Below are 72,089 nucleotides of genomic sequence, written 5' to 3'. Positions count from 1 at the left end.
ATCTCATTGTTCAGTTCCCACCTATGAGTGAGAACATGTGGTGTTTGGTTTTCTGTTCTTGTGATAGTTTGCTAAGAATGATGGTTTCCAGCTGCATCCATGTCCCTACAAAGGACACAAACTCATCCTTTTTGATGGCTGCATAGTATTCCATGGTGTATATGTGCCACATTTTCTTAATCCAATCTGCCACTGATGGACATTTGGGTTGATTCCAAGTCTTTGCTATTGTGAATAGTGCTGCAATAAACATACGTGTGCATGTGTCTTTATAGCAGCACAATTTATAATCCTTTGGGTATATACCCAGTAATGGGATGGCTGGGTCATATGGTACATCTAGTTCTAGATCCTTGAGGAATCGCCATACTGTTTTCCATAATGGTTGAACTAGTTTACAATCCCACCAACAGTGTAAAAGTGTTCCTATTTCTCCACATCCTCTCCAGCACCTGTTGTTTGCTGACTTTTTAATGATTGCCATTCTAACTGGTGTGAGACGGTATCTCATTGTGGTTTTGATTTGCATTTCTCTGATGGCCAGTGATGATGAGCATTTTTTCATGTGTCTGTTGGCTGTATGAATGTCTTCTTTTGAGAAATGTCTGTTCATATCCTTTGCCCACTTTTTGATGGGGTTGTTTGTTTTTTTTCTTGTAAATTAGTTTGAGTTCTTTGTAGGTTCTGGATATTAGCCCTTTGTCAGATGAGTAGATTGCAAAAATTTTCTCCCATTCTGTAGGTTGCCTGTTCACTCTGATGGTAGTTTCTTTTGCTGTGCAGAAGCTCTTTAGTTTAATGAGATCCCATTTGTCAATTTTGGCTTTTGCTGCCATTGCTTTTGGTGTTTTAGACATGAAGTCTTTGCCCATGCATTCAGTTGTGCTTTTATACACTAACAACAAATAATCTAAAAAGGAAATTAATAAACACAACCAGATATAATAGCATCAAAAGGAATAAAATACTTAGAAATAAACTTAGGAGGGAAAATACTTATGTACTGAAAACTACGAGACATTGATAAAATAAATTAACAAAGATACAAGTAAGTGGAAAGATATCCTGAGTTCCTGGATTGGAAGACTTAATATTATTAAAATGCCCATACTACCCAAAGCTATCTATAGATTCAATGCAATCCGTATCAAAATCCCAAAGGCATTTTTTAGGAAATCTTAAAATTCATATAGAGCTCAAAGGATGTTAAAAAGTGAAATCAGTCTTGAGAAAGAAAATAACGTTGGCCACATCACACTTCCTGATTTATAAATGTATTACAAAGCTACAGTAATTAATACAGTAGGGTACTAACATAAAGATAGACACACAGGCCAATACAACAAAATAGTCCAGAAATAAAATCATGCATATATGCTCAAGAATACACAAGGGGGAAATAATAGTCTCTTCATCAAATAGTATTGGGAAATTGATATCCTCATTCAAAACAATGAAATCCAGCCTTTTATACCATACGCAAAAATCACCTTAAAATGGATTAAACACTTAAATGTAAGACCAAAAACTGTAAAACACCTAGAAGAAACCAGAGGGAAAACACTTCATGTCATCGGTCCTGATGATTGTTTCTTAGATATGACACCTGCATATCCAAAACAACAATACAGGCTATTTCAACATGGCAACAAAAGCAAAAACAGGCAAGCGGTACCATATCAAACTAAAAACCTTTTGCACAGTAAAAGGAAACAGTCAAGAGAATGAAAAGGCAGCCTAGGGAATGGGAGAAGATATTTACAAATTACATATCTGATGAGAGGTTAATATCCAAAATACACAAGGAACAGAAAAAACTCAATAGCAAAACAACAACAACAAAATAACCCATTTAAAAAATGTAAGAAGTACTTGAATATACATTTATCCAAAGAATACAAATGGCCAACAGATATATAAAAAGATGTTCAATATCACTTCTCTGGAAAATGCACAATAGAACTACAATGGAATATCACCTCACACTTGCTAGGATGGCTACTATAAAAGATAAGTGTTGGCAAAGATGTGGAGAAATTGAAACTCTCGTACACTGTTTGTGGGAAAGTAAAATGTTGAAGCTGCTAAGAAAAAGAGCAGTATTATCCCCTTCTGGTTATATATCCAAAAGAGATGAAATCAGGATCCCAGTCTCACATTCAGTGCAGTATCCTTCACAATAGCCAATGTATGGAAACAATATAAATGTCCTTTGATCGGTGAATGAATAAATAATTAAATATGGTACATTAGTAATAGAATATTATTTTAAATATAAAGAAATTCTGCCATATGTGATTACATAGATTAACCTGGAGGACATTATACTAAGTGAAATAAGCCAATCAAAAAGGACAAATACTGTATGATTGTTCGTATATGAGGTATCTAAATAGTAAAACTCAGAGAAGCAGAGAGTAGAATGGTGGTTGCCAGAGGCTGAGGGTGTGGGAAATTGAGAGTAGCTACTCAACGGGTATAAAGTTTCAGTTATGCAAGGTGAATAAGTTGTAGAAATGTTGTAGAAATATGCTGTGGAACATCAAGCCTTTGTTTCTCACAACAAATTTCTCACTATTCTGAGACAAGGATGAACTTCAGAGAAGCTATGGCTTCCCAGATTGTGATACAGAACTGAATTGATAAGAAGGTTGGTAAAAAGGTAGTTTTTTTTTGTTTTTTTTGTTTTGTTTTGTTTTATTGGAACACACAATTGCACAATGAACACATAATTCTGATTTTAGAGACTGAAGTTAAAACTTACTTCCTAGAAATAAAAGTGATTATATTAGGCATTGGGGAAAAAAATGAATACCATAAATCAGCAATATATTTACTTTTGACAAACCAATGCTATTTTCTGAGAACCTCAGGAAGTTTCCTTGAATTCTATCCACTCCATTTAATCTTTTAGTGAATTTTTATGAACAGGATTTATATTTGTAGAATATATTTATAATATTTGGTATTTCAATATCTACTCGCTTTTCTCTCAGATTCTTTTAAATGACATTTAAAAAGACATGAAAACATTCACATATTCTCACAATACTTTGCCTTAAATGGGCATTCAGTAATTTGACTGTCCAATGTTTATTATAATAGTAAAAAAGTGGGAATTTGTTTTCTTGCTGAGGAGAAAAATTGAATTTCATTCATTTTTGGCATATAAACTAAGTTTCGTCTCTTACTCTTGGTTCAATAACTTTTCTATGAAAACTGAAGAGATGCAATTTTTGATACATAAAACAGAAAGTTTATTATAAAGATGCTAAAATAATATAAACCATAAACATTGTATATTATTCATTAATATAATTATTATTTAATTTATATTTTATCTCATAATAGTTTTTAACTTCAAGTCTATTTTGTCTAAGAATAATATAGCCACCCATGCTTTCTTTTGGTTACTATATGCATAGAGTTTTTTTATCATCCTTTCACTTTCAATTTATTTCTGTCTTTCAACCTTAACTTGGTCTATTGTAAACCACCTACAGTTGGATCTTGGTTTTTGTATGCATTATGCCAATCCCTTTCTTTCAATGTGAGAATTTAATCCATTTGCATTTACAGAAATGACTAATAAGGAACGACTTACTCTTGTCATTTTTCTGTTGGGGTTTTTCGTTGTCGTAAGACCTATTGTCCTTTATATGCTCTATTACAACCTTTGATTTTGTTTAGTTGATTTTTTACAATGAGCCATTTTGTATTTCTTCTCATTTTCTTTCATGCATACTTTTTAGATATTTTCTTCATGATTACCCTGGAGGTCATATATAACATTCTAAATTTATAACAATCTACTTCTAATTTATACTAACTTACCTTAAATAGCTAATAATTCATATATTATTAATAATTAGTATTGCTCTACCAATACAGACTCTCATGTATCACTGATTTTTCAAAATACAGTTATTTTTCAAAATATTTTTCAAAGTACAGATTTTTCAAAATAAAGTTATTTTGTTCAATTATCTATTTATTTTTATAAATAGCTTTTCAATTAATACTCTAATTTTTCTATTTTTTTATTTCATGTTTATTTCTAACATGGACATTTTTCATAATACATAGAGCTTCATACATTTTTAAGGCATTTTTCCACTGTGGAAATAAAGCTTAATATCATATCAAGATTCTGAGAACTATTACGTTATGTGATAAGCCATAGCAGAATATTTTTATTTGCATCACATGTGCTTTTGTATTTCCAAATTCCCCCCTTTACTTTTTAGCATAGGCCATACAAAGAATGAACCATGCTCTCTAAATGTTTCAATGACACTAAAACTTGGGCATGTTTACTACACATTCTAAAATTTTGACACCCGTAGGCTGTATATTAAGTCAATGATATTATTAAGTACTCATTTTTCAATTAGAAGAGGAAAATATGCAACGCCTGGAAGCCAGTGTCTGAAACTTTCATTAACTTTAAATCTCCTTCAAAGTGGTGATGGAACCTTGCATCAATTTCTGAGCATATGCAACGACCTTTGTGTCAGTCAGCTATTACTGACTAAAACAAATCACTCAACTCTAAGTGGCTGGGAACAACAAATATTTATTCTCAAGAATCTATGAATAGGCAGGAAGAGCTTTGCTTCAAACTAGAGCTCAACGGGTCCAGGGCTGCTCCACATTTTTCTTATCCTCCTTGGTCATGTCTGAATAGGGCACTGTAAAATGAACCCCTTTAGCAACAGGGAAGCCCTCCTAACCTGCTTTCTCTGTGTAGAAATTCAGGGACCTAGAAGTCATTTGTTTGTTTGTTTGATTTTACTATTTAAAACAGCATCAATACCTTTTAGTTCAGACTTATGATATTTTTTCCAAAGAGACCTTTTGCCTTCCCAACAGCCTCCATTATAAATTACCTTATCACTTCTAAAGAATTTAACAAACGTGTTGTTGGAGCCGTATCCTTGACTTCATCTTTACCTCGAAGTTATGCTATTGTCGGTACTCTGGTTTTGAAATTTTTCTGGCTTGACTAAAGATGAGAAAAAAAGATTTATTTCCAGTCTAACAATCCTCCTGACAAACTGGCTAATTCTTTCCTAGGCTCCTTTTCTTGTGCTGCAGAACTGTATATGCAGCCAGTGTCAAGCTCATGATTTCAATATCCACCTGATTATCCATCCTTTTTTTTCTTTCCTTTTCTTTTTTTCTTTTTCTTTCTTTCTTTTTTATTTTTATTTTTATTTTTTTTATTTTTTTTTTTGAGACAGAGTTTCGCTCGCTCCGGTTGACCAGGCTGGAAAGAAATGGCGCAGTCTCAGCTCACCGCAACCTCCACCTCTGGGGTTCAAGCGATTCTCCTGCCTCAGCCTCCCGAGTAGCTGGGATTACAGGCATATGCCACCATGCCAGGGTAATTTTTGTATCCTTGGTAGAGACGGGGTTTCTCCGTTTTGGTCAGGCTGGTCTCGATCTCCTGACCTCAGGTGATCCACTCGCCTCCGCCTCCCAAAGTGCTGGGATTACAGGCGTGAGCCACCACATGGGGCCCTATCCATCCTTTTAAAGCACAAGTGGGACAAAAATCTTTAGGTACATTTACTATATTTCATGTTATTGCAGGCAACAACTTTCCCCGAAATTTAATTTTTAAAAAATTGTGTAGGGTGATCAGCTAGCTCATCCTATAATATATAGTATCATACATATTTTGCATATAATTATTAGCAGTATCCCACTTATTTAATATCTATATCACTATAGTAATGCATCTCCAAACTTAGTGGCTTAAAATGGCAATAACTTATTATCGTTTACTTTTAAAGTATTCCTTATTATTATGAGTTACACAGTATTTGGTACCTATGATATTTAAGTTATATTAAACAAATAATTGCACACTCTCCAAAGAGGTTAAGCCACCCAGTCTTCAAGGTTTTGTTTAGTCAGAATACTATTAGTAAGTGAAGGGCCTACAAAAAAAATTACAAATTTAACAACTTAGAAGTTTCCTTTCTAAACAGGAAAAGGGATTATATAAGGGATACCCAGGAGGCCTCAATGCGCAGGTGAAGTTTTATTTCTTAAACTAGATGAAGTAGATAGATATTTGTTTTGTTATTTTGTCTATAAGTGTGATGAATATTATTTATATCTGCTTATTATTCAGTAAAAACTGTGTGTGTGTAGTCTTTGACCCAGCAAATTCTATTCCCAAAATTTTGGTTCATGGAAATAAAAGCACGTGTACACAGAAAAAAAAAAAAAAAGAAAGAAAGAAAGAAGGAGACACCCAACTATGTAAGCCAGAAATAAAAACATGAAAAATAGAGTTATAATCATAGTACTCAAGAATGCCATGAGGATGAAAAGAGGAGGGAGCCGAAAAAGGAATCATTTGCTAGTTGCCTACTTTGTGCAGATACTGAGTTTTCTTTTGTTATTTTTGCTACCAAATGGAATCTTTCTAATAAGCTAGTTGTGTACAAATATTTTTTCTTAGAGCTTCTTTCCCTATTTTTTCAAAATATTAACCATTCTATTTAACCTTTTTTTAAAAAAAATAATATAGATCTTTCTTTCTTGTCCTAAAAATTAGTTTGGTCACTATGGAAAATATAAATAATTAGAGGGGTAGGGAAGGAAATCCAGAACTCCACAGCCAAGATACAATCATAAGTTAACATGATGCGGCATATTCTTATATTTTTTTACCTATGTATATTTGCTAGAAATGTGATAAAACTAGTATATACAATTGAATATATCTTTTGTTGACTTCACTCTACGCAAAAATAGTTTCTACACAAATTCCCTCTTTATTTTTTGGCTTGAAAACATGCTCATATGTGTAGCTTCCATCTCAAACCCCCATATTATGAAGGCTCTCTTTCACTATTGCTTTCCTGAATTGAAATAGGATATTCCTTTTCTGCATGCGTAGTTCTCTGAAATTCAAAAGAGAAACGATCCATAAAAGATAAAATTATAATACATAAGTTTATACAAACTAAATGCAAAATACTATATAAACAAATGCAAAACAATATAAACTGTTACTAGGGCTTTTTGCTGGCTTGAACCTGACTATAGCACTTTGTCTATTGGGACTCTGGAAAGATGCAAAGCACCACTGATGATCCGCACTTTCCCCAGCCCACACTTCACCCACAACCACAAAGATTTCCTGTCAAATTGTTGTGCTTGCAGTCTAGGAATAGATTCAGGAAGATTGTTAAGTCTCTGGCTGTTCTGCTATCAAATGTAGCCATCATCTCAGAAGATATAACTGCCCAGCTTTCAGATTGAATTTCTGAGTGCTCTCAAATTCTGAACCAGGGAGCAGACATTCACTAAAATAAGTTATTTAAACTGTGCTTTTTTGAAAGCAGATTCCTCAGCCTTGTAATTATAGTTTCTTCCTGGAGTTTGGTAACAGAATGATTTCAAATCCTACTTTATGGAATGTTAAGCGTTTTAGTATTATTCTGTATCTCCTTAACTACTTTAGTTAGATGTTTGAAAAATTTGTTCTAGTGAGGCCAATTCAGAGACATTTTAAGGAGAAAACAATCAGTTATTTTTTGTTTGTTTATTCAGTTGGATTTCATTTGGTTCAGATTTCTCTTACAAATATAATAACTCTGTGGTCACTTTTAAACACTGGCAAAAGGTGCATAATGAAAAGCAGGAGTTCCTGACTCACATATTTCCAAGCCAACAAACTACTGTCCACAGGCAACAACTTTCAACTCTTCAAGTTATTCTTTGAGTATTTATGTCAAGTTTTAGGATATAATATATATGCTACTTTTCCTTATTTTATTGATGACAACAATGATGATTTTATTAAACTATCTGTTGATAATTTACATGTCAAGTATGTAACCTTCCTAGGGTTACCACACTCTCTGTATGCCTATTGACAAATAGTATTTACATTATCATGATGGTGTAAATATCATTTAGAGCCGTGTAGTGGTCTATGATTATTCTCTATTTTAATACTTTCTTATTTTTCCTCCATTCACTGTTTTGGTTTTTGTTTGTTTTACTTTTGTGACTGACGGTTACAGTGATGGTCCCAATGGCAGCATGCCTCTCTTTGTCCATCCCCTTTGCCATGTGACTTACTTGACTACTTCTCCCATTAAAAAAGCTCAATCAGTTTCCCTACCTCATTAATCTGGCTGGATTTCCACTTGTTTTGACAATAGAACATGAAAAGAAACTATATTGTTTTACTTCCTAGCTAACTCCTTCAGAGTCATTACAGATTTTGTTTTTGTTCTCTGAGAACCATGAGATGACACGATGTGAAGAACCCAGATGAAGACCACAAGGAGAGAGGTCCAGACAACCTTTGCTTTTTATGTTTAAAAGCAAAGATATAAGTGATCATGGAAAATCAACAGAAGTGCCCCCAAATCATGAGAAATAATAATTCATAGCTGCTTCATATAAACTGTGTACACAAAGAGACATAGAGTGACCTTATAACATAGTACTCCATGGAAAAGAAATAAGAATCAGAGTAAGATATATCATCCATTGGCATTTCCATTAATAAAATACATGTATACAAAATAATATCTATTTTTGCATAATCATTGCAGACACAAAACCTAACAAACATATTAATTGGCTTCCTCTGGTGGGATCGGAAGTGTGGCAAAAAGGTCAAAGGAAATTTAAAAATTAGAAGCCAGATCTTGCAAGGAAGAATGACAATGATGGCCCTAAAATGAGGAGTATGATGAACTCAGCCCTCTGCCCCTGAAGCACACCCTCTCTTCAAATCTACTGTGTCCACCACCAAGCCCACTCATATTAATTAAATCGAATGCTCTTTAGTTATGCCCCAGCGTTGAGTTCCCCAGGCTGTAGTAATATGGTTGGAGGTCATGGTTGATAACCATTGATCTGGTATAATATGGTTATTGTCTAAATTGTAATTTATTCATTAATTCACACATTTATTCATGTATTTATTCACTTACTTTGTTTGTTTTCTTGGATTTTTCCTGGAGTCTTCTAGCTCCAATTCGTTCTCATTTCTGGGATTCTTTGTTTCTATTCTATTCAGTCAACTATATCATTTCTTGAACCTCAGCTTTGTACCTTAACTAGTTTCTTAACATATTTTTGTGTAGTACATTCTTCAGTACCTTAGTAAGAAAGAGTGCATGGAAGGTTAATTTTATGAACTTTTTCATGGTTAAAAATGCTTTCCTCTATCTTTACATTCCCTTCAGAGTCTTGATGGAAATAAATTTATAAGTTGAAGATCAGTCTATGCTTTCTTGCCTCATATGAAACTGAATCTTCTTTCTTTTCTTTTTTGTTTTTCAACCCAACTTACCTCCAACCCTCTACCCAGCAGGATCGTTTAGAATTCAGTGGCTAGGTTTTAGATGAATCATTTAGATTTACAGATCATGAAAGAAAAATAGAATCTCGGGACCCCAAACTCACTATGCCAAAAAGAAAGTTAAGCTTGGGAGCTGGGTTATGCAAAACTGCCTTCCTTTTGTTCCCAAACAGCTGTAATTTCACATGCTCGATTCATTTTATATAAAATGTAGATTTACTGTGTGTAAATTGGTGTCAGATGAATGCATAATTGACTTTCTCCCACTCCCTTCTTTTCACAGGTAAAATGTAGATCCATTGAGCTCTAATTAGAGATTCACAAGAATGTCATCACTTGCCTTATTGCCTACCCATCATCCTTTTTTTATAATTCTTCCCGCTTTTGGAAAAAGTACAGGCCACAAATCCTACTGTGATGTGTGTATCTTTTTCCCGGGTATGTCCTCAATCTTGGCAAAATAAATCTGTAATCCATTGAGGTCTGCCTCAGTCACTTTTTGGTTTACAGTATCTTAGCTCCCACACACAAAGATGTTATCTTTTGCTATTAATTTCAGTACTAATGTACTATGGTCAAAGAATGTCCCTGTATGATTTGAATTGTTTAAAGTTTATTGAGACTTCATTTACAGACTAATACATGGTTAATATTTGTAATTGTGTTCTATCTTCCACATAATGGATATTATGTAGTTGTTGGGTGAAATGTTCCACATAGGCCATTGAGTCAAAATTGTTAAAATGTTTCTCAGATCTGCTATACATTTTTGTTAACTCTTTCCACTAATTATTAATAGAGAGGCGTTAAAATCAACTACTATGATTGTGGACTTAATTATTTTTGTTTCTTAATGTAATTTAAGAACATTATTGAGATTAAAATACTAAACTTTCCTTGTGAATCAAATCTTTTCCTCACGATGAAGTCTTTTTATTTTTAGTAATGCTTTTTATAATAAAGAGTATTTTGAATGTCATCAATGTAATTAAAACTGTTTTCTGTTAATATTTCCATGTTTCTCTGATTGTAAATACTAAATTAAAGCTTTTTACATTAGTATATTACAGATTTTGCAAACAGCACATGACTGGATTTTATTTTTGAACCAAATAATTATTATCTTTTAATTGGAGTATGCTATATATTAACATTAAATATAATTACAGCATATTTAATACAACTATTTAACTCTACCATATTATTTTGTATATTTTGTCCCCTCTATGCCTTTCCCTATTCTTGTCTTCTGTAAGATTGACTGAATATTTTTTATTATCTCATTTTGTCCTTTCTACCAATATCAAATTTATTTATCTTGCTTTCTATTTTTTCCTTGATTACCATAATGAAAAGGAAGGAGTTAAACAGCTAACCTTTAATTCATGCTCTTCCAGATTACTAAAAGGATGCTCTTGGGGAAAAGAAAACAAGGTAGGTGACTGGTTTAACTTCCTGATTAACATGGTAACTGAAGCTCTAAGTAAGAATGATATTTGCAAGGAGTAAGTCTTTATTTATGTAATGTTAAACAGGAATCCCAGTCTAAAGGTTTACTTATAATAATAAACTTTTAGAATCTATAGATTTATAAAGAATTGTCCTCTAAGAAAACATAAGCTAGGAAAATGAATGGATATTTTTCATACAATGAATACTCCCAGCTGTGTGAGGTAACAATTCATACACCACAATTATAGAACTTTTGCACTCCGAGCCAGAGACTGGGCCATAAGAGAAGAAAACACTTGTGTAGCGACCTCTCTGCCCAGACATCTCCCTGTATTGCCAAAGCATATTGGATAAGGTGCATGCTATCAGATCTTTTGGATTCGCTCAACTGGATTTCATCATGCATCCACTACTTCACAAAATCTAACTTTAATAAAAATCTTTGGTCTCCTACTCATCAAAATAATTACTTCAAACTACTGACAGTTTATTTCCTCTCAATTTAGTCACTATTTCTGCATGTAAACGTCTATTGTATAATAAAAAACGATTGTTTATTTGTTTGTTGAGTAGTTTCATATAGTTAATGTTAATTTGTTGTGTTTCTTCCCATATACTTATCCTGTTGTTTTTATTCTTCATTACTTCTTACCCTTCAAGCCTTCAAATAGGGATCATTTTGCTTTAGCTTGACATGCATCTTTTATAGCTCCCTTTAGCTTAGTTCTCTGGGTGGTAAACTCTATGTTTCTGTTTGTTTAAAAAGGGATTTTTGCTCTGATTTAAAATATATACTTCACTGGGCAAAGTATTCCAAGTTATTTTTTTTAATTGAAGACCCAATTCTACTGTCTTCTCTAATAGATATGACTTTTCATAATATCTTTCTCCATTTTTTCTTCTATGTTTTCCTTAGTTTTCTCCTTGTATTCTTTAATAATGTTTCTGAATGAATTTTATTTAGTTGTATCTGATCTGCAGTTGGCCATTTTAGTTAATGTATTTTCCACTTCTAGGAAATCAGTTTGATTGGTTTCCAAATTGGAATTTCACTTTTTATAGTTTCTTGCTGCCTGAAAACATTTTCATGATTTTCCCTATCTCTTTGAAAATATTAAGTCTGCTAATTTCATAATCCATGTCTATAATATCAACATCTCACATTTCTACACTGCTATTTCTTTTACCTATTGTGTTATTGGTTTTCATTCATTGTGTTTTATTTTCTTGTATTCCTAGTTATTGGGAGCTATAGCTTGGATACTTGAACACTGAGTGAAAATTTACTTATGGGATAATTTGGGGTCTAGGCTAGCAGAAAATTTTTCCAGAGAGGAATTTTGTTAGCTTTATTTGAGATCTTATGGGCACTACAATTCCAGGAAACGTTTTAGTCCAATCATAACATATTAAGGTAGCTGGACCGCTCAGGTGCCAGAAACCAGGACTTATCTTATTGATGAGGTCCTGACAATTCCAATCTACCTTTACCATGAAGCTGTAGCTGATCAGGGTTCCAACTTAAAGTGGGGAAAGTCATCAAACTCTTTACCTTATGCAAATCCTGGGTTTTTGGCTCTTACCTCTTTTTGGCTTGAAGCTGCCAAAATCATAGCTCAGTTTCACAGCTGTTTGCTTTAGATAGGCAAATTCCCATAGAGCAAAGGCACTAGTAGTGTTGGTTTTGAATATTTGGGTTCTCATCATTCCTAAAACTTGGACAGATTCAATCTAAAAGTTTTTAGCATTTCTGTTGCTTTTAAGTTTTCTTTTTAAAATAATGGTTATATAACATACAGAATTTTTATATAAAAAGAAATAAAAATATTGATTTTATGTAACTTTTTAAAAATATAACAGTTCTCTGGTAGTTCTTGTTGGATGAAACTATATTGCTGTTGCTTTATTAAGGTAAAACAAGAATATGTCAATGGGAAGATAGATATATTTATAAAATCTTTACTTATTTTATACATAGAAAAGACAATCCCTAAAGGACAATTACTATTAGTCTAATTCAATTCAGTTCTACAAATTATGAAAGTAAACTAATTCACAACTTGATTGTTAATAATTCTACCAGAGACTATATAATAAAATCATACTTAAACTTTTTTTACATAGCAAATATTATTTTTGTAATTCTTCTAAAGATTTTACTTTATGTTCCAGGATACATGTGCAGAAAGTGCATGTTTGTTACATAGGTATACATGTGTCATGGTGGTTTGATTCAACTATTGACCCATCATCTAAGTTCCCTGTCCTCAACCCCACACCCTCCAACAGGCTCTGATGTGTGATGTTCCCCTCCCTGTGTCCATGTGTTCTCATTCTTCAGCTCCCACTAATGAGTGGGAACATGCTGTGTTTGGTTTTCTGTTCCTGTGTTAGTTTGCTGAGGATGATGGCTTCCAGCTTCATTCAGATCCCTGCAAAGGACATGGTCTCATTTGTGTTGTTCCCCTCCCTGTGTCCATGTGTTCTCTTTGTTCAACTTCCACTAATGATTGAGAATATGCAGTGTTTATTTTTTCTGTTCCTGTGTTAGTTTACTGAGGATAATGGTTCCCAGCTTCATTCCTGTCCCTGCAAAGGACATGGTCTCATTCATTTTTAATGGCTGCCTAGTATTCCATGGTGTATATGTACCATATTTTCTTTATCCAGTCCATTATTGATGGAAATTTGTTTGGTTCCATGTCTTTGCTTTTGTAAATATTGCTGCAATAAGCATCCAAGTGGATGTGTCTTTATAGTATAATGATTTATTTTCCTTTGGGTATATACCCAGTAATGGGATTGCTAGGTCAAATGGTATTTCTGGTTCTAAATCCCATATTGTCTTCCACAATTGTTGAACTAATTTATACTCCCACCAACAGTGTAAAAGCATTCCTATTTCGCTGCGACCTCACCAGCATCTATTGTTTCTTGAATTTTTAATGATCATCATTTTGACTGGCATGAGAAATATCTCATTGTGGTTTCAATTTGCATTTCTCTAATGATCAGCGCTGTTGAACTTTTTTTCATGTTTGTTGCCCCATAAATGTCATCTTTTAAAAAGTGTCTGTTCATATCCTTTGCTTACTTTTTGATGGGGTTGTTTGGTTTTTTATTGTAAATTTGTTTAAGTTCCTTATAAATTCTGGATATTAGACCTTTGTCAGATGATTAGATTGCAAAGATTTTCCCTCATTCTGTAGATTGTCTGTTCACTCTGATGATAGTTTCTTTTGCTGTGCAGAAGCTCTTTAGTTAAATTAGATCACATTTGTCAATTTTGGCTTTTGTTGCAATTTTTTTGGCATTTTCATCATGAAGATTTTGCCCATGTTATGTCCTGAATGGTATTGCCTAGGTTTTATTCTAGGATTTTTATGGTTTTGGGTTTTACAATTAAGTCTTTTTTTATTTATTTATTTTTTATTATTATTATACTTTAAGTTCTAGGGTACATGTGCATAACATGCAGGTTTGTTACATATGTATACTTGTGCCATGTTGCTGTGCTGCACCCATCAACTTGTCAGCACCCATCAACTCGTCATTTACATCAGGTATAACTCCCAATGCAATCCCTCCCCCCTTCCCCCTCCCCATGATAGGCCCCGGTGTGTGATGTTCCCCTTCCTGAGTCCAAGTGATCTCATTGTTCAGTTCCCACCTATGAGTGAGAACATGCGGTGTTTGGTTTTCTGTTCTTGTGATAGTTTGCTAAGAATGATGGTTTCCAGCTGCATCCATGTCCCTACAAAGGACACAAAGAAGACATTCATAGAGCCAACAGACACATGAAAAAATGCTCATCATCACTGGCCATCAGAGAAATGCAAATCAAAACCACAATGAGATACCATCTCACACCAGTTAGAATGGCGATCATTAAGAAGTCAGGAAACAACAGGTGCTGGAGAGGATGTGGAGAAATAGGAACACTTTTACACTGTTGGTGGGATTGTAAACGAGTTCAACCATTATGGAAAACAGTATGGCGATTCCTCAAGGATCTGGAACTAGAGGTACCATATGACCCAGCCATCCCATTACTGGGTATATACCCAAAGGATTATAAATCATGCTGCTATAAAGACACATGCACACGTATGTTTATTGCGGCACTATGCACAATAGCAAAGACTTGGAATCAACCCAAATGTCCATCGGTGACAGACTGGATTAAGAAAATGTGGCACATATACACCATGGAATACTATGCAGCCATAAAAAACAAGTAAGTCTTTAATCCATCTTGAGTTGATTTTTGTATTAGATGTAAGGAAGGGATTCAGTTTCAGTCTTCTGCATATGGCTAACCAGTTTTCACATGGTTGTAGACATGTGGTGTTATTTCTGAGGTCTCTATTCTGTTCCTTGATCTATAGGTCTGTTTTGATACCAGTACCATGCTGTTCTGGTTACTATAACCTTGTAGTATAGTTTGAAATCAGATAATGTGATGCCTCCAGCTTTGTTGTTTTTGCTTAGGATTGTCTTGGCTATATGAGTTCTTCTTTGATTCCATATTAAATTTAAAGTAGTTTTTTTCTAATTCTGTGAAGAATGTCAATAGTAGTTGGATTAGAATAGCACTGAATCTATAAATTACTTTGGGCAGTATGGCCATTTTCACAATATTGACTTCCTATCCATGAGGATGGAATGTTTTTGCATTTTTCTGTATCCTCTCTTATTTCCTTAAGCAGTGGATTGTAATTCTCCTTGAAGAGGTCTTTCACATCCCTTGTTAGCTTTATTCTTAGTAGTTTATTCTCTTTGTAGCAATTCTGAGTGGGAGTTCATTCATTATTTGGCTCTCTGCTTATCTATTTTTGCTTTAAAGAAATGCTTGTGATTTTTACACATTGATTTTGTATCCTGAGACTTTGCTAAAGTTGCTTATCAGCTTACAGAGTTTTGGGGCTGAGATGATGGGGTTTTCTAAATATAGAATCATGTCATCTGCAAACAGAGACAATTTGACTTCCTATCTTCCTATTTGAATACCCTTTATTTCTTTCTCTTACCTCATTGCCCTGGCCAGAACTTCAAATATTATGTTGAATAGGAGTGGTGAGAGAAGGCTTCCTTGTCTTGTACTGGTTCTCCAAGATAATGCTTCCAGCTTTTGCCCATTCAATATGATATTGGCTGTGACTCTGTCATAAATAGCTCTTATTATTTTGAGATCTGTTCCATCAATACCTAGTTTATTAAGAGTTTTTAACATGAAGGGATGTTGAATTTTATCAAAGGCGTTTTCTGCATCTCCTGAGATAATCATGTGGTTTTTGTCTTTGGTTCTGATTGCCATTGCTTCTAGTTGGCCATCTTGGCCCCACCCCTATAAAAAACTATAATATCCATAGATGTATAACATCTTTCTTAAAATCAGTAATTGTTTTCCCTAAAAAAAAAATAAAAAGGATTAAGACCTAGATAACTTGATCAATATACTAAATGAAGTTAAAATGTTACATCCTAGTAGCATTGAGTTCTCTCCATGGCCCCCACCTTGTCCGTTCCTTGAGTTTCAGATATTCGAAAGTATATAACTATTTGAGCGATGTTAGTAATTAAGTGGGATTAATAATATCTAACTAAACTTTCACTTTTTAAAATTCTAATTTAATATTTAGAAAAATATTAAGTATGTGAAATAAACAATCCAATTATATTGTCAAGCACTAATTCGTTACTGGTAAAAGTATGCTTTTCATATTTGAATGAAGTTATATAGGCTATGTCTGAATATTCTGAGTCTTGAAGTAACTCAAAAGTTTGTATACTAGAAAAAGAAAAGTTAAAAAATATGATAATTACCTAATTTTACTAATTCTTAACCATTTGGCATATGTCCTTCTTAATTCAAAAAGTAAATTAATGTGCTAATAACTCATAAGCCAGAACTCATAAATCTTATCTTGATGAAGAAACATTTCATATTTATCTTAGAAGATATATTATGATTAGAAAAGTTGCATACTTTGTTCTAAAATAGCTTTCTCATGAACATTAACCTCTGAAACTTTGTCTTGTGGTATCATATGTACATAAAATATTGCTGTATAGTAAAATTGTATCTCTCTTTATATCATGCCCAATTTTGATCACTTTCTTATCACAACCTTGGTTTTTTTCCATGTTATAATATTCAGAAGCAAAAGGCAGTTACTGTTGTAGCATAAGATGTATGTGAATGATTGTGGGGTAAGAGGTGTGGAAAGGTGTTTTAGAAGTGTAAAGGGAATAAGTTTTCTGCTTTTTAGTTTGTGTGTTTAAAGGGTGTCACTGTAGTGCCTTAATGTGCACTATTTTCTATAATCTGCATCTATTTTCTGCATTTTAGAATGAAGATAAACTAAGTAACTCCAATATTATTTCCAGAGAAGTGTAAAACATATTCAGTGTAGTAAGGTTTACTATAATTTATATTATTATGATACAAAAATTAAAATTAAAATCTCCTTATGAGCAAAATATAAACATACGAATTTAAAAGACAACCTCACAAATAGAACGATGACAATAATAGAAACTGTTAAACTAATTCATTGCAAATTACTTCGGTATTTTTATATAGATTTTATTTTTTTTTTACTGAGGAAAAATGCATAACAAATTTATCATCTTAACAATTTCTAAGTACACAGTTCATTATTGTTAAGTATATTTACATTGTGGCGTGCAACAAATTTCACAACTTTTCCATTTGCGAAACTGAAACTTACTAGTCATTAAACAACTACCCATTTCTCCCTCCCACAGCCCCTAGTTTCTGTTTCTGTGAATTTGGTTACTCTACATACCTCTTATAAGTGGAATTAGAATCATGCAGTAGATAGATTTTTGTGACTAGCAATAGATGGTTTTTAAAGTGCTATCCTAGTGCTTTAAAATAGAGCACATGATCTACTAAAATTGATAGATAAATGAAAAACATCTTTAAAAGAAGATGTAGTGACAATGATTCTTGCCTACCCAGAATCCATTTCTCTCTTCTGTTTTTCAAAAGGGACCCCAAATGTAATTCAAATACTCTTGCCATTGTCAACTCCAGAGTAAATACAAACCAATAATGAAATTCCTATTTCCAATGATTGACTCAGGAACCCAGGCATAAGCCAATTATCACATGATATTGTCCTGTTAATCTTTATGGGCATTGAGAAGTGAGCATGTGGACTGAGTCTGCTAAATAGACTATAAGGAAGAATTTATAATCAATGGATTAAAGATAGTTTTTTTTCCCTCTCTCCTATGAGAGTTAACGAATAAAGCAAGCTGCCTAATTGCTACTGGAAATCATGATAAAAGTGATCAAGACAGCCTTAGTGTTCCCTTCAGCTGGACCTAACTTTAGACATGCTCCTGCTCTAAGCCCTGATCTCCGTGCTCTAGGCCCTGACCTCCCTTTTCTCAGAACACTTATTTTAGAAAACTTGTCATTATAAATCCTTTCTCAGCCCTTTTGAGATATAAACCTTTTTAAAAGACTTTTGCCAGTTTTGCTAGCAGGACTGTCTTTCTACAGGACTATGAACCATCTCTTGGAAATATAGTCAACAAGGGAGATTGTGTCCCTCTCTCCCAATATCCATGGGAGAGGAGGAGGCTAACTCCTGTTGTTTTCTTGCTCTGAGTTGCAAAACTATCTTCTGTCATGAAGATACAGGAAACTTTGTTCTACTTTGGACAAAGTCAGTTAGCAAACACAGATGACCTTGGATATACCATATCCTAGTTTTTGAAAATCCTCCTCCCTTGTGTTTTACCACAGTTAAGTTTGAACTCAGATCTGATCTCTCTTTCCTACTGCAATAGCTTTAAATAAAGTCTTTCTTGCCTGCTTAACTTTGTCTAGTGTAGGCTTTTGCTTTGACATAACCAGGAACAACATCAGAATGGAGTTAAAAATGCTGATGTAAGGGGGGGGATACAGATAAGAAAATCAAGGAGAAGTTGAACCAGAGGCCCCAGTCATGTCATGTCTAGAATCCACCTTATCTCTAGGCTTTCTATTATTTGGGATAAGTGTTATAAATGTTTAAGTCAGCTTGATTGAAGGTTTTGTTAGGGACACAACATATTAATTCATGATAATCTTGTATTTTAAGATTATAAGTACTAAATTACCATTGACCCGTGATACACAATGACTATAACTAGAAGTTGAAGTATTTTTTACTTCTTAAATATTAAATTTAAATTGGCTAAAAATTAAATCTCTAATTGGCCAGGTGCAGTGGCCTATAATCCCAGCACTTTGGGAGGCTGAGGTGGGTGGATTACGAGGTCAGGAGATCGAGACCATCCTGGCTAACACAGTGAAACCTCAGCTCTACTACAAATACAAAAAATTAACTGGGCATGGTGGTGGACACCTGTAGTCCCAGCTACTCCAGAGGCTGAGGCAGGAGAATGGCATGAACCCAAGAGGTGGACCTTGGAGTGAGCCAAGATCTCACCACTGCACTCCAGCCTAGGCGACAGAGCAAGACTCCATCCAAAAAAAAAAAAAAAAAAGATTAAATCTCTGTAAGTTACAGGAGAAAAAACATATTAACACTTTAATTGTTTTCATAGTAAAAGTAGCAAATATGAGTCTTTACATTTATCCAAGATGAAAGGATGCAAGTTAATAAAGTTCAAATACCTTGATTTTATTGTGCTTAGTGTGTTTAGGACAATGTGAAAAGCTTGTGATCATTGAACAAATTTCATTGAACAAATGAAAACTGATTGAATAACCATTGCTATGCTGAATCCACATAATATATAATAATTTTACCTAAGCCATATTTAAATTAAACAAACCATTCAAAAGTAAAATATATCTTTGTAAGATATTATATCTCTACTTTTAGAGGACTATCAGCCCCATTCTATATGTATTGAATGGATATGTTTTCTGTCTGCTTCACAAAAAGAAAAAAATTACAAATTAGAAGTCATAATGGAATCCACACTCATTTACTGCTATTTTTTTCTTCAACAAAAAGGAATCAAGAAATAATACAAAATCACATAGACAAACACATGAAATGAACTAGTGCCTATGCACAATATTTATGCAAATCTGTCAGCTTCAGAGGGATCAATAGTAAACTGTTAAATTGCTACATCCTCAATTGCAAGAAAATCAGCAGGAAGCTTGGCAATGAAGAAACAGAAAACTCTCTGAATATATATGCCTCTTCTTTTGCCGTTAACATGGTGACGTTTCTGCTTGCAGCTCATGGGCCCTCTGTAGTCAACTGGAGGAAACAACACAATATCATAGATCCCTGCTCCAGTGTTCTGAGACGTATCTGGAAAGGCCTAACCATTTTCTCTCAGGTATTGTGCTCCATTGCAAGTGATAGAATCTTCCTTGAGAGAATCTAACTTCGGTAAGAAAAAAAAAAAAAGTCACCTCAACCTGAGCTCTTGAACCATAACTCAGAGTCAACAAGAGCTTATTTTCACAACTTTTAAATATTCATGAATCCCCAACAGTTGCAGGCAATGGGAAAACTAAGGTGGCCAAGAGAGGAATGCTGTTCCTGTGTTAATGCGATAAGAAATGATATGAAAGTCTTATGGTATTAAACATTTCACCTGTATCATATTAGCACCATACCACAGACCTTACTTTTCCTCAGCACAATACAGAAATCACTATTATGTTAAGACTTTTCTCCTAAGGAATAATTGATAAAGGAACAGATGGGATAGGAGATCTAAAATGCACTGTGATTTCCACTTTTTTATTTAAAAAGCAATGTATCTTTAAAAGTCTTTCCCAAATCAGCGTATGTCTGAAAACTTTTGGTTTACAATGTCTTCTGGAAATGCACTAAAGTAATTTTGTGGAAAATTTGTATTGTTTCTTATTCTTCCACAAATGATTACCTCATAAACCAAAAAGTATCTGAGACAAATCTCAATCAATTTAGAATTTTATTTGCCGAGGATGAGGACGCATACTCAGGAAACAGGTCTGTACCTTTCTCCAAAGACGATTTTGTGGGCTTCCATATTTAGAGGGGAAATGGCAGATATTGGGGAAAGAGGAAGAAATTTTACAAAGGTGTGGGTAGATAAGAGGCAAGCCATTGGTTGCATTATTTTGAGTCCCATGTGAGAGTGGAATAGAGGAATAGTCACTTATGCATTCATCTAGCTCAGTGAATCTGCATTTTTACGAAAGATAAAATAAACATAAGGCAGAAGAAGCAATCAGATATACATCTGTCTCAGGTGAGCAGAGGGATGACTTCAGTTCTCTCCTTTGCCCCATACCTGTGAAGAAAAGTTATCAGTTTACATCGTCAGGGTGAAATTCAACAGACTGTGTTGGCGTAAATATCTTGGGGCCCACAAGGATTTTGCTAGTACATGAATTGTGAGGGAGGCAGGTTTGTATGATGTAGTTCCCATATTGAATTCTACCTCTGCCTTAGAGAGTTTGAGGTCCCGACATTTATTTTGCTTTCACAATGTAAACCAGAAATGTGGGTATATGCGCATGTGGATGCATTTGTTGTGTGTGTGTGTGTGTGTGTGTGTGTATGTATGTATATGAATATTACTGTGTATATGTGTAAAGGTGTGTACAGACTGTGAGTATGGAGGTATAAGTACATGTGCTTATACAACAGGCAGTAATCATAGAATTAGATCTGGAATGTTCTGTAAAATCATGTAAGATGTTGATCTTCAAGTTTTCTGAATTAGTTGAGAAGAAATACATATTTCAATGTATTTATTGTAGAATACCTATTCTGTTCTTTAAAAAAATGGACAAATTTTAAAGTAAAATTATTAAATTGATATTTAATGTCTATATGTGAAGTTGCCTAAAGTGTTTCATCTAAAAAACACTTCAGCTACCTCATTTGAACATACAGAATAAAAGTAATTTATCTATTTACTTATTGCAGTTTCGAAGAAAATAAATTATATTTACTCAGAATTTACAGATGTAAGTGAAATTTTAGATAATGTCTTCTTCATACAGAAAGACATTGACTTCATTTAATTGCTTAATGACTGCCTTAGTAAAGATTATAGAAGTTAGTGGTCTCCATTAGGTTTTGTCTGCTTCCTGGCTAGATTTAGGGCATATTTTGACATCATTTTTGTGTTTTTTTAGTTTAAATCTTGCAACCTTGCTAGTAGCAGATATAGCGGGCACAGAAAATGTTTAATCAGTGGCTGATCATCAAAAACTGAACTGAATGATAGTCTCTTGAAACTGAAACCTAAATAAGTTTAAACTTTACCCAGTTTTCCCAGAAATGTTTATACACATAGATTGGTAAGATGTTTAGTAGATTTTAAAATAAAATAATTCTGAGTTTAATGTTGGGTTTTAAAGGATAAATATTTGATTTTAAAAGGTGAAATATTAAGATAATTTACACTCACTTTCCTATCTTCTGCAGAAGGAAATCTTAGGTTTGTAAATTATTGAAACATAAAAGTAGATGATTTTATAGTGTTTAATACTTTGCATTTATTAAACAAACTTCATTTAATATGGTTTACATTGCATATTTTCATTATTTACTATATGAAAATATTTCCTTTATTTTAGTCTAAATGAACTTCTCACTTAAGCCATGAGTAACAGAAATAGCAAGACCACTGTAAAGGAAATAACTTGCCTTGCTGGTTTGGAAGAAAGGAAAGAAGGAAGAAAAAAATGAAGGAAGGGTGTAAAAAAGGAAGGAAGTGAGAGAGAAAGAAGAAAAGAGAATGAGAAAGAAGAGAGAGGGAGGCAGGGAAGGAAGGAGAAAGAAAGAAAAAGGGAGAGAAAGCGGGAGGGAGGAAAAAGCTCTGACATTTATATTTATACTATATTATATTTATATCTATTTCTGCATAAATATTATAAATAATTATATATATACATAATTAGGCCATAAACATCTGAAATCACCTAGGCAAAAGACTGAAAGTTTTCCTCCCTATCCAATTTCACCCACCCTTAGGATGTGTAAAGGTTTTCTTGTGTTGTTTTGTGTGTTTTTTTCCTCCAAACATTTGGAGACTAGTGTTGGGTTAAGAACAAAGAAAAAGATGACAAGTATCAAATTCAAAAACAACCTATTTTAGTCAGTCGAAACTAGTCTGAACAACAGCAAAGGATTTCAGGAATTCTCTAATCCAACTGCCCTATTATCCAAATGAATAAACTAAACCCTGGGACTCCGAATGACTTGCCCATAGTCGCATCATGAGTCAGCAGCAGAGAGAGTGGACCTGGTTTCAGATATTCTGAAAGTTAACCTGATCTTTTATATCAAGATCTCCAGTACCTGTTATTAAAAAGAGTTGAAAAGAAGGGGGAAATAAACAAGTTATCATGGGAATTATGCAAATTCAATGATTTTAAAGTATTTCAATTTTATTTTATCAGGCCTCTTCAAAGGTATTGTTCTATCAACTTTTTCATCTTTAGTTTTTTTCTCTCTCTAGTCTGTAAACATTTTGCTTCTTTAACTTTCATCATCCCATTCAACTGCATCCCTAATGCAATTCTTTTCATTGTCAAACATTTTTTTAAAAATCTACAATCATGGTTTCCATTAGCAGATAACTCATCTATTCATTAGCATATTGCAATCTGGTTTCTATTAGTCTCACTCTTCAAAAGTAGAACTCAGCCAAATCACGTATTTTGATTGAGAGATAGCAAATATTATTTTTATTGGAACTTGTATTATGCACTACTCATAGTAACAAGATATTTTGTGCATATCACTTAATTTATTCACCTAAAATAATTCAAGCACTATGTTCATTTTATCAAAGGAAAAACTGATGTTGAAATATTAAGTAGTATATTCATTATTGTTCACAGTTTATGTAATTATATAGATCATTGCTGGGTATCATTATTGTTTATAAATTTGTAACCTTCTTTCCTTCACATTATGTTTTATAAAATATTTTTTCATAAATTCCCCAAGACTCAATGAATTTCTTATTCTAATATACCAAATGTATTGTTACTAGCTGCTAAATCTAATAATCTCTTTTTCAATGATAATGTCCAAAGTCAAAAGTAGTCAAACAAAAATCAATTAGAAATCATCAACTCTTTTTCTGTTCTGGTAGAGAGGGGAATTTAAGAGTGTGAGCTGCAGTCGGACATACCGGAGTTTGAACTTCATCTCTAGTACTTAAGGGACATGTGCAGCAGGAAGCAAATTTAGCTGTTCTCTGCTTTATTTACCTCATTTGTAAATTTGGAATATGACATCACTTCAAAAGATTATTGGGAACTTGACACGAGATAAAGTATGTAAAGAACTCAGTACAGTGTCTAACATATAAGAACTATTAATTTATACTTTACTCCCTCTACTGAAATGTTTACTTCGTTTGTCTTCTCTAGTTTGGTTTTAAAATTCCAACTCTCTGATTACTCTTTCTCAGCCTCTTAGCCCTTTGTGGCTGATTCTTCTTTGTTATTATAATCCGTTTTTTTGCCTTTGACTTTTTCTTTCATCCCTCTGGCCATTTTCCTTAGATGATTTTACTAAGTCCATGGTTTCACCTGCCACTTCTGTGTGTATAGAATTATCACGTCTCTAATTATAACCTCTCTCCTGGGTATCTCTAAGCCCTTTTACAATTATTTCTCAAATAAGACATGAAATTCAACAAGAAATATATGCCTTGTCACCTTTTCCCCATTAAAAAATATTCTCCCAATTTTCAAAAAATAGACAAAATAGGAACCATAGTCGTCCAGAAATTTTCCAGTTCCTTACCTACTATCATCCAAACATGCCAAGAGGAAACACACTCCTGACAACTTGGTTTTCTTCTCTGTTGTTATCTTGTTCCTATTAGTTCAGAATCCAATATTATTCTATAGAACATGACAGTAGCTTACTACAGACTCAAAAAAAATAGAAATCTGTGATCAGGTAGAGGTACATTTCAATATGAAATTAATATTTTAGATCTATTTCTAGCTATTGTGATACATTAATTGTTGACTTATAAGTAGAAAGGCTTTCTACTGTAGTACATTGTTTTGCCACAATATTTTACTAATTATTTCTCTGAAGAAATACAGTAGTAGCAGATACTGGAATAATATCAAGATTGCAGAGCTCTAAATCTCTTAAAAATGCTTTGTTACAAAAAAAAGAAGTACAACATTGTAATTATAATGTATTCTTGCAATAAAAGGCTATTGTATGTAATTGTCCAAGTGTCATAGTCTTTTTTTTTTTTTTTTTTTTTTTGAGAAGGAGTCTGGCTCTGTCGTCCAGGCTGGAGTGCAGTGGCCAGATCTCAGCTCACTGCAAGCTCCGCCTCCCGGGCTTACGCCATTCTCCTGCCTCAGCCTCCCGAGTAGCTGGGACTACAGGCGCCCGCCACCTCGCCTGGCTAGTTTTTTGTATTTTTTAGTAGAGACGGGGTTTCACCATGTTAGCCAGGATGGTCTCCATCTCCTGACCTCGTGATTCGCCCGTCTCGGCCTCCCAAAGTGCTGGGATTACAGGCTTGAGCCACCGCGCCCGGCCAATTCCACAAGAAAAAAGTATTTCTTTTTTGAGATGACTAAACGATATTGTAACCTGTGGAATAACACAGTGAGAAGCAAATTAAGCTCTCTAAAGTCACAACTAAATTTGTCATAATATCGAATTAATAAATGCCTTTGTGACCTTATTTTTGCATTGCTTCAATTCTGTTGTTGCTTATTCAGTAAACTTTAAAGCATGTATAACATACATCTTCATATTTAGTTATAAAAACCTCAAAATATCTTAAATTGAAAATTTATCAGAATGGTAATTCGATAAGAGATTAAAGGTAATATGTTATTACATATTTCAACATTTTGCTGATAGTGTAATAATTGTTGAAATGAGCTAAAATCTAATCGAAATCAAAAGACAGACACCAATACCTAAGCACAAAACACAAGACCTTCAGTGTCTTGATTTCTTTACTTCACTGTCGCATCTACCATTTCTAGCAGGTCCATAGAAGTTTGTAAATCCACATATAACTAAAATTTCTTTGGCATTAAAATGTTTTTCTTTCCAGCAAGCACCCTTTGAAATGATTTTAACACACCAGAGAGCACTTCTATCCATTCCCAGAAGAAATTCAACGTCTTCTTCAAGACTTTATGATCCTCATATTATTTGCTATTGAGCAGACAATAACAAGAAGCTATTCTGAAATCTAATGCGTGCTTTAGGTTTTTTTGTTTGTTTGTTTGTTTTTCCTCACTAGGCTAAAGCTATAAATAGAAAGCTCAAAATTTTACATTTATATCTTGTTCAGAGCAGATGTGCATTTTAATGTAGACAACCTGAAATCCATCTGCTATTTATGTGAGACCCTATACAAAGAGTTCTTTAATGTTTAGAGTTACTAAAATATGAAGCTTGCTTGGCAGATTGAGGAAATAGAATTTTTATCATCTCAGAATATGGGTAAAACATCCAAAATACTTTGTCCTTTTTTTGGCTAGCAGCCTTGTAAGGTAACATTTAAAAATCTGAAGAGAATGAGCAATTAAAATGATTATTTTAAAAACAGCACTGTCAGTGCTGTTTGTTGTTAATATGTCTATATGTTTGTGTAAATACATATATAATATGATATATGTGTAATACATATCATAAAATACATGCATATGCAATTTATAATATGTGTGTATATATTTGTACACAAATATATATTTCCTGAGAACATGTTCAATAGCTGCACTCACTTATGGATGTGTATTAGAAAAGGGTGAAACTGTTTCTCAAGAAGCCATGTGTTTATTGGATTTTAACGCAATAGATATTTGGAATAAATGACTCTAAAATGAAATCATAAGCTTAGAATTTGAAACAAGAAATGGAGGCCATAAAATGACATCAGATGTTTTCTAAATGAATATTAATGATATAAAGATGGTTTGCAATGCTGGCTCTGCAGTCAGTTTATCTGGATTTAAATCTCAGTTCCACCATTTACCAGCTGTTGGGTTTTGGATGAGCTACTTAAACTTTCTTCTAAAATTATTCTAAGTGTTCAGATCTAATTCGGTATTTCTTTCTGGGTATAAGAGAGGTCTACATGTTTTAATCTCTTACAGACAGTAGGAATGGGAGGGATGTGATGGGTTCTGGCCAGTAAGCTGTGAGTGGAAGCAATGTGTGCCCAGTTTGGGTAAGCCATTTCATAGCTGCTATGAGCTCTCCATGTTTACTCCTTCCTTCCACAGTGACACTGAAAGCTAAGAATTGGATAAGAGGAGTCACAAGCAATGGTCTTTCTTAATTTATGAAGAAAAGGGGTGCATATGGCTTATTGTTCTGCAGGCTGTATAAAAAGCATGACACCAGCATCCAATTCGTGAGGGTTTCAGGTTCCTTCCACTCCCGGTGGAAGGTGAAGGGGTGCCAGAACATGCAGAGATTACGTGGTGAAAGAGATCAGCCTGATCCTTGAGTGAAAATATATGGAGAATAACAATAAACATCTGAGTATGAAATAAATCTTGATTGTGTTAAACTGCTGAGAGTTTGGAACTAATTTATAACTTTGCCTAATGTACTCATTGTGTACTATAGTTTGGGTGTTGGTCGCCCAAATTGCCTGTTGAAATTTGATCCCCATGTTGGAGGTGGAGCCTAAGGGGAGATTTCTAGGTCCTAAGGGAAGATTCCTCATGAGTCACTTCCCAGGGTAATGAGTGAGTTCTTGCTCTTGCTCACAAGAGTTAATTGTTAAAAAGAGCTTGGTACCTCTTGCTTTCTCTTGCTTCTTCCCTTGCCATGTGATCGCTGCACAAACGGCTCCCCTTCACCTTCCACCATAGATGGAAGCAGCCTGAAGCCTTCACTAGAAGCTGAGGCTGGTGCCACGCTTCTTGTACAATCTACAGAAACATGGGCCAAATATACCTCTTTTCTTTATAAGTTACCCAGTCTCGGATATTCCTTTAAGATAATAAAAATAATATAAGATCTGTGCCTTGATTTTCCCATCTATAACTAGGATAATAACAGTACCTAGTTAGTTGGATGGTAGTCAGCAAAATTTTATTGAACTAAGAGATTAGCATAACTTTGTAATTCCTATTAATAAAACTGGTTTATATATCCTTTACTTAATTGATTTTAAATTCTAAAACATTTCATGTGTCATAAAGTCCAACAATATACACTGAGTTCACACTTTCTGCAATGCCTACCATCTCAAGTTAAAAAAAAAAAAAAGTCTCAAATATTGCCTTAATATAAAATGGCTCGAATAAGGCATATAATATTTTTGTCATATAAAATATTGTATATTGACAGCAATATCCCAGTGGCTGATTTATTGATAATATCTTTGACCTTTAGAACCTTTTTTTTTTCTATTATATATAAGGAAATACAAACTAGGTAACAGGAAGAAATGAGAAAAGGTAGAAAGAGACAATAGTGAAGACTGGTCGACACTGGAGTACAAAAGATTACTGCAGGATTGTTCTATGAAGCTGATTACAGCAGCTTTATCTTATCAAGCTTTGGCATTGAAGACCATGTGAATTCATCTACAACCCTGGTAGTGAAATAAGAACATTTTTTGTTTCTGAAATTTTAAGCTCTTTGCGGACACACTTTTTACTTAATCTGCATGACATCAGAGAAAGGTATTATTTTCTATACTTTACAGATAATGAAAATATACCACAAACCACAGGAAGAATAAAGAGTCACTGTTTACCCAAAGGCATTGACTCCGCGGGGAAAACAACTCTGAGGTCTTCGTTTCCATTCAGTTGTTCATTTATTGCTAACTCTCACATTGTAAGCAAGAGACAAATATGAAAAGAACAGATTTTCAAGGCAGACAAAAAGAAAACATTTTCTCTGGAGGAGCAAAGAATTTTTACATTATTTTCATTTTGCTAAACTTTAGGGAACAATTTGACCAAAGAAAGAAGAAAAAGTGGATTAGCAGATCTCATGGACCGACAGTCTCTGGATGGTAGGAGATCCATTTAGCAGAAATAAAAATGAGAATACAATGTTTCTGATGTATTTAATTTGGAGAAAAACATTTTCATGTTCTTTCAATAAACAAAGTTAATCACATTACATTTTACTTCTGGTAAAAGAATATTAATTAAATTGATTATGTTCACATTAGAGAACAATATAACATATCATAGTCAAATAACATTTATGTTTATATTCATTATTACAAGCACTAAAAGGAAATAAATAGTGTTGTGGCAAATACTACTTAAACAGGCAGAGTCTCCCATATCTGGAAATTTATCATCTATACTGCTAGAGAGAGTTAAGGATATTTTAATAGTATTTAATTAACTAAAATTTAAGAGATTATTGCTTTCAGCCATTTAAAAATTATTAATTGAACATTGACTACAGGCTTGGTCTGTGTTTACCATTATCCATTAAGAGCTTGTTATTTAATTGGGGAAATCCAAGTCAAGATACAGTAAATATCCAAGAAACTTATCAAATATTTGAATAAAAATCATGGCACCCATATTTTATGGTGTATTTATAGTATTATTCATAAAACACTAAGAAAAACTATTAATATCCACCTCCAAAAACATGGAAGCAATTTCCCATTTTCAAAATTATTAATATTCCCATCAAATAAATGCTATTTGGAACTATCTTATTGGAAATAAATAAAATACCCTTTATCCAATAATGATATCTTTGAAGAAATGAGTATCCTCATATACTTACAGTGCTATTATAAATAACTAGAATTTCTGGAACTATTGTTTTACATATACTAGAAAATCTTAAAATTTTGCATTCCAGTTAAAACATATATTCGATATTTAGTAATTCATGCTAAATTATCATAAATATTTCCAAAGATGTGGATAAAATAAGCCTCACTGAAAATATATTTATATAAAATAATGAAACAAGTAAAATGTTCATATCCACATTATAAACTGATACGAGGAAATTCTGTTCTGTCTAAAAATGATACAGAACAATGTGTAAAGACATGCAAAATTATTATAACTTATAATAAAACATAACTGAGATGATTTTTAAAATAATTCAGTAAAAACCCAGAGAAATCAAACTCAGTGTGGATAAAGGCACCAAAAAAGTGGAATGAATAAAGTCACATACACTAGACTATGAAGAAAAATCATGTTTTGGAAAAGCTATCCACACAATACAAGAATTTTTAATTGAAGAAAAATTCACTGGAAAAGGTACAGAAATAGCAATAATTATATAGTGTACATAAAATAAAAAGAACCATGGTTTACTTTGAATGAAAATGAATGATTGGAAGGAGAAGGAAAGGGGAGAATATAATTAAGATTATTACAGCTAGCATTTATTGAACCTTACTATGCGGCAAGAATTGTGGTAAACACTTTAAATACACTTACTTATTTAAATACCTACCACTATTCACTGAGGTAGGTAAGTACTTCTAACCCTATTTAACAGGACAAAGTGCAGGGAAATGGTTGACTGAGAGTTCTGGAGGCAACTTGCCTTCTTTCCCATCTCAGCTCCTCTACTATTGGCTGTGAAAGCTTATCAAGTTACATAGCTGCTGTATGACTCATATTAAAATAATGACAATAACAGTACCTAGCTCAACAACTGCTATAAAAATTAAGTAACTTAACACATATAATGTTATGATACTCTCTAGTAAATGGTAAATGCTATAAAATTTTAATTTTTAAAAAAAATTTTTGTATATAATTATTACAGGTACATAATAGGTACATATATTTATGCAGTATATGTGATGTTTTTATACAGGCATGTAATGTGTAACTATCAAAACAGGGTAATTGGGATATAAATTGATTCTTAAAAATTCTAAGTAATGCTCAAGGTAACACTACTAGTAAATAAATTGCAGAATGGGGACTTGAAGCCAGATCTGTGTGATCACAAAGCCTGGGCTCATAAGTACCATGCTGTCTCCTTGGTTCATACCCACAGGCTACACTGAAATGCCTTCTCGTACCTTGGAAATAAGGGAAAATGTCTTTTCCTCTCATTTGATACACAATCAGAACAGAAGCACGAAAGAGCTCTTTGAAGAAGAGAATGGTTTTGAGACCTCAGGCTTCCCACACCCTGAGAAAGGTTCTGTGTTTGTAAAGAAATCATGTGTTAATCAGCAGAGACTTACCAGCTTCTGAAACCAAAAGAAGAGCATCCCAGAGAAAGTATGCATGGAAGCACCGAGAAGCACAGAGGGAATCAAAGCCAAATGGCTGTATGTATCCCATCTTCATTGGCTGAATCCTTCGAGGCTTCAGCCTGCTGTGAAAAAACATTTCATTCATTCCACAGTTTGATTCACCTGGTTCTTCTTTGGCTTCTCACGACGATCTATCTTCAGAAAAAAGTGCAGTGACCATGCCACATGAATATGGAAGTCTTTGTAACACATTTTCATTATATTTTCATGCTCATTGATTTTCTGAACCAATCTTGTTAATGTGAATAATTGAAGTTGACCGCATATTTTATTGTTTAAACCACAGTACTTTAAGAGTAAAAAAGAGCCCAATCAATGCCATGGGAAAACAGCCTGAAAACAAACTCTCATGGGAAATTTGGGGCTTATTGTCAGGCTAGGTCAATATGACTTAATGCCTGAGATTTTAAAATATTCTCTCTATCCTCACTCCTTTCCCAAATTCAGTTTTTCAACATATAGACTGTATAGCCTAATATATGCAGGGTAATTGTTCTTGAATTAAGGTAATGCTTGATATGATGTTAATGATGGCTGTGTGATCCTGGATAAGGTACATAATGCTTTAAGCTATAATTTCCCCAGTTTTCAATTGCAAATAATGATACCTATCTGTAAGAATTTATATACAACACACACACACATATTTACATACGTATACATACACATACACATAAATATGTTAGTCTAGTGAATACTCAAAAACTGGTAGCTGTTATTAGATCTCATGACTTTAATGCCACTCTCTGAGGCCACTTGTGATTCAGGCAGTTGACTTTTCTCAGGCAACAGTGCACTGTTCCACTGTGTGCTTTTTTCAAACTTCTACATCTGCTATGTTCCAAGAACAGTCAGTCCTCTATGTATTAATATGGTGAGAACAAAGCCATGTACCTCAGTTCTGCCTTCCACCAACAGTTGGCAATAGTAGTTGGTTTCATAATAATTTGGATGTATAACTAAATATACTTGTGAACTACCTTTAAGTAGATAAAATGTTTGTAAGTATGGATGTTTCTGTTTTATGCTAGAAGCATTGTCATATGTAGATTGTCTGACTGGGAACAGGCCATTTGTGGAAGAGGCAATAAAAATCCTTAGGGATGAGATTTCACCTAGGGAAAAATAACTTTTCAACTGTAGATGATGTTTCCTAATTACAGGAAATTTTGAGGATGCATAAAATTTGAAGGCATTGGGAGTGCAATTGGAAGGCCTGGATGACTAGAATTCCAATAAAAGGACTCCCCAGTGAGTGATTATAGAAAAAAACAGAAAAGACCTTTGGAGAAACCTATAGTTAAAAAGTGATAAAAGGAGCGAGAAAACCCGGCAAAGACAAAAATAGGACAGAGATGTAAGGTACAAAACACTATCAAGTGTAGTGTCACTGAAGTCAGGGAAAGTGGACGATGAATGTGCAAAGGACTTGTAAGAAAAGCAATAACAAGAAGAGCGTGGCACCTTCTCTGTTGTTACAACCCTTTTTTAGTGTCTGGTAACTTCTGAGAAATATGGCATTCATTTGCCAAAATCTATTGGAGGGAAAATATAATGTTGAGTCAAGATTTCTACTATTTTGTGATAAATGGTTTTAAGTGATAAGTGAAAACCTGTCTTTTTTTGCTGAAAAGCTCACTGATACTTTGATTATGACATTAAGGAGGTTTATTGTAGACTGTGTGTAGTACCTTAGAGAGCCTGTGGCAGTGATGCAGATTTGAAGGATCCATGGCTAGCCTAATTGAGGTTTTCTTAAATATTATATGGCTGTGTGGAGATGGCATCTTGAGTCAACCAGGATCCAGAAATCCTACAGAAATGCTTAAATAGTCACACTCACAGCTAGTAAGGATACTTGAGGTCTCTCAGCTTTAGGACTGGTGTATATTATGTGCAAAATGCCTTTTATAATCATTGCTGAATAGTTTAACAAGCTCTGGCAGGACTCTAATAAATGTGGATTTTTTTTTGGAGAGGTATTGAAATACAAAGTGGCAGTAATTGTGCTTTATTATTTTTTTTTTTAAGAAAGCACACCATGTATATCCACATTTAGAATAAGAATAGTTACTCCTATATAGAATATATGCCATGTTGGCCAGGAGTATATGCCATGCTTATGGCACATTTTTAAAAGTTTTAATTCTTTTTATTTAAAGAAAAATACCATAAAATATATTGTTTTCCATGGAAATTTGCCAATCTCTTTTTTCCTTCTAGCTTTTTTTGTCCTTTGCCTACGTGACTGTTAAATTGCACAAAATCTAAATTCTTATCTATGTTTGTTTGACATTTGAATTCTAAAAGAACATATGAATATTTAAAACAAGTTTTAATAAAATTTTATCATTAAAAACCAATTATTATTCATATTTCATTTAAATCTAGTTAATGCAGAATGTATTCATAAAGAGAAGCAATCCACAAAAAAAAACTGCTATTACTGTATTCTAAATAAACTTGATATCAACTGGACCAAATTTTAATATTATCTACAATTAAGAAATGGTGGGCCTTTAGGATATTTACAATTTCATTATCAAGAAGCGCATTCTTTTCTCCAAGTAAATGTTTTATTGCCATATAATTCTAAATTGCTTATACAAATTCTGTTACAAAACCCACATTCTTTTCTTGATAATTCAAATAATTTGGAAAAAAACAGAGTACTCATTGTTTCAGAAATATAGTTTATGTACATTTTTATTGAAGTTTATAATTGTTTAATTTTTCCAGATGTTTGGTAGTTTTGAAATGGTTCTGTTACTATCAGATTATATGCATTATTTATAATGTGTACATATTCATTATTCAACATATGTTCTTGTTTCAGTTAACGTTAGACTATCCCCTATATTTGTTTTTAAAAGGCTCACCAGCATTATAATAAACTAACTCAGATTTTCCTTGTTCCTCCTAACTTAGCCACTTCCAAAGCTGTGTGACCACAAGCAACCTACTTAACCTCTAAAAGCCTTCTATTCCTCATCTGTAAAATGCGGTCATCATTAACTTGCAGAGACTTTGTGAATGTTCAATGTAACGTCCACCATGCACTTGGTGAAAGTTAGGTGCTGAATATTGCTGGCTGTTAGCAGTAAATGAAATTGAGGTCAGCAAACTCTGCTCTCCTTCTAAAAAGATATCAAGAAAGAAGTAGCTAGTGATCGTAGCTTTTCCTATTTTCACCATGAAAATATTGACTATGTACATCATTGACAAAGTCTTTTACTGACCCTATGATACTCACTCAATGCTTTGATATATGCCACACATGCTGAGATTAGAACAGTCATGCAGTTTTCTAACAATCGCACTTTAGACTCACAGAGTCAGATAAAAAGAGATTTTATCAAGCCAGTCAAAAGATCTGTTGATCTGTATAAAAACATTACTTAAGCATAAATTTTCATTAAACTTTCCCAAATGTAACACTTAAATTTGTGAGAATGAAAAATAGGTATCTGAAGAAATAGATGATCGGTCTCCTAAAACAAAATTTAAAATTCTTTGTCTCCTTCAATAGATTTGTTTTGGCGCTGACCTAATTTCTATGCTAATTCATAGGGTTTACGATTGCTTTATTCTTTGCACAGCCTGTATTTTTTCCTTCTTTCAAATCTCCCAGGGACTGACTCCAGGAAGTAAGTCATATGCATCATCAATAAACCGCATTTAGTTAACTGTTCTTTATTCGGCAACTCCTGATCCACTTTGTGGATTTTCTATGCCATTCATTTCTTTCCCTCCTCAATCCCACCACCTTTCTTTTGATGATTTCACTGCTCATTATCACCTCTACCAGAAGTGAGAAGAAAGAATGTGGAATTAAAATGAGTTGAAAATGACTTTTAAAATTTATTTTCAGGATAAGGAGGAAAAGTTGAAAATGTTAGCTAAAATTAGGCCTGGGGTTTTCTAATGACTTCATACAGTTATTTTTATCCCTGTTAAAGTGATGCTAATTGAGTTCTGAAATGAAAGGACCCTTCCACCCTATCTTATTCTTTCCTATTGGAATATATAAGGAAAGAGGAGAAATGTCAAATCTATTTACACAAAGTTTTCTAAAGCATAAAGTAGTCATTAGGACAGAATAATGCTTACAAAGGTCCTATTTATGAGTTGCACAGTACAGCACTAAATGTTTCAGAATACAAGTTTTATAGTGAATTAACTCATTTGCACCCTCTTCATGCAAGTGTGTAAATGTATGTTTATTTACTAACTGTCCGGCTTTCTTAGCAAGAGGCCTCACTGTTGATACCCTATTAGTGTCACTATTAATTTCTGAATAGTGTAGGGAAATGAAGTAGGAGTTTTTAATTTTGTGTGATATACTTAAAAAGTAATTAGTACTTCAGTAGTTACTTAAAAATATTTGTAAATATTTGCAAATTTGAACAAAGGAATAAAATAAAATAAAGTTTAGAGTAACTCTTTTTTTTTTTTTTTTTTTTTTGAGACGGAGTCTCGCTCTGTCGCCCAGGCTGGAGTGCAGTGGCGCGATCTCGGCTCACTGCAAGCTCCGCCTCCCGGGTTCACGCCATTCTCCTGCCTCAGCCTCCCGAGTAGCTGGGACTACAGGCGCCCACAACCGCGCCCGGCTAATTTTTTTTTGTATTTTTAGTAGAGACGGGGTTTCACCGTGGTCTCGATCTCCTGACCTTGTGATCCGCCCGCCTCGGCCTCCCAAAGTGCTGGGATTACAGGCGTGAGCCACCGCGCCCGGCCTAGAGTAACTCTTAAGATCGAGGCTTTTGATCTTAAACATAGATGGTTTAAAAAATATACTGGTTTTATAAGTTATCCTCTAATATCAGAGTAATCGTGAGGTTAAATTCTAGTACTATTATAAGAAATGGGAATATTTTCATAATTTGAGTCAGGTATAAGTCATCTTTCTTACTGTCAACTAACATGCAAAATGAGGGCTAACTAGGTGATCCCTAAAATCACCCAAGGCTTTTCAGTACTTTCAAGTATACACACAGCTATGCACACATTATATATTTTACATGTATACATTGGGAGAAGATTTAAGTTAGCCACACAGCTTAGACAAGTTGTGTCCACATGTATGTATCTATTTAGGAAGTAGTAATGGACTAAAGAATCCTTTCCTTCAAAAAGGCATCATATAACACATCTGTGCCTCCAGTTTTGTTTTGTTTTTTAATTTTAAATGAGTGATAAATGTTTGTTGAATATAAATACATTTAAAAGTGTGTGGGCCCTTTATTTTCTCATTCAGATGAGAAAGGCATACCAGAGTAGAAAGATCACATATTTTGAAGGTCACAGATCAGGCTCTGGACAAGCATGTTATGTATGCCTATAAAGCTGGTATAATAATAACCATATTATAAAACTGCTATGAGTATTAACTAAATTACATATGTCAAGCACCTAGTAGCATGTTTGAAACATAATTGACACTAGATAACCAATCTATCATTTCTCAAATGTTGTATTGGTTTTTCAGATGTAATCATCCTCTTAAACTTGATGATTGAATCAAAACAGAATAGAGATATAATATTTCATTGTGTATATATATATTTATTATATGTTACATTTAGATGTGGTATATTTTACACATTTACATAGGTACCAATATATTAATGACATATTTTGTGTACACACATACATATATTTTAATTCATCAAAAGGAACTTCTAATTTTAAATATTCTATTAACAAGACAAAAAAAAAAAAAGAAATGGCCTTAAAAAAAGGTAATATTCTAAACTTATATTTATTTGCAATTATGAATTAACCAGAACATGTATATGGTTATGGCTTAAATATCTGTGTATATAGAGAGTACTTGAAACTTTGTGTATACCACAATACTGTTAAACTAATCTAAATAGTGGAAGCAGAATTAATTGAGAAATACAAATAAAATTACCTGTAAAGCATAGTGCTTCAAAAAAATTTTTAAAAAGATTTAAAACGTAAAAAGTTTAACAATGGTATCTTTTATTCTTACTTTTTTTTTTTTTTTTTTGAGATGGAGTCTTGCTCTGTAGCCCAGGCTGGAGTGTAGTGGCGCGATCTCAGCTCACTGCAAGCTCCACCTCCCGGGTTCACACCATTCTCCTGCCTCAGTTTCCCAAGTAGCTGGGACTATAGGCGCCCACCACCACGCCTGGCTAATTTTTTATTTTTTTATTTTTTAGTAGAGACGGGGTTTTACCATGTTGCCCAGGCTGGTCTCGAACTCCTGAGCTCAGACGACCCGCCCGCCTCAGCCTCCCAAAGTGCTAGGATTACAGGTGTGAGCCACCACGCCCAGGCAAAGATGGTATCTTGATATATACTTATAATCATGCTTACATCTTTATAGTGGAGATAATAAAATTACAAACAGAAGGCTTGCAGTAAATGAAAAATAGTATCTTTTAGTGATAGAATGCAATAAGTAATAATCAAGATAACCTGTGTATCAGCATGCAGTGTCTGTTAATGCCAGATATGAGGTAAGCCATTTCATGCATATACGTGCATGAAGTGTGTCAGGGTCTTTTTTTATGAAATTGAAAGAGAGAAGTTTGATGACTTGTCTAAAGTCACACAGAACTTAGCAACAACCCAGAGAATGTCATCCACTCCTCTGGCTCAACTCAGTACACCATCTATCCTGTTGTTTTCCTTGTCTATAGGAAAAATAGGCTTGCGAGGCATATAATCTAACTGTTCTTCTAGATCGATTTTTACAAAACACCTGGGAAGCAGGCCCAGAGCAATTGAGACGTCTAAGAAGTTCTTAAGTATTATTTTCAAGGGACTAATAGCATAGAAGCTTTCTGAGTCATCGTTAGAAATATGTGACACCAGAAGATAGGTCACAGGTTGGCATCATAAGGAATAAGAGTTTGGAAATGCTTTCACAATGCCCAGAGAAAGGATACATGGGAAGAACGAAGCCTATTTAGTCCTTTTTATTTTATTTAAGCCCAATTCAGGTGTAAACATGTGTAAAACGTTGTTCGGATTTTCAGAGAGGAAAGATAATAACAAGTAGGTCAGTGAATGGTTTGAAATGTGGCGTGTAAGGTATTGTTCAATATTATGACAAGATCTCCCAGTCTTGAGGACAAACTTCCATGCAGGGACTTTGCAATCACCATAGTCACTTAAAGCAAATGTGGTTGTTAGTGTCATTCCAAACATTATTTTTCAAGATGTGTTCAATTCTTGTGTTTCCACTTACATGAAGAACTTTTGTTATAACTCATGTTTATGCTTTTTAGAAACACTCTAGAGAATAATTATGGCCAAATGGGTATATTTAATTTCTTTTCAACTTAATAAAGGGAGGTATGGTAATAACCCTTTCCATAGAGACCAGCTGGGTGATAGGGTCAGAAGACGAAGATTCTGCTGGTGTGGGCTGGGGGAACATTTTAAAAGGAAGTGCATCTGTACTACAAGCATCCACTGCAAAGCAGGGAAAGGGAGAGTAAGGGGCCAGGGAAAATGAAAGACTTGAGATATAATTACAAAGAGAAAATGTCACTTCACTTGGACTATAATCATAAACAATGGCTCCTGTGCAATGTCCTTATAACAAAGGAAAAATAAAGAAAATGGCTCCCTATGTTTCCACGGTGGATGATCTTAACTTGTTGGAGAGGGCATGACCTGTGAGCGGATAAACAGCCCACTCTGCTGCTCTGTCTAGATGGAGAATTGTTTCAGATTGCAGGTCCTCTGACTGCTGACAGATTGCCTAACTCTGGCCGTGGGCCTCCAACTTCGGGAAGCTGTGGGTATTGTGTAAAGATGTAAGTTAAACACATTTCAGAAGCAGCTTGGTACTGATTTGGGGAGTCAAGTATGTTTCAACTACAGACCTCAAAGTAAATATTTACCAATTATGGCAAAAGTTCAGCTGTAGGGCAGAACCAGCAGCTAAAAAGCACAAGGAGAGGGATCATGCTTCCCTGACTGCAGTTTGTTTACCAACCTTCAACTCAGATGTGCATGTTCCTCTGAGAGTGTGTGTGTATGTAGTGGGGGCCGGGGGTGGGGGGGCGGTGGCAGTGGTTGGGGGCTGAGGCTTACCACTTCAACCACGTCATCAGTGCTCCATTTTCACTGTAAAGAGTTTGAAGGAACTGATTTTACCAGCCAGTGAATCCGACCAATATAATTTGAACAATTATATGCCAAATTTGTATATAGAGAGACTTGTGAACTCCATGTACAGCCCCATTTGCACAATAACAAGCTGTTACCCACCAGGTGTTTTGATGTTGTGTGTTGTCCATATTTAGGACTCTGTCTTTAGGATTAGTAGAAATGAGGAGAAAATAAGAAGGATCAGAAACAAAACAGTTAACTCAGCCAAGTAATTTATATTCTAGGTAGCATTTGGTGGAAGAGGAAAATTGAAGTAGTTCCTACAGAAAGCATATAGAAATCAGGTATCAAAGATCTTTTTTCATTCTAGGCTCAGTCACTGGTCATCAGTATGTGAGGTTTTATGTTTAGGACCGTGCAGAGGATATCTGGAAGCCTAGCGATGAAGAGAAATGTCTTCTCAAGGAAAGGATGAATCATGGGCTTTTCCATTACTTATATGGCAACCTGCAGATCAAAAAGTGTTTCAGAGGCTTAATGTACTGGAGTAACCCACTAGCCTTGATTTTATAAATGAGGAAACAGAAGCCCAGGCGTTATGGGATTATTCCATGTTACATAGCTATTCAGTGTCAAAGCCATAGGGGATATGCAAGCATTTGGCAACACATTGTTCCACAATTCCTTTACCAAGGACCAGTTTTCCAGTAGGCAATCTAGGATAAAGAAAGAGAGAGAGAAAGGGAGAGGCAGGGAGGGAGGGAGAGAGGGCGGGAGGGATGGAGGGAGGGAGGAAGGAAGGAAGGGAGGAAGGAAGGAAGGAAGGAAGGAAGGAAGGAAGGAAGGAAGGAAGGAAGGAAGGAAGAGGGGAAGAGGGGAGGGAAAGAAGGAAGGACTAATTTGAAAAATAACCAATTTTTTACCTAGGCTTCAGTGAATCCCTCCCCCTCCCCACACCAATTTACCACTTAGATAAATGTGTTAAAAATTACTTGCAGGCAGAACTACTTGTGTTACAGCACAATTGTTTCTACTTTCCTCTTGGCTCTTCCCTGCATCCAGAAGCCACTACTGTCTCTAAAATAAGATCACAAGGCAGACACCCAGAGACATTTGAGCCTCCAACTAGTAAACTAGCAAAAGCTCTACCACTGCCCACAGCAAAGATTCAAAATTGGGGTATGTCGAAACCTTCACTGAATTCATATTACTTTTCTGGTTCACCCTTCGTTACACAGAAGTTGAGATTCCTTCCCTCCGCTGAGAAAAGTGCGTTTTCTTTCTCTGTGCCAACACTGCTGGATCCGAGGCTCCAGGAGGAACTGGTGGCAAAGCGGGCGTTTTGGGACGGCGCCTGTGATTGCTCTGTGACTTCCTCTCTCTGTTACATCCATATACAAACATAAGCTTATTTATTTATTTTAATTCTCCTTCTCCTGCTAGCAACCTGTGGACTTAGCATCTGACTGGTGCAGCAAGGAAGGAGGCTAGTGGGCAAGCGTTACTGTGCCCAACCCGGGGGTGCCTCTTCGCAGTCTTCAGGAGCAGCTCCCCCATTCCAGCTCCTCTGGCAGGGTCTGGAGTTACCTGCGACCGGGACAGGAGACCATGAATGTGCCCTTCTGCCCCCTTGCCTTTCTGCCCTCTTTGAGTTCCCGTCCTTAATTGAAGAGCCAGTGACTATTGGCTGAAGTTCCCCCAGCGATTTGCATGAACCCAGAGGGAGTGTCTTCTGTCGCCCTCCCTTCAAGAGCGCTCTGACTGCAGCCTCCCAGGGAATGCGCGGCCGAGGGAATGCGCGCAGCTCGCGGGCCTTGGGAGTGAGCTGGTACCCGGCGACCTGGCACCCGCGCCTGGATATGGGGCGTCTACATCGTCCCAGGAGCAGCACCAGCCACAGGATCCTGCCGGTAAGGGTTAGGAGCTCAAGGAGCCCCACGACCCCGACAAGTTGCAGTATTATGAAGCAATTTCTACTCGGATGGTTTTTCAAACCCTCTACCTTCATGTAAACTTCACAGGAAGGATGGCACGGGGAGGGAAGGGAGTTTGGGATAATGTGTCTTCCTTTTAACAAGGAATAGGGAAGTCCTTGGGTCATGAGAGGAAGTTTCTGAAGCAAGAAATGTATCCAGATAAGGTGGAAGGGATCAGGGGTGCGCTCAATCTGCTTTAGATACAGGGGTTCGGGATCGTTTCCTGCTGCTGGCGTCTGACTATGAATGCCTACTGCAATTGACAGATTGTTTTTGCATAACCGTTTTCCGCGTTTACTTTGCTTCCCCCTAAGGGAGGGGGGATTAGTGACGGCTTGGTACGAGGTGGAAATCCAGATCCTTTCGGTTTGATTTCAGATGTGTGCTAAAATACAAATCACTCTTTCCGATCTAAGACCTAAAGTGTTGGAGGTGGAGGAGTGTTAGTAGTTTCTCCGTATTATTATCATTGCGATTGTGGTTGTTTTTACGGTTCTCCTAGTGTAACACACTGCGTGTTCCAGCACTCTAATGGCAGACTCTTCAAGGAGAAATAAATTGCCCACCTTTCAGTGCTCTCTACTACCAGCCCCCTCCCTCCTCATCACCTACCCTGGGTTTCCCTGTCGCGTTGCGCAGTCTCTGGGTCGGAATCCTCTCCACTCTGGCGTGTTTCCGGGGATGTTTTATGGTTTGGGATTCTGAAGTTAGCTGGATGAGGGTGGTGATGGGGAAACTGAGGGGGGGGCGGGGAAGGCGGGGGCGGAGGGGACAGAAAGTGAACAGCAAAATTAAGTTTTGGAGACGACATTGCCCCACAGATCTCCCTTTGCAGCGGGGTTCTTCTCCGCCCCCGTTCTAACTAGAGTTTTTGCTTCTGGGAACGGAGATGGGGACAGCAAGGATCACAGGGGCACTAGTTTCTCTCTCAGACCCCTATTTCCCCGTGTGTGTAATGAGCTTTCTTCCCTCCCCCCACGCCAGCATCTGTTTCTGTTTTTCCTCTTCGTGGAACCCTTCAGCTGCCTCGCGAGTCACAGCCGGGCCACCGAGCTTCTGTACAGCCTGAACGAGGGACTGCCCGCGGGGGTGCTCATCGGCAGCCTGGCCGAGGACCTGCGGCTGCTGCCCCGGTCTGCAGGGAGGCTGGACCCGCATTCGCAGCTGCCAGAGCGCACCGGTGCTGAGTGGAACCCCCCTCTCTCTTTCAGCCTGGCCTCCCGGGGACTGAGTGGCCAGTACGTGACCCTAGACAACCGCTCTGGGGAGCTGCACACTTCAGCTCAGGAGATCGACAGGGAGGCCCTGTGTCTTGAAGGGGGCGGAGGGACCGCGTGGGGCGGCAGCGTTTCCATCTCCTCCTCTCCTTCTTCTGACTCTTGTCTTTTACTGCTGGATGTGCTTGTCCTGCCTCAGGAATATTTCAGGTTTGTGAAGGTGAAGATCGCCATAAGAGACATCAATGACAATGCCCCACAGTTCCCTGTTTCCCAAATCTCGGTGTGGGTCCCGGAAAATGCACCTGTAAACACCCGATTGGCCATAGAGCATCCTGCTGTGGACCCAGATGTAGGCATTAATGGGGTACAGACCTATCGCTTACTGGACTACCATGGTATGTTCACCCTGGACGTGGAGGAAAATGAGAACGGGGAGCGCACCCCCTACCTAATTGTCATGGGTGCTTTGGACAGGGAAACCCAGGACCAATATGTGAGCATCATCATAGCTGAGGATGGTGGATCTCCACCACTTTTGGGCAGTGCCACCCTCACCATTGGCATAAGTGACATTAATGACAATTGCCCTCTCTTCACAGACTCACAAATCAATGTCACTGTGTATGGGAATGCTACAGTGGGCACCCCAATTGCAGCTGTCCAGGCTGTGGATAAAGACTTGGGGACCAATGCTCAAATTACTTATTCTTACAGTCAGAAAGTTCCACAAGCATCTAAGGATTTATTTCACCTGGATGAAAACACTGGAGTCATTAAACTTTTCAGTAAGATTGGGGGAAGTGTTCTGCAGTCTCACAAGCTCACCATCCTTGCTAATGGACCAGGCTGCATCCCTGCTGTAATCACTGCTCTTGTGTCCGTTATCAAAGTTATTTTCAGACCCCCTGAGATTGTCCCTCGTTACATAGCAAACGAGATAGATGGTGTTGTTTATCTGAAAGAACTGGAACCCGTGAACACTCCCATTGCGTTTTTCACCATAAGAGATCCAGAAGGTAAATACAAGGTTAACTGCTACCTGGATGGTGAAGGCCCGTTTAGGTTATCACCTTACAAACCATACAATAATGAATATTTACTGGAGACCACAAAACCTATGGACTATGAGCTACAGCAGTTCTATGAAGTAGCTGTGGTGGCTTGGAACTCTGAAGGATTTCATGTCAAAAGAGTAATTAAAGTGCAACTTTTAGATGACAATGATAATGCTCCAATTTTCCTTCAACCCTTAATAGAACTAACCATTGAAGAAAACAACTCACCCAATGCCTTTTTGACTAAGCTGTATGCTACAGATGCCGACAGTGGGGAAAGAGGCCAAGTTTCATATTTTCTGGGACCTGATGCTCCATCATATTTTTCCTTAGACAGTGTCACAGGAATTCTGACAGTTTCTACTCAGCTGGACCGAGAAGAGAAAGAAAGGTACAGATACACCGTCAGAGCTGTTGACGGTGGGAAGCCACCCAGAGAATCAGTAGCCACTGTGGCCCTCACGGTGTTGGATAAAAATGACAACAGTCCTCGGTTTATCAACAAGGACTTCAGCTTTTTTGTGCCTGAAAACTTTCCAGGCTATGGTGAGATTGGAGTAATTAGTGTAACAGATGCTGATGCTGGGCGGAATGGCTGGGTCGCCCTCTCTGTGGTGAACCAGAGTGATATTTTTGTCATAGATACAGGAAAGGGTATGCTGAGGGCTAAAGTCTCTTTGGACCGAGAACAGCAAAGCTCCTATACTTTGTGGGTTGAGGCTGTTGATGGGGGTGAACCCGCCCTCTCCTCTACAGCAAAAATCACAATTCTCCTTCTAGATATCAATGACAACCCTCCTCTTGTTTTATTTCCTCAGTCTAATATGTCTTATCTGTTAGTACTGCCTTCTACTCTCCCAGGTTCCCCAGTTACAGAAGTCTATGCTGTCGACAAAGACACAGGCATGAATGCTGTCATAGCTTACAGCATCATAGGGAGAAGAGGCCCTAGGCCTGAGTCCTTCAGGATTGACCCCAAAACTGGCAACATTACTTTGGAAGAGGCATTGCTGCAGACAGATTATGGGCTCCATCGCTTACTGGTGAAAGTGAGTGATCATGGTTATCCTGAGCCTCTTCACTCCACGGTCATGGTGAACCTATTTGTCAATGACACTGTCAGTAATGAGAGTTACATTGAGAGTCTTTTAAGAAAAGAACCAGAGATTAATATAGAGGAGAAAGAACCACAAATCTCAATAGAACCGACTCATAGGAAGGTAGAATCTGTGTCCTGTATGCCCACCTTAGTAGCTCTGTCTGTAATAAGCTTGGGTTCCATCACACTGGTCACAGGGATGGGCATATACATCTGTTTAAGGAAAGGGAAAAAGCATCCCAGGGAAGATGAAAATTTGGAAGTACAGATTCCACTGAAAGGAAAAATTGACTTGCACATGCGAGAGAGAAAGCCAATGGATATTTCTAATATTTGATATTTCATGGTGGAATAACACGGAGAAATGTTTTAACTGACTTTGGATCTTCATCACCTAAAAAAGGAGCGTGTTGATGGCAGTTACAATGAAGGACGACTAATTTATAACTTGTTCTATATTGTAAATAGCTGTTTACAGGTTTTTAAATTTAAATTCAGAGGTTATAAAATGTGTACAGCATTTTTAAGTGAAAATTAGTACTAACAGCCATAGGACTGTTATTAAAAAAAAAAAAAAAGAAAGCTTGGACATGGTTTGCAGCTTTCATACACCAAGCAGATGATTGATAAAACCTGGGAGTAAGGTAAGAAAAAGGAACAAATTTTTATCTAAAAATTCCTGTCACCACAAGAGGGCATCAGCTGCTCCTTTGCAGGGAACTGAGGTATTGTACTTGACAGTTGTACATGAAATTAATGAAAGAGTATATTTTAAATATATTGTTTTTAACATTAAACAAATATGAAATTAAAGTAAATTAAATTTCACCCTATTTAAATATATAAGAAAAAAAAAGAAATGCACTTGTAAACAGAATGTTTATTACCTCAAAAGTGCATATATAGTTTGAAAGAGAAGGCATTAAAAAGAAGTGCAATTCCTTTTTAGCAAGGATAAAAACATTGCCTTGTGTTACAAATTCGATCTGCTGAAGAGTATTCCACTTTCTGTGTACTCGAATTGCTTTCTGTTTGCTTTACCACTGCACTTGCTGTTATTACAGGGGAAATATATATATATATATATATACACACATACATTCTTCGTTACAGAAAATGTAACTAGATCTTATGCCCAAGAAAAACAGCCAGAAGCAAAGAAATGCTTCAATCCTTAGTTGCTTCATAGGCATTCATGACATTTTAGTGCTTTCACAACTTGTTGGTTGTACTTTATACTTGGGTTATATATTAGACTTTTATAGGCTTAAAATCTTCCATCACATAAGAAAATAGAAATCATATTAAAAGTGAATTCTTCTAGAGGCTTGTGTGCACTACTGGTTGTTTTAGTTGGGCCTTTTATATGAAAGTTATACTGTACTTATCTTTTTGTTGTTGTTTAGGTTTGTTGGCTACCATTTCTGCCTTCCTTTCTTTGGTTTTGGATTAAGTCCAACAGTTTATTTGTAAGCCCTGCAGCAGATTTCTTTGATAATTTAGCTTTTACTGAATCTCTTGCAATGAAGAAAGCTATTTCATCAGTGATTTATCACTTTCAATTCATTGTGTGAACTGGAAATATTATTTTATATGAGAGCTATAGCAAAATAATCTGTATAAACAAGGAATGTGTTAGCTTAAACTGGATCATTTTACTTTTTGGCATCATGCATCTGTACTGTGTACCAAAAGTGTTTATATGTCTGCAAATTAAAGGTATATTTTCATAATTTCTTTATCATTTTTAGCATTTTATATTTGAACATGGGCTTGTTATTTCACTGAAGTGCCTGTCATTTGTTTGTTTTTAGGGTTAAATGTGAGTAAACTGTAGTATTCTGCTATATTAAAGTTTATATTAAACTAATTCATTACTCAATTAAACATTGGGTAAATTATTAAATGCGTGTGTAGTTATAGACATATATGTAGTAGAAAGAGAGTATGCCTAAATATTTGATGTAAGTTCATATGAAAATTTGCACCCATGTATGTGCACATTCATATTAATTGATTATAGATTTAATATCATTACGCATTTTCATTTTACCACATATTTATAACAAATCCTCTGTTAGCAGTGTTGCAATAACTTGCGATAATTTTTAAAACAAAAATACTCTGCAAAAAAAGAAATTGAATGCAAACAATCAAGTTCTTTTAGATTTGTATTAGTTAACTCATTTATCTTATTTTTCTTCAGTTTGAGAATTTCGGTAAATAAAATAATAAGTATATGAGGCAGCAACATTTGTTACAAAAACTAAATATATTTTTATCAGAAATTCCTTTTGTATGAGAGGCATCTGAGCTAAAAGACTAAGATCATTTAACCCCCAAAACTTTTCATTTATAACTGATATGGAGCAATGGAGGAAACATCTCTTAAGAGTCATATTTTATTTCTTATTTCTTTTTTGTAAAGAAAGGAACTTCGTGAGATAAAAATAACACTATTTATTTTTTAAGAATCCTCCATAAGTGCAATAATTTCATCATCAGTACAAATAGCACAATTTTCGATTCATTTCCAAATCTGAAGAAGGTTCATGTGTTTTGGGGAATGGACTTTATCTCCGGCATGAGAAATGCCTGTAACATTAATAAAAATATGTATTTCTGAATAACTTCTTGTGGCAGGATTTCCTTTACAAAAACATCTCATTCACATTAAAAACATTAATAACAAGGAAAGCTAAAGTAAATTAAACTCAAAGATAAAAGCTCCTTTTTACTGACACCTTGTGCTAGAATAGTTGCCAAAATGTATGCTAATCATGTCAATGTTGTTAGTTGAGCTGGCACAAAAATAAATGTTCCATTCATTAAAACCCCTAATATCCATTTAACAGTTTGTGAACCAGTGAGTTCTCTTTGCCCAATTTAATGAAGAAGAGATTGCTGTGATCTTTGCACTGCCAAATTCACTCTTACACCACAGAGAAAATTGTTCATTAATTTGAATTGGGAAATTTAAAACCAACATAGCAATTTCAGCTACAGGGGAAAAAACAATTTACGTTATTTGACTACTTAGGGTAGATTTCCTGACCCTGTTAAAAAAAAAAAAAAGAAAAAAAAAGAAGCTCTCCTGGCAGTTAGGCTTTCATCAATGGTGGTTGGAAGAGGAAAAAAATAAATTCTTTAAAACAGTTTTGTAGTATTGAAGCATTCAAAAAAATGTAAATTTGTAGTGTTTTGGATTTTCTACATGTATTTTAGGAAAACACCAGGCATGACTTTATTGTGAAATAACATCACTACAAGCAATTTTTAGGAGTGGTATATGAAGTTGATTTGATTGCAGTAACATCTCTCACAAGGATTCTAATTTGTGCTCCCAGAAAATGTCTAAATTGACAACTATAAAGGGGGAAATTAAGCAAGCCTCTCTCCTTTGCAGGTTCAGGGTCCAATCTCTCCTCCCGAGGTGAGGACCCTGTGAGGTCCTGATCCCTGGCAAACAATGGAGAATGTAATGAAAGGGCAGCATCAACCACCTGGTGTTCTTCAAATCCTTGGGCAGCCTCAGTTCATGGAGGCCAGGGACAGAAATACCTGAGCATTTTCATCCCTCTATGGTAAATTTGCTCACTGAGAAAAAGCAGTCAAAATTGCCACAAAATGCCATATCGCTGATCTAGGCATTCTCTGCCTAGCACTGTACCTTTATGTGCAAGTAGTCAATAAATATTTATTGTAAAGAATTGATGGGCCTGCAAGAAGACTCAAAGCAGAAAAAAAAATCAATTAAAACAGTTTGGATTCCTGAGCTAAAAAGTTCCAGCACAGTATTTTTTTAAGTTATTTCTACTTCTAATAACAAATCAGGTATATTTTCAGATAATACATACATAAATACATAGCCTATAATCATTTTTAAATGTCATTTTTTGTATATAATTGTCCTTATATAATAGCATTTGTAAAATAGACTCCTAAACTAGGAACGTCTTCCTTTGAGGATATAAAACAAAATTGAGTGAACTTTAAAACTTAACTCGCTGATGCCAAGAAGTAAGAATACCGTGGTGATTTTTTAAAAATCAGTCATACAGTCATTTATCCCATACATATTTTAGTACTGATATTACAAGTCTTTTAATGAACTTACATCATCCTGTGAAAAGCCAATAAGAAAACCAGTTTCGGCCAGGCGCGGTGGCTCAAGCCTGTAATCCCAGCACTTTGGGAGACCGAGACGGGTGGATCACGAGGTCAGCAGATCGAGACCATCCTGGCGAACACGGTGAAACCCCGTCTCTACTAAAAAATACAAAAAAATAAACTAGCCGGGCGAGGTGGCGGGCGCCTGTAGTCCCAGCTACTCGGGAGGCTGAGGCAGGAGAATGGGGTAAACCCGGAAGGCGGAGCTTGCAGTGAGCTGAGATCTGGCCACTGCACTCCAGCCTGGGCGACAGAGCCAGACTCCATCTCAAAAAAAAAAAAAGAAAAAAAAAAGAAAAAAGAAAACCAGTTTCAAAACATATGTGATAAATGCCTATTCTTTGGATACTATGTGAGCAGGACCTAACCCAATTTTGGAAAGTCAGAGAAGGTTCCCTAAAGGAGGTGAGGTCTATTTTGAACCCTTCTCAGAGGAAGTTATGAGCTTGAATAAAGGAAAAGTTAGCCAAGAGAAAATGGCAGCGAGGAAGGAAGGGCATTTGAGTGGGGAGCAGTAGGCAAAGCACATGTGGGAGTGAGAATGTCATGGTTGAAGAGTCACAGATATTGCAGTTTTCCTTGGCTAAAGAGATGAAGAGAATTTTAAAAAAGGATGATTAACAATGAGCTGGGAGACACAAGTGTACAGCAAATAATGAATAAACTTATGTGCCATACTTGGAGGTTACAATTTTATCTGAAAGGTAATGGGACTTGTAAGCATTTAGACCAGAGAGTTTATGTTTTTAAAAGATCACTTTTGACCACGTGTAGAGCTTATGATGAAGAAAATTCTGGACGCTAGTTATAAGATTTAGTGACAATTTAAGGAAAAATGGGGACTTAAACCAGAGAATATAAAAGAGATTTATTATAGAAGGTAATATAGGATATAAATAATGTATAGCTGTTTACAAGTTTATTGATGCTATAGGAGATAATCTGCATGGCATGACCAGAAAGTAAATAGTTTTCATAATTTGATTTTGAGCTTTTGTAAAAATTTGAAAAAGATACAGAACTCATTTACTAAACATTAAGTCAGCAATGAAAGTGTTGGAGCCATAACCCCCTTCTCCAATGTTGGATTTTATGACACAGATGGAATTATAAAGGCACTAATTTACCCAGTTTATTTCATCTTTGTGACTGTCAATCCTCTTCAATTTAACAAACATTACTCTGTGCCCATGTGACAGATATTCCAATATGAGGTTGATCTCATAAAGAACATTTCATCTAAGCCATTTGCAGTATTTTACTTGTGGTTGTACTAAAAATAGGCACATGTAGAAGAGTCCTTCCTGTTGAAAACTTAAGACGATAAAATGTCAAGTGGATAATTTAAGGTGTAAATATAACTTCAAGTGTTATGTGAATACCAAGAAAGAAGATATGTTGGTTGTAGGCAACTCTTAACAAGATCTGGGAAATATGACCAGGTGAAATGGCTAGTTAGAGCCAAGAAGTATGCAGGTCTTGAGGTTTAACATCACTATTTTAAACATTTAACATCATTTTAAAACCCATTGAAGTCACTTAGCACGTCTTATGCTTCAAGTATTATGTTGTTTTATTTAAAGAATTTAATAAGAACCAATACCAAATGGTAGAATTTTCAAACTCAGCCTAGATAAACATTTAGCAGATGTAAAAACAATATTATATACAGTCCCAGCTTCTAGAAAAGTCTAATTTCCCCTCCTAAGACTCATCTATGTGTAAATTATGAACTTACTGTCTCTTTCATGGTGTAAATGAAAATTAAATGAGATAATTCATGAAAAATATTTTGCGCAGACCACGTTCCACAAATATTAGCTTAATTATTGCTATCGTAACTAAATGGTGTGCCATGGGAGGTTGTTTTATCAATTTATTTGCTCATTCTTTCACCAAACTGATATTTATATTACATTAAAAAATTCCATAAAGTTGATAGTGTTTTACATTAAAGGCCTATATATACTCAGTATGCTCTATTTATTCAAATTCTGCATTTTATAGACACTTGGACTTTTTTTTTTTTAATTCCTATGACAAGTTTATCCTTCTCATCTGGAAATCTCATGATGGTCAAGATTATTATTTCACTGCATTTAAGCATGGGTGACAGAGCACGACCCTGCCTTAAAAAAAAAAAAAAAACAGATTATTATTTAAATTGCGAAACTATGGAGGTAACTTAGTCCAACCTCTTTATTTTACAGTTGAAGAAACTAAGACATAAAAAAACAAGAAAAAAAATTAGCAGGGTGGATTAGAGAAGACAGCAGTCATAAATGTAAGAAATGTTCAAAATCCTGCCAAAAATAGCTAGCAGAGTATACTTTTCCTTCAAACATTTCCATTAAGACATATTCTTTAATTTTACCTTTATTAGAAAGTTAACAAAATATTTACAAAGACAATATACCAGATGTTAAAATAAATTTTCTGAGATAAATCTCACCTAAAAATGAGGTCCATCAAAATTAATTATTAAAATGAATTATTAAGAATCACACTTATCTTGCATGTACTTAGAGAAAAAAGACACAATTTTCCAAATGAAGTTATTTGTACCTTTTAAAGAGAAAAATATATAAAAAAATAAATTTATATATTTGACAAATATAATAATTGTTATAAAATAGTAAAAAATAAAAAAAAACTTTAGAGAATATGTGAGAATAATCAAGAAAAGTTTTATGAGACTAGCAGAAAAATGGAAGGAATAAATTAGATTCTAATATGTGAATAAATATTTATGTAAAATTCACATATATGTTAGATTATAGAAGAGGCAGGCTCAAGTGTGAATACAAAGGACATGATTGATTTGAAAATGAGAATGGGGAGATATTGATCAAAGGAAGTTTTTTTAAAGCTGAGAAAAAAAAGTGTGTCATTAGGTAATTTGGAATCACTATATATAGGGGGAAAAAGATGTCACTCAAAATATTTTAAATCGAAAAAGAAAAAAGAAAAAGAGAAGGACCAGGCTTACATTTAATAAGGTAACTGAATGTAAACTCAGGATAACCGAATGTTAGGATCTCAGTAAATCATAAAATGTTACGATTCCCAGGGAACTTGGGATCATTTTCTTATTCCTTACAGTTTTAGGGTCCAATACCCTGAAGCTTCAACAAAGATAAACACTATTATCATCAACGATTCATGTACTAAACATATTTACTATTAGTCTGTACTTATTACAAGCAAATCATTGTGCTGTACACAGGGATAAGATTTTTCTCCATCAAAACAGTTGTTCTCCAGCTTGGGAGAACAAATGTGAACCGCACATATATAGGAATGAATGCATTCCTCCTCCCATCTACTCCCCACCTGTAGCTGTTACATAAGCACCTCTACCAGAGAGAGACAAGAAATGTTATGACAGATAAAAGCGCTACCTGGAGATATGCCCTACATATTCGAGGCTAATAGAGGAGAATATCAGTATATATGAGTTACAAAATTAGGGTTGGGTGTGTTCTACGGCTAGAATAGCCAAATCTAATTTTTTACTTTTGCTTTTATATATTTCCTATATGCATCTGAAACATTAAAATTCCCTATAGCTCCAAAGATCAACTTTCACTTAAATGATCAAAGAAATGTTTGTACTGAGATGTGAACCAATCACTCTTATTAAAAAGATCATATGCTTACCTTTCACAATACTTTAAAAATAATTATTCTATTCATTGACTTTACATATTTACAAGTAACCCTGCCACTATATTTCAAAAGAATAGCGCTAGTTTTTATTTTGCAAATGTAATATCACCTCAGTTTTATAGTTTTGTGTAAATTTTTTTAAGGCAATTTCTTGGCAACGTGAAGTTTTGACTTAATGGAATGTAAAATGGACTTTGCGATTTGTCGCATAAATATTTCAAATAATACTATATTACAGTATTTTTCGATGTTATAATGTCTGGTGAAATGTATGTTGAAAGGACATTTTAATATTAATGTATAAAATCACTGCAGATACATTCACTATGAAGAAAAATACACTACAGAAGGTAATTCTAAACAATTCATTGAACAAACCAAAACACCGTAAAGGTAGAATAAAAAGAGCAAAGGAAGAAAATAAACCATTTTTTTTTAATTTTAAAAAATAAATAAAATTATTTTGATTTCCTTTCTTCCTCTAAAAAAGCGTCACTCACCCAGCTCCTCTCCCACTTACCCACTGCTTTAGTAAATTGCGAAACAAGTTTCCTTCACATTTTTCTAATTCAATTATAAAATCTAAACATATTCAAAGTCAAATGAATGTGAGCAATGCTAACCATGAACCAGGTGGTAAAAAATACCATTGGTTTGGCCGGGCGCGGTGACTCAAGCCTGTAATCCCAGCACTTTGGGAGGCCGAGACGGGCGGAACACGAGGTCAGGAGATCGAGACCATCCTGGCTAACACGTGAAACCCGGTCTCAACTAAAAAAATACAAAAATTAGCCGGGAGCGGTGGGGAGCGGTGGCGGGCGCCTGTAGTCCCAGCTACTCAGGAGGCTGAGGCAGGAGAATGGCGTGAACCCGGGAGGTGGAGCTTGCAGTGAGCTGAGATCCGGCCACTGCACTCCAGCCTGGGGGACAGAGCGAGACTCCGTCTCAAAAAAAAAAAAAAAAAAAAAAAAAAGAATACCATTGGTTTATGTTGAGACAGCTTCCTATTTATGATGCTTTCAATCTTTTTTTTTGTTTGTTTTCTTTTTTGTGTTTTTTATTTTTGAGGCGGAGTCTCGCTCTGTCGCCCAGGCTGGAGTGCGGTGGCGTGATCTCGGCTCACTGCAAGCTCCGCCTCCCGGGTTCACGCCATTCTCCTGCCTCAGCCTCCCGAGTAGCTGGGACTACAGGCGCCTGCCACCTCACCCAGCTAGTTTTATTATTATTATTATTATTATTATTATTATTTTTAGTAGAGACGGAGTTTCACCGTGTTAGCCAGGATGGTCTCGATCTCCTGACCTCGTGATCCTCCCGTCTCGGCCTTCCAAAGTGCTGTGATTACAGGCTTGAGCCACCGCGCCCGGCCCCTTCCATCATTTTTTAACGGTAAAAAGTGCCATTTGATTCACAGAATTTCTTGTAAATAGCAGTTAAAATTCACTGCAAACAGAAGAACTTCAGTAACGTGTATTTAGTTTATCTCTAAAAGACTTCCACTGAATCATCTAAGCATTTAAATTTAGCAAAGTCAACTATCCTTCATATGTCCCATTTCTTGAACTAATCCAACAAAATACTATTATTCAATAAAAAGCACTTTAGAATGTTCCATTTCCCCAATCTTATTTGTAAATATATTTAATACATGAATGCACAGATTTCTGAGTAACTGAGTATAAGAATAACTGAATTTATGTTGGCTTATAATTCTTTCAAATAAAACATCTAATATAACTAAAGGAAATCCAATTAATTCCTTTTTTTGTATTTTATGTTTGATTCAGGACACCCTGGTTTAGATGCCATGTATCATAACAATATTTGCAATCAAATCATTTGATGGGAAATGCTATTTTACTCAACTGAAGATAAAACACCTGAGTATTAAAAGTATGTGTATTGGAAAAGAAAGGTTAAATCTCTGACAATACACAAAACGTCGGTCTCATGGAGCCAGGATGAATTCTAAGAAACCAGTGTTTTCTTCCCCTTTCATCTTCCTTGAGCATATTCAGTCACTATGTTGTTGCTCTTTCATAAAGTAAGCTCAATATTCTCACAATCACCATTTATCAATCTAACTGCAATGGGCATAATAGTCCCCCAAATGTAACCGTGCCTTAATTCATAGAACCTGTGACTGTTACATGGCAAAAGGGAAGTTGCATTTACCTTGTAAATATAATTGACATATGGACATATGGACCTTAAAATAGGGAGATTATCTAGCCTTAAGGAGATAAGAAAGGCTCCCAGATGACAGTCAGGTAGGAAATGGAAACCTCAGTCCAGTAACCACGTGGAACTGAATTCACTGACAATCTGAATGAGCTTGGAAGAGGATTCACCCACAGAGCTCCCAGAAAGAAACACCACTCTACTGACACCTTGACTTCAGCACTGCAAAGCACTAGGCAAAGACCAGCAGAGCCAGTCGGTAACCAAACTTCTGACTACAAGACTAGGGGTTAATAAATGAGTGTTGTTTTATACTGCTAAATTTGTGACAATCTATTACAGCAGTAATAGAAAAGGACTACACTATCTTGAAAAACATGTAACACATCCAATAGAGGTCGAGTTCAACTGACTCAGTTTCACAAAATATTGTTTTATCCACGTAACTTTTACAATACATATTTCAATCGTTATGATACAAAGGTGTTAAATACATATCATTTTCTAAGTTTAAAAATATCATAATAATCAATATAAGTATAAATGGAAATTAAGATCACATATTGTGGTCCTACTGTGTTCCACTGCATGTTCATTTCACTTTTACTAACAAAGCCACAGGAAAAAAAACAAAGGAAAGAAAAAAACAGAGGTGTTTTTATTTACATAAAATATTTCTCAGTTGATTAGAGCTAGGATGAATAGCTCTGAACTGTTGAATTCATCTCAAACCCAGTTTCAGATGGGATTAACTGAATGATATTTGTAATTGAGATACTGTGGGTGGATGTGTTTTGATTGTATATGTAAAATTTTGCCCTCATGAAAACAACATACTTGTTAAAATATATGGTTTTTATGTTATTGCAGACAAAGTATCTTTTCTTTTTTTTTTATTTATTATTATTACTATACTTTAAGTTCTAGGGTAGATGTGCATAATGTGCAGGTTTCTTACACATGTATACTTGTGCCATGTTGGTGTGCTGCACCCATCAACTCGTCAGCACCCATCAACTCGTCATTTACATCAGGTATAACTCCGAATGCAATCCCTACACCCTCCCCCCTCCCCATGATAGGCCCCGGTGTGTGATGTTCCCCTTCCCGAGTCCAAGTGGTCTCATGGTTCAATTCTCACCTATGAGTGAGAACATGAGGTGTTTGGTTTTCTGTTCTTGTGATAGTTTGCTAAGAATGATAGTTTCCAGCTGCATCCATGTCCCTACAAAGGACACAAACTCATCCTTTTTTATGGCTGCATAGTATTCCATGGTGTATATGTGCCACATTTTCTTAATCCAGTCTGTCACTGATGGACATTTGGGTTGATTCCAAGTCTTTGCTATTGTGAATAGTGCCGCAATAAACATACGTGTGCATGTGTCTTTATAGCAGCATGATTTATATCCTTTGGGTATATACCCAGTAATGGGATGGCTGGGTCATATGGTACATCTAGTTCTAGATCCTTGAGGAATCGCCATACTGTTTTCCATAATGGTTGAACTAGTTTACAATCCCACCAACAGTGTAAAAGTGTTCCTATTTCTCCACGTCCTCTCCAGAACCTGTTGTTTCCTGACTTTTTAATGATTGCCATTCTAACAGGTGTGAGATGGTATCTCATTGTGGTTTTGATTTGCATTTCTCTGATGGCCAGTGATGATGAGCATTTTTTCATGTGTCTGTTGGCTGTATGAATGTCTTCTTTTGAGAAATGTCTGTTCATATCCTTTGCCCACTTTTTCATGGGGTTGTTTGCTTTTTTCTTGTAAATTTGTTTGAGTTCTTTGTAGGTTCTGGATATTAGCCCTTTGTCAGATGAGTAGATTGCAAAAATTTTCTCCCATTCTGTAGGTTGCCTGTTCACTCTGATGGTAGTTTCTTTTGCTGTGCAGAAGCTCTTTAGTTTAATTAGATCCCATTTGTCAATTTTGGCTTTTGCTGCCATTGCTTTTGGTGTTTTAGACATGAAGTCTTTTCCCATGCCTATGTACTGAATGGTAATACCTAGGATTTCTTCTAGGGTCTTTATGGTATTAGGTCTAACATTTAAGTCTCTAATCCATCTTGAATTAATTTTCATATAAGGAGTAAGGAAAGGATCCAGTTTCAGCTTTCTACTTATGGCTAGCCAGTTTTCCCAGCACCATTTATTAAATAGGGAATCCTTTCCCCATTTCTTGTTTCTCTCAGGTTTGTCAAAGATCAGATGGCTGTAGATTTGTGGTATTATTTCTGAGGACTCTTCTGTTTCATTGGTCTATATCTCTGTTTTGGTACCAGTACCATGCTGTTTTGGTTACTGTAGCCTTGAAGTATAGTTTGAAGTAGCGTGATGCCTTCAGCTTTGTTCTTTTGACTTAGCATTGTCTTGGAGATGCGGGCTCTTTTTTGGTTCCATATGAACTTTAAAGCAGTTTCTTCCAATTCTCTGAAGAAAGTCATTGGTAGCTTGATGGGGATGGCATTGAATCTATAAATAACCTTGGGCAGTATGGCCGTTTTCATGATATTGATTCTTCCTATCCATGAGCATGTTATGTTCTTCCATTTGTTTGTGTCCTCTTTTATTTCACTGAGCAGTGGTTTGTAGTTCTCCTTGAAGAGGTCCTTTACATCCCTTGTAAGTTGGATTCTAAGGTATTTTATTCTCTTTGAAGCAATTGTGAATGGAAGTTCATTCATGATTTGACTCTCTGTTTGTCTGTTACTGGTGTATAAGAATGCTTGTGATTTTTGCACATTAATTTTGTATCCTGAGACTTTGCTGAAGTTGCTTACCAGCTTAAGGAGATTTTTGGCTGAGACATTGGGGTTTTATAAATATACAATCATGTCTTCTGCAACGAGGGACAATTTGACTTCTTCTTTTCCTAACTCAATACCCTTGATTTCTTTCTCTTGCCTGATTGCCCTAGCCAGAACTTCCAACACTATGTTGAATAGGAGTGGTGAGACAGGGCATCCCTGTCTTGTGCCAGTTTTCAAAGGAGATGCTTCCAGTTTTTGCCCATTCAGTATGATATTGGCTGTGTGTTTGTCATAAATAGCTCTTATTATTTTGAGGTATGTTCCATCAATACCAAATTTTTTGAGCGTTTTTAGCATGAAGGGCTGTTGAATTTTGTCAAAAGCCTTTTCTGCATCTATTGAGATAATCATGTGGTTCTTGTCTTTGGTTCTGTTTATATGGTGGATTATGTTTATTGATTTGCGAATGTTGAACCAGCCTTGCACCCCAGGGATGAAGCCCACTTGATCATGGTGGATAAGCTTTTTGATGTGCTGCTGAATCCAGTTTGCCAGTATTTTATTGAGGATTTTTGCATCAATGTTCATCAGGGATATTGGTCTAAAATTCTCTTTTTTTGTTGTGTCTCTGCCAGGCTTTGGTATTACAATGATTTTGGCCTCATAAAATGAGTTAGGGAGGATTCTCTCTTTTTCTATTGATTGGAAATATAGTTTCAGAAGGAATGGTACCAGCTCCTCCTTGTACCTCTAGTGGAATTCAGCTGTGAATCCATCTGGTCCTGGACTTTTTTTGGTTGGTAGGCTATTAATTATTGCCTCAATTTCAGAGCCTGCTATTGGTCTATTCAGGGATTCAACTTCTTCCTGGTTTAGTCTTGGAAGAGTGTAAGTGTCCAGGAAATTATCTATTTCTTCTAGATTTTCTAGTTTATTTGCATAGAGGTGTTTATAGTATTCTCTAATGGTAGTTTGTATTTCTGTGGGGTCGGTGGTGATATCCCCTTTATCATTTTTTATTGCGTCTATTTGATTCTTCTCTCTTTTCTTCTTTATTAGTCTTGCTAGCGGTCTGTCAATTTTGTTGATCTTTTCAAAAAACCAACTCCTAGATTCATTGATTTTTTGGAGGGTTTTTTGTGTCTCTATCTCCTTCATTTCTGCTCTGATCTTAGTGATTTCTTGCCTTCTCCTAGCTTTTGAATGTGTTTGCTCTTGCTTCTCTAGTTCTTTTAATTGTGATGTTAGAGTGTCAATTTTAGATCTTTCCAGCTTTCCCTTGTGGACATTTAGTGCTATAAATTTCCCTCTACACACTGCTTTAAATGTGTCCCAGAGATTCTGGTATGTTGTATCTTTGTTCTCATTGGTTTCAAAGAACATCTTTATTTCTGCCTTCATTTCGTTATGTATCTAGTAGTCATTCAGGAGCAGGTTGTTCAGTTTCCATGTAGCTGAGCGGTTTTTATTGAGTTTCTTAGCCCTGAGTTGTAGTTTGATTGCACTGTGGTCGAGAGACAGTTTGTTATAATTTCTGTTCTTGTACATTTGCTGAGGAGTGCTTTACTTCCAATTATGTGGTCAATTTTGGAATAAGTGCGATGTGGTGCTCAGAAGAATGTATATTCTGTTGATTTGGGGTGGAGAGTTCTATAGATGTCTATTAGGTCTGCTTGCTGCAGAGATGAGTTCAATTCCTGGATATCCTTGTTACCTTTCTGTCTTGTTGATCTGTCTAATGTTGACAGTGGAGTGTTGAAGTCTCCCATTATTATTGTATGGGAGTCTAAGTCTCTTTGTAAGTCTCTAAGGACTTGCTTTATAAATCTGGGTGCTCCTGTATTGGGTGCATATATATTTAGGATAGTTAGCTCTTCCTGTTGAATTGATCCCTTTACCATTATGTAATGGCCTTCTTTGTCTCTTTTGATCTTTGATGGTTTAAAGTCTGTTTTATCAGAGACTAGTATTGCAACCCCTGCTTTTTTTTGTTCTCCATTTGCTTGGTAGATCTTCCTCCATCCCTTTATTTTGAGCCTATGTGTGTCTCCGCATGTGATATGGGTCTCCTGAATACAGCAGACTTGTGGGTCTGGACTCTTCATCCAGTTTGCCAGTCTGTGTCTTTTAATTGGAGCATTTAGTCCATTTACATTTAAGGTTAAGATTGTTATGTGTGAACTTGATCATGCCATTATGATATTAACTGGTTATTTTGCTTTTTAGTTGATGCAGTTTCTTCCTAGCCTCGATGGTCTTTACATTTTGGCATGTTTTTGCAATGGCTGGTACCGGTTGTTCCTTTCCATGTTTAGTGCTTCCTTCAGGATCTCTTGTAAGACAGGCCTGGTGGTGACAAAATCTCTAAGCATTTGCTTATCTGTAAAGGATTTTATTTCTCCTTCACTTATGAAACTTAGTTTGGCTGGATATGAAATTCTGGGTTGAAAATTCTTTTCTTTCAGAATGTTGAATATTGGCCCCTACTCTCTTCTGGCTTGTAGAGTTTCTGCTGAGAGATCTGCTGTTAGTCTGATGGGCTTCCCTTTGTGGGTAACCCGACCTTTCTCTCTGGCTGCCCTTAAGATTTTTTCCTTCATTTCAACTTTGGTGAATCTGGCAATTACGTGTCTTGGAGTTGCTCTTCTCGAGGAGTATCTTTGTGGTGTTCTCTGTATTTCCTGAATTTGAATGTTGGCCTGCCCTACTAGGTTGGGGAAGTTCTCCTGGATGATATCCTGAAGAGTATTTTCCAACTTGGTTCCATTTTCCCCCTCACTTTCAGGCACCCCAATCAGACATAGATTTGGTCTTTTCACATAATCCCATACTTCTTGCAGGCTTTGTTCATTTCTTTTTCTTCTTTTTTCTTTTGTTTTCTCTTCTCGCTTCATTTCATTCATTTGATCCTCAATCGCTGATACTCTTTCTTCCAGTTGATCGAGTCGGTTACTGAAGCTTGTGCATTTGTCACGTATTTCTCGTGTCATGGTTTTCATCTCTTTCATTTCATTTATGACCATCTCTGCATTAATTACTCTAGCTATCAATTCTTCCACTCTTTTTTCAAGATTTTTAGTTTCTCTGCGCTGGGTACATAATTCCTCCTTTAGCTCTGAGAAGTTGGATGGACTGAAGCCTTCTTCTTTCATCTCGTCAAAGTCATTCTCCATCAAGCTTTGATCCGTTGCTGGCGATGAGCTGTGCTCCTTTGCAGGGAGAGATGTGCTCTTATTTTTTGAATTTCCAGCTTTTCTGCCCTGCTTTTTCCCCATCTTTGTGGTTTTATCTGCCTCTGGTCTTTGATGATGGTGATGTACTGATGGGGTTTTGGTGTAGGTGTCCTTCCTGTTTGATAGTTTTCCTTCTAACAGTCAGGACCCTCAGCTGTAGGTCTGTTGGAGATCGCTTGAGGTCCACTCCAGACCCTATTTGCCTGGGTATCAGCAGCAGAGACTGCAGAAGATAGAATATTGCTGAACAGCGAGTGTACCTGTCTGATTCTTACTTTGGGAGCTTCCTCTCAGGGGTGTACTCCACCCTGTGAGGTGTGGGGTGTCAGACTGCCCCTAGTGGGGGATGTCTCCCAGTTAGGCTACTCAGGGGTCAGGGACCCACTTGAGCAGGCAGTCTGTCCCTTCTCAAATCTCAACCTCCGTGTTGGGAGATCCACTGCTCTCTTCAAAGCTGTCAGACAGAGTCATTTGCGTCTGCAGAGGTTTCTGCTGCTTTTTGTTGTTGTTGTTGTTTAGCTGTGCCCTGTCCCCAGAGGTGGAGTCTACAGAGACAGGCAGGTTTCTTTGAGCTGCTGTGAGCTCCACCCAGTTCAAGCTTCCCAGTGGCTTTGTTTACCTACTTAAGCCTCAGCAATGGCGGGCTCCCCTCCCCCAGCCTCGCTGCTCCCTTGCAGTTAGACTGCAAACTGCTGTGTTAGCAATGAGGGAGGCTCCATGGGCGTAAGACCTTCCTGGCCAGGTGTGGGATATAATCTCCTGGTGTGCCCGTTTGCTTAAAGCGCAGAATTTGGGTAGGAATTACCCGATTTTCCAGGTGTTGTATGTCTCAGTTCCCCTGGCTAGGAAAAGGGATTCCCTTCCCCCTTGTGCTTCCCAGGTGAGGCGATGCCTCGCCCTGCTTCAACTCTTGCTGGTCGGGCTGCAGCAGCTGACCAGCACCGATTGTCTGGCACTCCCTAGTGAGATGAACCCAGTACCTCAGTTGAAAATGCAGAAATCACTGGTCTTCTGTGTCACTCGTGCTGGGAGTTGGAGACTGGAGCTGTTCCTATTCGGCCATCTTGCTCCACCCTCCAAAGTATCTTTTCTAATGAATGCATCTCCCTAATCGATGGCTTGTTTGAAGTGGTTTATAATCTCAACTTCTCTAAAAACAAGCACTTTCAGGAGGTTGTGTGTTTTTATGTTTTTTAATAGATTCTTATTCCACTTTTCAATCAACTTTACTTCCAATTCAAAAGCTGCTTCACTCCATACAACAAATTTACAGTAGAAGATGAAGTTCATTAGAATAATTGATTTACTATGCACCAACTTTTTATTGGATATTTACTATTGGCATATCCAATACATAATTCATAGGATGATATTATACATTGCATTTTGTACTAGTAAAATGATACCATTTTGCAAGTGCTGTTCAAATGTTTTGGATTCATATCAGAACTCTTCTGATTGAAAGGTTAAAATAGTCATATCTTTCCTCATTTTGCAGAAAAACAAGTATCATTCTTAAACTGGTACATTTCTTTTTTATTTCATGTCAGTCATTGTTGATGACTTCAGAGTATTTGTCCCAAATTTTAATCTTAAAAGGCTGGGGACACTGTTTCAAATAAATATAAAATCCAAATGGGCAAAGCATGTTTCAAGAATAAATTTTTCATAGAGCTAATAAATATTTGGAGCAGGGAAAAAGGTATCTTAAGCTATTATTAAGAATACAGTTTCAGGAAGAAATTGGGATGCTCACTCCTGGGACTAGATATCTCATTTCTAAATGTTGCCTATGTTTTCACACACATAAAAACATGTTTTTCTCATCATTTTTTTTTAAATTTTTAAAATAACGCTTATTTTTTAAAAGTTAATGTGTGCATTGTAGGAAACTGAAAAACACAAGAAGCAAAGAACAAAGTCATCCACAATCACATAGAGTTTACAGTTTTATGTGTTCTTCTAAGTCCTGTCTGTATATTAAACAACATCCAATTTTATGGGACTGAGATTATACAATATGTGTCTTGATTTTTCACATCATGAATATTTACCAGTTCAAAATCCCAAAGCCATATGAGTATTTTGATAACCAAGAATTCATCATTTGTTTAATCACCCACTAGGTGGAATAACAACCTGTGCTCAGGTTATTCATCTGCAAAATACATTCAGGATATGAAACTACAAGACTGGGGTTTTACAAAGAGATGATAAACCTTTTCTTCTCTTCCTAGAAGTTTGGGTGTTGATTAAACATGAGCTGAGTATGTGCTGATGATACTCCCTGAAGGCCTTGAAGAAGATAAGTATCTCCAGGTGTATGTCCCAAGAGTCCTTCTACTGCTCAGATTGGGATGGGAAGTGTCTTAGTCCATTTGCACTCCTATACCAAAATACCATACACTGCATTTCTAACAAACATCAGAAATTTACTTCTTAAGAGTTGTGGAATCTGGAAAATCTAAGATCAAGGCATCAGCCGATTCAGTGTCTGGGAAGGGCCTGCTTTATCATAGATGACACCTTGCTGTGTCCTCATGTGCTGGAAGAGGCAAACAAGCTCCCTTGGACCTTTTCTGTTGATGTACCAATTGCATTTATGAGAGTTCAACCCTTATGACCAATCATCTCCCCAAAGACCCCACATCCTAATATTTTCACCTTGAGGGATAATATTTCAAGATATAATTTTGCAGAGGACACTAACATTCAGACCATACTGTGGGGTGTTTTCAAACATGTCAGAATCCTATGTTGGTGAACCTCTTCTCTAAATATTTCTGAGCTTCACTAGTCCTAGCATACTGACATGCTTTCATTCATACTGAATGGGGTTTGAGGTACCCTCTGCTCAGAAAAGGGCTGGTGGCTATCTACAGAGTTCTTACAGTCCTGACATGGGGGAAAAATGTTTAGAGCCCTGCTACTTAATGTTTTGTCTACAAAGTAGCAGCAGCAGAGAATCTGGGGCCCACTTTGGATCTATTAAACCATAATCTGCATTTTATAAGATTCCTGGGTGATTAGAACATACATTACAGTTTGAGAACAATATTCCTGGTGCATTGGCTTTCAAGTTTGTTCACATGTTGAAATAATCAAGGGAGTTATAAACAAAACAAAACAAAACAAAGCAAAAAGCACTTGACACCTATGTTTCACCTCAGACTGTCTTATTTATTTGGTATGGGATATAAGATGAGAGACAGGATTCTTACAAAGCTCCCCAGGTGATTTGAAAATGCATCAAAGTTTGAGAATCACCAGTATGAGGTCCCATTATTTCTGTAATTTGCCATCTTTACTTGGTACTTTAGCATCCAGTCTATTTTGGATTTCTTCCCTCAACTGAATCTACTCACAGACTTCTATAAACTAGGACACTATTTTTAAAAAATATTGAAAGATAGAACTCATAAGTGAGCATGAAATCAGATCTTTTTTTCATTCCTATCATCATCTAAATGTTATCATCGTCATTATCAAAAGTAGATAAATAAAGTAACTAGAATGGTAACTAACATGTTTGTTTCCACCTTTTGGAAATTTTAGTCTATGACAGTAAATTGTAAGCCTGATGAGCACAGCAATGTTATTGTCTTCTTTGTCTTCTTCTCTTCCTTCTTTGTCTTCTTCTTCCTCCTCCTGCTTCCCCTTCCTCTTTCTCTTCTTATTTCTTTTTTTTCTTTCTCTTGTTTTACAGTTGCAATCCAAGAATCTAGAATCATGGCTAATACATAAGAGAGAAACCACAAAACGTCTGCAGTATGTAGGCAACCTTCAGAATGGGAGAGGATTTTTGCATACTACTCATCTGGCAAAAGTCCAATATCCAGAATCTACAAGGAACTTCAGCAAACTTACATAAAAAAAACAACCCTCTCAAAAAGTGGGCAAAGGATATGAACAGACACTTCTCAAAAGAAGACTTTTGTAAGGCCAACAAACATATGAAAAGAAGCTCAACATTGCCAATCATTAGAGAAATGCAAATCAAAGCCACAATGAGATGCCATCTCACACCAGTCAGAATGATGATTAAAGTCAAGAAACAATAGATGCTGGCAAGACTGTGGAGAAACAGGAAAGTTTTTACACTGTTGATGGGAATGTAAATTAGTTCAAACACTGTCGAGGACAGTGTGGCAATTCCTCAAAGATCTGGAACTAGAAAAATACCATTTGACCCAGCAATCCCATTACTGGGTACATACCCAAAGGAATATAAATCATTCTACTATAAAGACACATACACATATATGTTTATTGTAGCACTATTTACAACAGCAAACATATGAAATCAACCCAAATGCCTATCAATAATAGACTGAATAAAGAAAATGTGGTACATATACACCATGGGATACTATGCAACCATAAAAATGAATGAGATCATGTTCTTTGCAGGGGTATGAATGAAGCTGGAAACCATCATCCTCAGCAAATTAACACAGGGACAGAAAACCAAACACTGCATGTTCTCACTCATAAATGAGAGTTGAATGATGAGAACACGTGATCGCAGGGAGGGGAACAACACACACCTAGGCCAGTCAGAGGGGGTGGGGGGGCAAGAGAAGGGAGAGTATTAGGACAAATAGCTAGTGTATTTGGGGCTTATAACCTAGATGATGGATTGATAGGTGCAGCAATCCACCATGGCACACGTATACCTATGTTACAGACCACATGTTCTGCATTTGTAGCACAGAAATTAAAGTAAAATAAAAAATAAAAACAATAAAAATAAATAAAAAACAAAACAGTTGAACTCATGGAGATAAAGAGTAGAAAAATGGTTACCAGTGGCTGGGAAAGGTAGTGGTGTAGGGGAAGGTAGGAATGGATAATGGGCATAAAAAAATAAAATAAATAAAAACTATTAATATTTGATAGCACAACAGGGTGACTATGGTCAGTAGCAATTTAGTTGTACATTTAAAAATAACTAAAGGAGTGTAATTGGATTGAAGCACAAAGAATGTGAGGAGACGGATATCCTATTTTCCATGATATAATTATTGCACATTGCCTGTCTGTATCAAAACATCACACGTACCCCAAAAATATATGTATCTACCAAGAAAAGAAAGTTAAAAACATCAAAAAATCTGTAAAATGTATTAATAAATGTATAAATGGCAGAAAATTCTAAACATAAATTACAGTAGTTATGTACTTGTATTAGTCCTTTATCACGCTGCTGATAAAGACATATCTGAGACTGGGTAATTTATACAGAAAAAGATGTTTAATGGACTCACAGTTCCACATGGTTGGGGAAGCCTCACAATCATGGCAGAAGGTGAAAAGCACTTCTTACATGGCAGTGGAAAGAGAGAATGAAAGTGAAAGGGATTGCCCCTTATAAAACCATCAGATCTCGTGAGACTGATTCACTACCACGAGAACAGTATGGAGTAAACCTCCCCCATGATTGAATTATCTCCCCTGGGGTCCCTCCCACAACACATGGGAATTATGGGAGCTACAATTCAAGATGAGATTTGGGTGGGGACACATGAACCATACCAGTACTTTAGAAGAAAATGATTATCTATTTTGACCTTCCAAGACCCTGTAACAGAGGCTTGGAGTTGGGTCTGAAAGTCTGGCTTTGCCAAGGACCTGCAGTGATAACAGGCATGCTCTGCCCCATGTCCTTTGCTCATCCTTAGTGTTCTGGTGGAGGGTAGGACATGCTCAGTGGGGCAAAAGTGAAGGAATCGGCTGGGCGCATGGCTCACGCCTGTAATCCCAGCACTTTGGGAAGCCAAGGCTGGCGGATCACAAGGTCAGGAAATCAAGACCATCCTGGCTAACTCAATGAAACCCTGTCTCTACTTAAAAAACAAAAAAATTAGCCGGGCATGGTGGCGAGTGCCTGTAGTCCCAGCTACTCGGGAGGCTGAGGCCAGAGAATGGTGTGAACCCCGGAGGCAGAGCTTGCAGTGAGCTGAGATCGCGCCACTGCACTCCAGCCTGGGCGGCAGAGCGAGACTCCCTCTCAAAAAAAAAAAAAAAAAAAAAAAAAGTGAAAGAATCGGGTGGCAGAACTTTCATATATGGCTACTGGGGCAAGAGATGTAACTATTCAGGAGGCATTCATTTCTAGGAGTTGTAAATCCTGTTTTAACTGTCCATCTGAGATTTGTCTAGTAAAGACGAAAAATATAAAATATAGGAGGAAAATATAGAACAAAATTATTAAAAAATATTCTAGGCAGAAAAACCTGAAGTAAATAAAAATGGAATTATAGTCCTAGCAATTTTTTAGGAATGAAAGATATGCTGATTGAGGATCTCACTACTTATCCTCCTATTTTCTATGACTGAATAAAGCAGGAAAATTATTACCTAGCTCAACGAAATAAGAAAGGACTAGAAATATCCAACAAGGTAAAGAAAACAGGTGTTCACATCCTGGATCTTCCAGCTACTAGTATTAAAGCCTTGGAGAAACTTCATTAATATGTGTGCTATGTTTACCGAAAATGTGCATGAAGAATAACCCCGGGGCAATTCTTAGGGCTAGAGAGAATGCGTGTGAAGTGGTCAACACAATACCTTGTACACAGTAGGCAGTCATTCAAACGTTAGCTCCCTTCCTCCCTTTTGGCACCCCACACTATTTTACATCATGCTTAAGGGTATCAGAAGCATAGAAATTTCCAGAGACAATTTTTGTGTCCTCAGGGGCTAGCACTTAATGTTTCTTGAATAAACAAATAGTAAAGTGGTAGCCATCATTTTTGGGCTTCCATTGTTTTGAATGGAGATGGGAGGGAAATTCATGAAAGACATGTGAAAAGTGATTCAAAGTTAATTTATTTAAAATTCAAATTAAGCACCTAGGATGTGGCATACACAGAACGACTTTAAAACTGTGCAACTGGAAATATTCTTTGGAGCAGAGTTTAGATAAGGGCACTGAAAATAAAACTACAAGTTAATAGTGTATATGTCTTAATAGGGGATGAATAGAGCCAAGAATTAATTCAAACATTGAGTTTACAATATTTTGGTATGCAACTGGTTTCAATTTCAAAATTGTTAATAATCTTAGGGCTGAGTATATTTCAGTGAGTGTCCACATAGATTGTTACAGCAGAACAAGCAGGAAAAGCAAGCTGAAAATTTTGGGGCGTTTGGACTACAGAGGCATCATCTGTTCCTTATTTTACAGACTTTTTCTTTCCTTTCCCTGCCTCCTGCTCTCTAATTACATCCAAATTTTTCTCTCCTTTGTTTCTCTGGCCATTCCATCTGAGACATGCTGCCAGTAATATATGCCATCTTCATTTGGCTCCTTTCTTCCTTATCTGCACTGCTAAACTATTGTGTCTGGGGAAAAAATGGAGAATTTGTCAATTCCCTTTCATACCAAACATACTGCTTCAGGTAGATGCACTGATGCACTCTATGACTAAAAATTAAGTGACAAGATAGTGAATATGCTGAGACAACCATCTCTGCCACCCTTCATTAACCAAACCGTGAATGGACAAAGGTGACAACTATACATAGATCCTGCTTTGTGAAAACATACACAGTGAAATTATCTTCCAATAGAATTTTATCATCACATTGACAATTTTAAAGACACATGATTTCAGGGAGCCCACGATGCTGGAAAATTGAAACACATAGATTGTTCATGCAAGTGAAAACCAGGAAAAATTTCCTGGAGGACTATTGGCCAATAGGCATACATTTAAAAATGTGCATTATTATTTTATTTTGCATTTCCACGTCTAATCTAAAACCAAAGAGAATAATCTCAAGCTCCTCTGTATAAGCATACTTACTGCAGTGTTTGATAGTAATAAAAACATCCTCATTAATAGGTAATTGGTGAAATAAATTGTCACACATAGTGTAGACTATAGGGAACCTTCTCTGCCTTTGTTAAAACCTGTCTGAATGCTTATAAATCCCATAGCAATTTACCACCTCATTGTATCATCCATATAATTATCTTACAGGGACAATCATCCCTAGAGTTGTCTCATTTTTCTCACATATTAATTTATTACACTCCCGATAAAGGCTCCCATCCGTCTAAAGCAGAGTTTCTTAAACTAACATGCATGTAACTGAAAGATGAACAGAAAACAGAAAATGAGGTAAAACAGGACAATAGGGGACATCTTATCAAGAACTTTGCATTCCCTGCAAAAAAGAAGATTAGTCATAAAATGCATACACACTTCATGATACATTAATATGAGGATGATTTTAGTGTAGTGATGCTGGTGGCTGTTTTGGTTTTTCTGTTGTAAGAGTCTGCCTAAGAATCAGGCTAACACAGAAGAAAAAGAGAAAAGAAGAAAATGAGGAAGAAGAAGGAAAGAGGAGAAAGAAAAGGAGAAACAGAGAGGGAGAAGAACCAAAACAGAAAACTCATGCATCTTTTAAATTCTCAGTTCCATCTGTGCTTGAAACCAGCCACTCTAGTGATTTCCCATGTGTGAACAATAAATCCACCTGGCTGTTTTTATTCCTCCAAATAATTTTGAATTGTATCCCTGTTAATTATACTTTTAAAAGTCTCAACTAGTACTTCATTGGAACAACTGGTCTTGGTAGTTCTCCAAACATTCCATGATATTCATGTTTCTGCATGTTGCATGTACTGGCCCCTCTGCCCAAATGCCTTTCCTCCATCATCTACCTGAAAACTGTCTACAATCCATCAAGGCTTAGCTCAGGTGATATCTCTTCTGAAAAGCCTGCCCTTGAGAACCTATTTTCTCCTATTTTCAGTGCATTTTATACATTCCTAGGTTATAGCAATAAACTAAAAATTTTTATAAATTATAGCTATTCTTCTGTATAATTTTCTCATCACAAAATTTAAGTTTTTCAATGGAAAAAGACTTACAAAAAAGAGAAAAACTTGGAAAATGTTTCCAAATCAAAACAGAGATACAGTGGAGATCTGTCACTTAATATTTGGGTTTTTAAGCCAATGAAGCTAGTTCCTATAACAAGTAAGATTTTACTCTGTCAGTGTTTCCCTTTATACTTTGGCTTGAGTCACTTTGTATGACTTAGGAGGAATAGTCTGTCTTTAACATGTTTAGAGTACTTACATCTACTTGAATATTCACAAGGCAAACTTTTCTCATTAGCTTCCCCTGTTCCCAAGATCACCTTTAATTATTAATAAGTGAAGATACAATGGCCTCTGCTATCAATGTAGGCCATGAAAGTGCATAATCCCAAGTAGAAAATGAAGTGTAAATATTCATGAAAAAAAAATGAGAATGTAATTGATTATTTTATTTTACTTTAATATAATATAGGATCCTGAGGCAGAAGCTGTTCATTCAAGACCAATTCTTTTCAGAATATCAGTTTCATGTTCAGAAAATATGAATAATACTACAAGGCAGAAATAATACTAAACACTAAACACTAAAATAAAATAAGGTAAGTGAATATCATTTCTATATTCTGAAATGTCAGATTGATCTAGCAGCAAAGAAGTCATTGTGGCTTAGACAAGAGAAGTTTCAGTAGAATGCAGTAGAATTTTGAGGTAATAGAAAGTGAATAAGGACAGACAAATCACTTCCAAAAATTTGGCTTTCAGAAAGTGAAAATATACAGGGCAAAGTAGAAGGGAAATATATACTTGGAGGAAACATGTTTTCTCCTGCCTCCCATTAAAAAAATGTGAATGCAGTAACATCAATAGTGAGGTAAACTTAAAGAAAGAAAATAGGGAAGAATCAGTAGCTCAAGTCCAAGATATTTCAGGAGAGCATGTTTGCTAGAGAAAAGGTAGAGGTAGTAACCATTGACAGGATAAAAGATGTCTTACAAAGAAGAAGGGTGGAAGATAGGTGGAAGTGAAATTGTAGAGCTAAATGAAGTAAATTAAGGGAATAATTGCCTAATTTCTCTATGAAATAGGGAGATGAAATCATCTGTAGAGAATTAATGGGAGATAGGAGAGTTTAGAAATTTGTGGACAGTGGAGTATGACTGCAATAAAAGCTTTAGTGTAAAGAGAAAGAAGCCAACTATGGAAAGGGCATATGAATGCTTTAACAACAAATATGCCTCAGTTTGTGACATTCTAAACCACTGCTCATATGCACAGGTGCAGGCACAGAGAAATAGATAGTTGAGCCCAGATCAAGACTGAGATTCTGCTAGACAACATTAATGAAAAGAAAACTGGACAAAGGAGGCAAAGATACTCAAAGGAGTATGTTTGGAATGGATAAAACATTAAAACTTAGGGAAGAAGCAAAAAAAAAAAAAGAAAAGAAAAGAAAAGAAAAAGAAAAAAAAAAAGAAATATGTCCAGAGAGAGCTACTACGAAAAAATTAGAGGATTCTGTAGATTAAAAAATATATGTATATTATACAAATGCATGAATTTGTTTTTTAAAATTAAAAGAGAAGGACAGAAGATTGTGATCAGACAGTCTATTGGTAATTTTAGAAGTGGAGCAGTTCTAGGTGACCACTAGGGTCTAAGGTGTGACCATGAAGGAGGGATTTAAATGGTGGGGATGAGAGGGTCACTGTAGATGAAGCAGGGAAGTATTACCATCCTGGTTGGATTACATGCATGGAGGGTAGGTAGCCTGTAAAGATGGCAGGACTTGAGGAGGTAAGGAAGTATCTGAGGGTTATGCTAGATCATCAGTGAATGAGCCGAAGAATGAGGAAATTTGAGTTTGACTGTGACAAGGAAGAGTGTAGCAGAATATAAATATTTTATCTCAAAACACCACTTGTGGTTTAAAATCATAATACTTTGTGTTTTTTCCCTCATTGCTCCTTAACATTTGCTCACAAAGCTAATTCCACTGCCCCTCAAATCAAAAACCACAACTGCCTCGTAACTTTTCTGATGCATCTTTAATTAATTTTTTAATTAATTTTTTAAAATACCTATTGTCAACTCTAAATATTATATTAAAACACTGCTTCAAACCCAAATCTTTTTTTATTAATTGTCTTCAGTCTCAACTTCTTTTACCTTAAATTGAGTGGGTATTTAAAGTCATGCGACTGATTTTAGGTAGTTTTAAAATGTCCGCCTTTGTTACCCAGTTTAAAAAGTGATATTAATTTTGTCTCATTACCCAGAGTTCACTTTAAAATTGTATTATATGAATGTCCTGAATCTTAAGTAGCAGGAACTTCCACATGAAGGTAGAGAAGTAATAACTGTTCCCAGAATGACAGAAAGAAGAGAGTACTCTTTGCATCTTGTGATCCTGATCCACAAGATATATGGAAAAATATAGGTAGTTATTAAAAGTTATTTATAAGTTTGGCTTAGGACAGTAATGCCCTCTGGAAATGACTATGTTTCTGGTTAGTTTATGAACTTAGGGACTCACCGAAGCATGTGAAGATGTCAACTGGGTGTGGCAGAATAATAACCTGAAACATTAATTATAGAATCTTTTTTCTGCTACTCTGTGACCACCAAAATTCAGAGTACAGAACCCAGGGCCACCATTCACTAGAGAGAGAAAGGGTCACATTAGAGTAGAAGAGAAAAAGTCACATTCTCTGTTGTTTCTAGGCTCAAAAGACTAGGTTTCAGGTGTGAGATCGAAAG

General features: G+C 35.9%; 1 protein-coding gene across 1 annotated transcript; it reads left to right on the top strand.

Annotated features, from left to right (window-relative positions):
* The first annotated feature begins 40,887 nt into the window (after positions 1-40,887).
* Positions 40,888-45,231, top strand: PCDH20 (protocadherin 20). Its single transcript, XM_028837500.2, has 2 exons — positions 40,888-41,043; positions 42,094-45,231. Exons 1-2 carry the CDS (start codon positions 40,912-40,914, stop codon positions 44,818-44,820), a joined length of 2,859 nt encoding a protein of 952 aa, XP_028693333.2. The 5' UTR covers positions 40,888-40,911; the 3' UTR covers positions 44,821-45,231.
* Positions 45,232-72,089: the final 26,858 nt, after the last annotated feature.

The sequence above is a fragment of the Macaca mulatta genome, chromosome 17 (genome assembly GCF_049350105.2).
Source record: "Macaca mulatta isolate MMU2019108-1 chromosome 17, T2T-MMU8v2.0, whole genome shotgun sequence".
In the NCBI taxonomy this organism is placed as follows: domain Eukaryota; kingdom Metazoa; phylum Chordata; class Mammalia; order Primates; family Cercopithecidae; genus Macaca; species Macaca mulatta.
Note: the sequence above shows the minus strand (reverse complement) of the source record. Positions and strands in the feature narration are given on the sequence as shown.

Excerpts from the sequence above, each read along its gene's own strand:
- PCDH20 (XM_028837500.2), top strand. The coding sequence starts at position 40,912 with ATGCGCGGCCGAGGGAATGCGCGCAGCTCGCGGGCCTTGGGAGTGAGC. Across the intron at positions 41,044-42,093 it reads CCAGCCACAGGATCCTGCCG|CATCTGTTTCTGTTTTTCCT; the intron begins GTAAGGGTTAGG and ends CCCCCACGCCAG.